Source organism: Gossypium arboreum, chromosome 2, assembly GCF_025698485.1.
Source record: "Gossypium arboreum isolate Shixiya-1 chromosome 2, ASM2569848v2, whole genome shotgun sequence".
In the NCBI taxonomy this organism is placed as follows: domain Eukaryota; kingdom Viridiplantae; phylum Streptophyta; class Magnoliopsida; order Malvales; family Malvaceae; genus Gossypium; species Gossypium arboreum.
This window is the reverse complement of record NC_069071.1, coordinates 57,769,270-57,841,358: the sequence shown is the minus strand read 5'-3', so window position 1 is coordinate 57,841,358 and position 72,089 is coordinate 57,769,270. Positions and strand designations below refer to the sequence as shown.

Here is a 72,089-nt window from a genome sequence, read left to right as displayed (position 1 = left end):
CTTTCTGGGAAACAATTTGAGCTTTGAATTGTATAAAAAGACACAATCTCCAACTGTGAATTGTTTGGGCTACTTCAAACGAGCATCGTGGCATCGCTTTGTCTCTTCTTTATATAGTCTCGAGTTCTCGTAAGCATTAGCTTGCCACTCGTCTAACTCATTTAGCTGCATCAATCTCCTATCACCTGCAAGTTTAATATTGTAGTTTAGAAATTTTATTGCCCAGAATGTTTTGTGTTTGAGTTCAAGAGGTAACTGACAACTCTTTCCATATACAAGTCTGTAAGGAGATGTTCCTATAGGTGTTTTATATGCAGTTCTATAAGCCATAAAGCGTCATCCAATTTTAACGCCCAATCCTTTCTATTTGACTTTATAGTTTTTTCTAGGATGCATTTGAGTTCTCGATTCGCAACTTCAACTTGCCTACTAGTTTGAGGGTGATAAGAGGTAGCTATTCTATGATGCACCCCATACTTCTTAAGAACTTTATCAAATTGAATGTTACAAAAATGTGTACTCCTATCACTAATAATCGCTTTAAGTGTTCCAAATCGAGAAAAAAGCTTCTTAAGAAATCGAACTACCACTCTAGCATCATTAGTAGGTAAAGCTTGAGCTTCTACCTATGTTGACATATAATCAACTGCTACCATAATGTATTTATTACCAAAAGAGCTAGGAAATGGGCTCATGAAGTCAATGCCCCAGACATCAAAAATTTCACATGAAAGCATATAAGTTTGAGGCATTTCATCATGTTTAGAACTATTACCTGTTCTCTAGCATCTATCACAAGAAGTAACATACATGTTAGCGTCCTTAAATAGTGTAGGCCAATAAAAACCTGATTCAAGTGTTTTATGTACTATCCTAATCCCACTGTAATATCCTTCTGTCAGTCTTGAGTGACAGTGTTCCAAGATCTTACTCGCTTTTGATTTTGTAACACACATTCGAATTACTTGATCTGGACATACACAAAAAAGAAAAGGATCCTCCCAAAAATAATTTTTCACATCGGCAAAGAATCACTTCTTTTGATGATGTATCAACCCTTTTGGTAAGATATTAACAGCAAAGTAATTTGAGATATCCACAAACCAAGGGGCTTTAGAATCGGTTATAACTAAGAGTTGTTCCTAAGAAACAAGTCATTTATCTTGTTCTTATTAAGCTCCTTGAGATGTGGATTCTCTAGTCTGGAAATGTGATCTGCTGCAAGATTTTTAGCTCCCTTCTTATCCTGGATTTCCAAATCAAACTCTTGCAATAATAAAATCCACCTTATAAGTCGAGGTTTTGCATCCGATTTAGTTAGAAGATAGGGAAAAATTGAATGGTCAGTGTAAACAACAACTTTAGATAATATTAAATATGGCCTAAATTTATCGAATGCAGAAACCACAACTAGCAATTCTTTTTCTGTAGTAGTGTAATTTTCTTGTGCATCTGTCAAAATCTTGTTGGCATAATAGCTTGGCTGAAAATGCTCGTATCTTTATTGTCCATGAACTGCACCAATTGCAAAATCACTTGCATCACACATTAGTTCAAAGGGTAAATTACAATCAAGTGAAACCACAACCGGGGCATTAATTATTTTTTTCCTTAAGAGTATTAAATGCTTCTAAGCATTCCTGACTAAAATCGAATGGCACATCATTTTCTAGAAAATTAGTTAAAACCTTAGCTATTTTAGAAAAATCTTTAATAAACCTTTTATAGAACCCAACATGTCCTAAAATAATTTGAATAACCTTAACTAAACTAGTGGAGGCCATTTTTTTATGGTTTCAATTTTTGCTCTATCAACCTTAATTTCTTTACTAGAAATTTTATGGCCCAACACAATCCCTTCTCGAACCATGAAGTGACATTTTTCTCAATTAAGCACAAGGTTTGTTCCCTCACATCTCATTAAAACTCGTTTTAAATTTTTAAGACAAAGATGGAAAGAATTACCGAATACCGAGAAGTCATCCATAAATACCTCCATAATGTCCTCTACAAGTTCATCAAAGATGGCTAGCATGCAACACTGAAAAGTAGTAGGAGCATTATACAATCTAAAGGGCATTCTTCGATCAGCAAACGTACCATATAGACATGTAAATGTTATTTTTTCTTGGTCCTCGGGAGCTATCGAAATTTAAAAGTAGCCAGAAAGTCCATCTAGGAAGCAATAATACATGTAATCAGATAATCTTTCCAACATTTGATTTATGAATGATAGAGGAAAATGATCTTTCCTCGTGGCGTCATTCAACTTCCTATAGTCAATACAAACTCTCTATCCTGTGATTGTTCTCGTTGGAATCAATTCGTTCTTTTCGTTGGCCACAATAGTCATGCCTCCTTTCTTAGGAACAACCTCCTTCCTTTCTAGGTGATTTGTAATTACTTCAGTTCCAATTTGAGAGGTTCTTCAATAGAGGGTCTCAATTTTAATTCCTTGCTTACCTCAATGTCCTCATAATTTATCTGTCTCAGTGAAGACTCATTAGAGTCTAAATTATTTTTCATCTCACTTATCACAGCATTATCACCATCTACCTCCTCTCCTTGAATAAGGCACAATTCCAACGTGCCCCTATGAATGATTTCCTATAATGAATATTGAATAACATGATCAATAGAGTCAATAAAATAACATGAATCATCTTGTTCTCTAAATAATCGCATAACATCATAGATTTTAAAAATAATCTCATCATCACCTACCCTAAGCACAAGTTTACCATCACCCACATCAATGATAGCCTTAGCAGTGGCTAAAAAGGGGCGACCCAAAATTAGAGGCACCTCAACATCCTTATCCATGTCAAGGAGAACAAAATCAACAGGGAATATGAATTTATCTACTTTTACAAGTATATCTTCAATAATATCCCTAGGATATTTAACAGATCTATCAGCCAATTGAATACTCATCCTAGGGTTTTGGTTCCCCAATACCAAGTTGTTTGAACATTTTACAAGGCATCAAATTAATGCTAGCAGCCAAATTAGCTAATGCTTTCTCAATGTTTAAACTACCAATAAAACAGGGAATAGTAAAACTTTCTGCATCTTTCAGCTTAGTTGGTAGTTTATTTTGGAGAATAGCTGAACATTCATCATTGAGTTTCACAGTAGATAGCTCTTTAAACTTCCTTTTATTTTTTAATAGCTCTTTTAAAAATTTTGCATATGTGGGCATCTGCGAAATAGCTTCAACAAAAGGTAAGTTAATATGAAATTGTTTGAAAAGTTCAAGAAACTTACCAAATTGTTCATCCATATGGTATTTCTTCAACTTTCCCAGATATGAGATTGGTGGTTTATATTCTTTAAGCACTGGTGTTTGAATTTCTTCGGGTTTTACCCGATCATAATTTGCCTTATTAGGTTCCTGTTGTAGCTTTTTTTCTATTTTAGATATAGAGGTAACCCATGGTGAGAGCACCTTCTCAATAAATCCTTATACCTCTCCCATGTATCATATAACATCTCTAAATTGATTTGTACAAAGGAAGACATATCGTTCCTCAACTTGGTTGTCTTAGCCGGTGGGAAGTACTTCAGAAGGAACTTCTCGGTCATTTGAACCCATGTGGTAATGAAACCTTGTAGTAAAGAGTTCAGCCACTGTTTAGCTTTATTTTTGAACAAGAAAGGGAATAACCATAAGCGAATGGCATCGTTAGTGATGCCATTAATCTTGAAAATATTGCAGATTTCCAAGAAATTGGCCAAATAAGTATTTAGATCTACGTCTTGCAAACCGTCGAACTAAACAAACTATTGAATCATCTGAATAGTGTTAGCTTCAGTTTGAAATTATTTGCAGCAATGGTGGGTTTCACAATACTCGACTCAACCCCAATTAGAGTGAGTTTAGCATAATCGTACATAATACGAGGAACAGGATCCGGATTTGCTACAACTGCATGAGGTAGTTGATTATTCAGGTTATCATTTATCTCCTCAGTAATAATAATTTCCTCTTATTCGTCTACTATATTCTCTCGATTCTGCCTTGCTTCTCTACAGTTTTTGCAAAAAGTACTTTCAATTTTACTGTCAAACAACAATGGTCCCTGTAGTAGCCCAAATTTGACCGGGCTCAAATAAAACAAAAGAAAATAAATAAATAAATATTTATTAAATAGTCCATTAAAAATCCAGGTTACAAAGCCCAAACATTGGGGTCCAATGTCTAAACATAACAGACCGACCCAAACCCCACATCGGGCCCAAATTTTAAAACCCGTTACACAGCAGACCCTTAAAAACACTTGATCCACCTATTAGGCTAACCCAAATTTAAAAGCAGCCCAAAAGGCCCAAATGACTTAAGAGAAACAGGAAACCGTAAGGTTTCACGAGATCGCAATAGCCAGATATCTTCGGAAGCCTCGGGGAGCATCTGTTCAACTCCCCAAATCGAGGCCATCAATGCACTGTTGACACGCCATTGATGCGCTATCCAGAAGCTTGTCTCTCTCACGACCGTCCAGTTACTAGATCAAGGCTCGATCGAATCTATTCCAGTGACCTTTTCGCTACCGAGATCATTGCCCTCGTAGCAGTCCTAGCCTTGGATTGTTCCACCATCAGCGCTTCAGCACTCATCAAGCCAGCGGCCCTTGAATCACCGAGATCCTCGCGGTCACCTACAGGAAAGGGAAAGAAATCAAAGCAAAATTGCGGCAAATAGATTAGAACAAGGTTTGGAAAGAAATATTTCGATTTCTTTCCAAAATAGGCAGTAGATTAAGGCTATAAAGCCTTTTCTCAAATCTGTAAAAAAGAACACACGCGCAAAGAAAAAAACACCAGAGATATACCAAAATATTGTACACAGAATATTTTTGCAATAATACACCAGAGATTTTTACAGGAAACGAAGGTGATATACTTTTTATTTCATTCTCTTTATCGCAAGTTCATGCATATAATACATGGAAAAACAGAGGAAAAAAGGTACCTTTAGATTCGTCGCGAAAAGCGAAGCTTTTCAAATCTCGACTGCCATGTATGGCGTAGTCGGTGACGGTGCGTGGGCGCATGTGTGCCCGATGGTCGGAGCCTGGCCTGACGGAGGCTAGAGCCCAGAGGGCCTCTCCTCTCCCCTCTCTTAGAGAATTCTTTTAGGTTTTTTTTTTAAACTCGGGTTTCAAATGAATTTTGAGCTAAAATTTGATTTATATAGTTTAAATGAAACGGTGGCGTTTTCGTTTAATTCAATAAGCACAAAACGATGTCGTTTCTAGGCCTAGGATCTGCGTGTTGACCCGATTACCCGGGGAGGATCCACGTGTTTTCGTAGAGTGGGTTAATTGTCCAATTGGTCCTCTCACATTTTTAATTTTTATAATTTCATCTTATCTATTTTTCAATTTAGCTCTAATTTTCTGATTTTATTTCAATTTAATCCTAGCGCGCTTTTAAAATCAGTTCCAGAAAACGACGTCGTTTTGGGATTAGGACAAATTGCCCAGTGAGTCCCTCGGCTTTAGTCCGTGTTCCAATTTGCCCCAGTTTTTTTTATTTGTAATTAACCCTAAATTCCTTAATTAAATTTAATTTTAATCCCTATATACCTTTAATTTAATTTATTTAAAATACTTTATATATATATATATATATATTTAATAAACATTAATTATGTATATAATAATATATTATTTTATTTATATCACTTGTAACATTATATATATAGATTTTATTATATGTTATATATTTTATTATTTATTTCATTATATTCATATATGTAAAATATTTGTTACATTATTATTATACATATTTCATATTATATTTTATTATATTTATTTATGTATTTTATTACATATTATATTTTACCATATGTCATAATATTTTTTATATATTATATTATATATACATTTTTATATTATATAATTTATATTATTATATATTTTTATTTGTAAATTATGTTGTACACTACATATATTATACTATATTTCCTTACATTACCTTTATTTTATTATAAAGTATACATTATTTTATTATTTATTAATATACATTTTAAAATTTAATAAATAAATGTAATATTAATACTTGGTATATTTTATATATAGTTATTATACCCTATAATATGATTTATGTGTATGTATCATTTTTAAAAGGGATGGGGTTCTCTTTTATCATTCTTATATTATTCAACATATTTTTAAATATCTTATTTCTATTTAATTTTTTATACATTTTAATTTACTTATTTATTTTTGGTTTCTCTTATTTTGATATTGTTTAGTTGGTTAAATGTTACATATTATTTATTTTGTATATTAGCATGAAATTAATTATTTATGGTGATTTGCATAAGACATTATCATATGTATAGTGCAATTTATATTTGTTGTATTTGTTATGCATTATATGGTGTTTAGCATGGAATAATAATGCATGAACATTTATGTTGCTTATGATGTATAAAGTGAGAATGTATATTGTGTAATTTATGCCATTATTACTATTTTCTATACTATATTTGCATGAAATGATGAAACATGTATATTGTAATTAGATTTATTTAATTCTTTGTGATATACAAAACACATCATTATTTTTAAAACCGAAAGATATATTCCACCTAATTCAAAAAAGAATTTTAAAAGTGAGGCAATGTTTTGATGTTTGGAAGCTTCGAGAAAAGTAATGCCCTAACTTACTGAGTTGCAACTTTTCTCGTTGAGTTCGAATAGTCAAGCACCCTTTTAAGTTTTAAGGTTTTTCAAAATACGAGCAACTATCTTGGGATTTCAAAACATTGTGTCCTAACTTACTGGATATGGCGTTTTGTCGTTTTGCGATAGGGATTTTCAAAAAGAGCTAGCTTAGCTTTGAATGTCTTAAAAACATTGCTTCCTAACTTATTGGATGTAATATTTTGATTCATTTGATACAAGCGAACCCAAATTTTCAAAATTAAAATATTCTAAAGAGGATTGCATTTTAAGAATTTTAAACTTCCGACATTAAAGACATTTGATAGTCAATTGGGTACCAATTTTTTGGGCGTTACGAGGGTGCTAACCCTTCCTCGTTCGTAACCGACTCCCGAACCCATTTCCTTGATTTCGTAGACCAAAACTGATGATTTTAAACAAAATGATTTATTGGTGATCCAATCACACCTAAAAAGATTGGTGGCGACTCTCGTTTTCGTTTTTCTTAAAGTCGATTCCCATTTTCCAAAACTCGATTTGAAAAAAGGGTTTCGACAGTCCCGACGAATTTCTTCTTGTCATAAACTAAAAAAACCTGTCAGAAGCAAATAAAAGAAAATAAATTAGAATGTAAACATTAAACTAAAAAATTATAATAAAAACAAAAAAGACTAAATTAATAAAAATCAAGTGTTCCTAATATTTAAGTCCCAAACAACGGCACAAAAAACTTGATGATCACTAAACTAACTATAAATACGACAAAGGCAAGCGCACCTATCAAACAATAGTATAGCTATGGTGAGTAGAGAATATCGTATTCACGAGGACTAAAAGTACTAGTAATTACTGTCTTCTTATTATTTAGCTAACAAATTGGATTAATTGTGTTTTAATGAAAATTACTAAACTATTTTAATAAGAATGCAATAGAGAATGAATCAAGAAAATAATCGAAGATTACCAATAAGATAGATAATACCCAGTAAAGAATCCACCTAGACTTCACTTTTTATTATGAATATGAATTAAACGATTTATTCACTTGTGTCTTGATTCGTAGAAATCCCTAAATTATGTTAATATCTTTTTCGAGAGTAAGAACAACTGACTATAGATTGATTAATTGAATTCTCTTTCTAATTAAAACCCCTATTGTCACATTAACTTGATCTATGGATTCCCTTATTAGATTTGACTATAATCTGGTAGATTTATGTCGTCGTATTTCTAGGATTGCATGCAACTCTGCTCAATTATACTAGATCTACTCTTAAACAGGGACTTTTCCTCCACTGAAATAAACACATTAAACATGAATTAATATCCTGAAAATATTAAAACAAGAAATAAGCATACATAATTGAGAACAATAATAAAGTATTTATCGTGTAAAAACAAAAATTAAATAAAAAGATTCATCATAGATTTCATCTGCTCTAGGTATCTAGGGAATTTAGTTCATAATCTTGAAGGAAAACATCTCAAAGTTAGAATAACCACAAGTCATAAAGAAACTCAATAAAACTTTGAATGAAATTAAAAGGAGATCTCCGATCTTGATGAGGATCCGCTTCCGAGTTAATTTCGATGGTGTTCTTCGAGTGTTTTATTTGATCTTCTCCAATTGCCCCTAGGGGTGTGCAAAATTTGGGTAAAATTGAAAAAATTCGGTTAATCGATCGAATTCGGTTAATCGGTCGGTTAATTGAATTAATTCAGTCGGGGGTCAGTTAATAATTTTTTGAGTTTTCGGTTAACGGTTAATTTGGTTCGAAACCAGTCGGTTAACCGAATTTTTTTTATTTAACCGAAAAATTAATAAATAAAATTATAATATATAAATAGCTTACTATTCACTCAAACCCAATCCAACATAAACCCAAATACCCAATCTAATATATATTAACCTAAGTACCCAACCCAACCCAATTACCCAACCCAATCATAAAAATTACAAATAATTTACTAAATAAAAATAAAAATCTAAAACTAAAAATGAAAATAAAAAATATATATAATTTTATACAAATAATTCGGTTAATTCGGGTAATTCAGTTAATATAGGTAATTCGGGTAATTCGATTAATTCGGTTAATTTTATACTTATTTTAACCAAAAATTAAAAAACATATAATTTTCGGTTAATTCGGTTAATCGACCGAATTAACCAAAAAATTTTCGGTTCGGTTAATTTTTTTGAAAAAATTTCGGTTCGTTAACGGTTAAAAATTTTAAAAGGTCGGTTAATTCGGTTAATGTTATTTCGGGTCGATTAACCGATTGAACACCCCTAATTTCCCCCACTATGTCTTCTTCTAATGAGTATTTATAGACTTTAGCATGCTTAGAAACCCTAAAAATTGGGTTTTCCTGCATATTTAGGAAGTAGGGTGCGAAATTGACACGGGCTAACACATGGGCATCTACACGGGCATGTGTCTAGCCCGTGTGGAAATGCTCAGGCCATGTGGATCCTGAAACAACTCTTTTTGTTCGATTTTGGCTAGTTTTTTACTCTTTTCACTCCCAAATGCTCTCCTAAGTATAGAAACATGAATTTAAAGGATTAGAAGCATCAAATTCATTAATTTACATAATTAATCATCCAAAAACCCATTAAGAATGGGATTAAAATATGTTACTTTTATAGCTTATCTTGGCTTAACAATGCCAATTCGAAGAATAACAAGAGCATCAATGCTTGTTAGGTGAACAAAATGCCTGTAATAAACAACTAATTACAAAGGTATGAGTAGCCAAGAACACTATAAAGGGTGAAAATTTACTTATCGCATTAGAATTGGAAAGTATTACACAATCCGCTATCTGTATAGGAAATAAAGATCGCAATGGTAACGAGGTGCTGCAAACCCTTCATCCAGAATAAGAATCCCAAAACAATACTAATCTTATTGAAGAGAAAATTGTAGCGCTTAGATTGGAATTTTATAAGGGGCAAAAGGTTCTAAGCCTAATAAACCTTTACCCTCTTTCGTGTTGGCGCATAACCTATTAGCCTCTTTTAAGTTCCCTAAAAGATCACCTAGCTCATTACAACAACCATATGAACATTATTGGAGCGTTAGATGCCGTGAAATGCAAGGCTTTCTCCATGTCCCTTTCTAGCAGAACTCGAAAATGGTACCTTTCACTTCCTTCAAGATCTATAAAAAATTTTGATCAGTTGGCTAGGTTATTTATGAGTAGAATTTTAGCCAACAAGATTGTACAACAATCCCCGTATACCTAATGTCCATCTGAAAGAAAGAGAATGAACCCCTTAACACTTTCATGAAAAGATTTAATGTTACAACTATGATAAGCAATGGTGTTTTTTATGCTTTAGCCACCCAAGCCTTCTTGGCAATAACCACTTACAAGTTCCTCCAATTTCACCTTATCAGTAATCCTTCATAGAAGTTATCCCAACTGTATGAAATGATTTATCGCTTCATGAAAGGTGATTAGATGGACATTGATCAAGCTAAGCCAATGGCCCAAACAACCCAAGTATACCCCTTTTCTAAACAATCCTCCCCTTCACATCATCATCGACGATGCCTTACCAATATCAACCCTAATAAAGAACTCTCCATTTGGTAGGTGACTAACGGCTCCAATGGTACAACCCACCACAACAAGGGGTAGGTGGATGATTAATACTGTAGGTCCACCATGTTACCTAGGACCCATAAGAGACAATTACCCCAACCAACATCAATGTGAATAAGTTTCGTATAATCGTCATCACACATACCATCAACTTAACGGCTCATTCGCTACCATATTTGAGCAATTAGGGTATCAAAAAATTCTACCAAATCCACCAGCCATGCCTTACAACCCTCGTCGAGATTGTTCACCATTTCATATCGTTACCACAATACAGAAGGTCGTATAACAAACCATATGTTCAACTCAAGAATGCAATAGAAAATGCCATCTGAAAAGGTCAACTACAACAATATGTTGTACGATATGCCTATTTGCTAAATAGGAAAATGACCAAGAAACAAAACTCTCTAGTTGTCACACCCAAAATCCCTTAAACTCGAAAATTTAGAACATTTGGGAGTTAAATTAAAAGAGACCAAAAGATGATGGTCTCTACTAAAAAATCAAGAAAAGATGGTAATTGAAATTGGACAAGGTTGAGAACCAAATCTGGTTCGATTAGATTAGAACCAATCGATTCCTTAGTAGGAGAAAAAATGATTGTGAATGGGTGGATTCTACACGGTTGAAGACCGTGCGGGTAGAGCTATAAATAGCCGAGAAATGACTTCTCGAGAGACTTCTTCTCCAGTCTATTTTTTTTTCTTCAACTTCTTCCTTAGCAACTCCTAGAGGAGAAGGATGTGAGAAAGCTCTGCATGGAGCGGCATAAAATTTGAATTGTGACTCATATGTATATATGAAACTATGATTTTGATTCAATTGTATATATTTTAATAAATGAATACAAACATTTATTTTCATATTAGGTTAATATTATTGTTTGTAGATGCAATGTATCAACGTAAAATGATGTTAATTCGATAATATTATTAATAATTTTGAAATTTTAATCAAATTAAAATTTTATATATAAAATAGCACAAAATTAAAATTAATGTATGAGAATACACATTACATTAATAATTTTGATATTTATCTGTTTTTATATCATCATACATAAAATTAAATTCTCATATAAGAACCTTCACTCATCCCGTTAATAAGTCTACTACAAAAGATTATTCTCAAAATTGTACGTAGCTTGTAATATAATATATATAATCAAGTCATATATATATATATATAATAGACGGAAGAGAAACAAATTTGAATAGTAAAAAGTATAAAAGGTCAAGTGGGAAACAAAGAAAAATAAGGGAAGCCCAGCCCAACTGTGGACCAAGTCAGGTGTTGATTGCATTTTAACTGCACTGCAAATCTTCTAATTTGCACTTTCTCAGGAAAAAAGCTAACAAAACTAGGGCTACCCTACTTTTTGTATTTCCATTCCCTACACAAGGTAACGTTCTTCTTCAGAGATTAACCTTTATTATTAGTTTTTAAAAACTTGATAATTTGTATATATTGATATTATCACGATGTCTTGTACATTTGTATATATTGATGCATTATTCCTTGTGCAGTAAGCAAATAAAGGAAACTTCAGCATTGGTGTGCTAAAAAAATCATTAACATGTGAGTTTTGATCTTCTCTCTTTTTTTTTTATGGATTTTGGAAACATATTATCACTAAAAGAATCCCTTAGTAACTAAGCAAATAAAGAATGCTTTGTTAATAATGGTGATGTCAAATATTATACGAGTAGTTGGCTGAAATTTCTGTCGCTTTGGTTTGATTTAAATTAGATGATGATCGTATTGCTAAAATATGATTTCTTTAGTTTTATAATAAAGTAGTGTTGGGCATTGGCAATATTACTTGATAGTTGTTTAATGGTGCAGGGCTGACGAGGAACCGGTGGATCAAAAGAAACTCCTTGAGAGTATTTGCCAATCAAATTGTGCAAAACCTAGGAATGGTTATGAGGTAAACCATTTCCTAAAGAGAGTCTAAAATGTGTTTTTCAATGGAACCAATATCACAGTGGATCATGCAATGTCAACCTATAAACCAGCGAATCTTCAGCATCTCCGCTAAGACTATATGAGGACCACTTAGCATCACCATTACTGTTAGGAGCGTCAAATGAAATTTCCATGTTAGTAGTCTCAAGATAAGTAACTAAGGTTGTCCCCCAATATAAAAGGGCCATACAAACAGGTCACACAGACTATTTACTCACTTCTTCTTCCTCATCTCCCTTCCTCCTAAGCAAACCACCACTTTTTTCCCTGTTAGTCTCAGTAGTTAACAATAGTTTTTTACCGATAAGATTATTGAATGGTTGGACATAGTTATTAGACTAGACAAACCATTGAAGTTGGGTTAACAAGTCTAATATGATCCTTTATTCCATGATTAAAAGTCATTGGATTTTGGCCAGTTACGATTTACTGAAATAGATTTCAAAATTCTTAAAAAAAAAAAAAAAAGAAATGTTTCTATGGAAGTTGTCTCTCAATGCAGGAATGCGTGAAGAGGATTTCAGGTGATGATACTGGAACTATGCACTGCACTGGACAATACTTTGACTACTTAGCTTGTATTGATAAATGTGTAAGGTTTTTTTATACTAAAATATACTATGATTTATTTAACTTCATTTTGAATTATTGAGTTGACGGTGAAATGCAGGTTGCCCCAAAGCTATTTGGAAAGCTGAAATAACTAGGAGCTTGCTTATTGATTGATCACCAAGGATGCATTCGCTCCATTTGTTCATCCCTAATTTTAATTGGTTTCAATTCTTCCACTTAGAGAAACTTGTGTTTTCTTTTTCTACAAGAATAAACGATGTTTCGTTAGGTATTTTTAATTGTTTGGAGGCATTGGTAAAATGAAATCTAGAAAAAGAATATCATTGAAATATGTACTTAGAATTAGTGAGTGCAAAAAGGTGTCAAAGATAAAAATGCAAGGGAACACAATAATAATGACACGAATGCCATCTCAACTTTACCACCTGTATTTTATATATATTTCAGACTTAATTACATTTGGTATTTTGTTTTTTTTACATACTTTCAAAATATTTACTCCACTAAGTTTTTGATGCGCTGTCACTTATATTTATATTTAGAGGTCACAAACTGGTGGGTTCCAATTGGATTTTTTTTAATTCGGATTTTTGCTCATATTTTTTTGATTTTAGATTTTTTTTTAAATTTTCGGTTTTGTCGATCATTTGAATTTAAATATTTTTAGGCTTGGATTTCTTGAATTCAAATTAGTTTACGCTGGGAGGGTTTTGACCACCAAGCGAAATCCACGTTTATTGGTCACAAACGGCTAAAGTTAAAGTTATATTAAAAAGTATTTCTACGAGGTAGAACTTGACAGGATTTATCATCACTTCAATGATTTTGGCGGCTTGACCAGTTATTCGAGGTATGTGATTATTTCATTTTTTGATGTTAGCAATGTACAATGGTCAAATAGGATTATTTTCTTTTCGATACCTTTGACTTTTTTTCACCATGTGGGAGTGCAAATTAATTCTTGCTTATCTACTTCTATCCAAGGGGGAGAAATGTTTGTACTTGACTACAAAATTTATTTTGTACATTGTAGGGGGGTTTGTTTTTCTATTAATAGGAGTTTTGGGTCTCGGTTTATATGATTCTAATGAACCAATATTAAATTTTAAAACATTAGCTAATCAATCATATTTTGTCGCACTCGAAATAATATTCTATATTGGATTTCTTATTGCTTTTGTTGTCAAATCGCCAATTATACCCTTGCATACGTGATTATCGGATATCCACAGGGAGGCTCATTATAGTACTTGTATGCTTCTAGCAGATTCAAGTAATTTTGAATTTTTAAGTTATAAATAATTAAATTTGAATGTAATAATTCATTTTACTTTTATATTTGATAACATGGTTCATATTTGCATTATAAAAAGTATAAATTATATATACTAGAAATCCTACCACACGTGTTGCGTGTGGAAACCACATATTTAAAATATAGGTGGGTATTTAAAACAATATAAAATAAATCCATTTAACAAGGGTTCAATTCCTAGGCATATTAAAACTTATTTTTTTTTTAAGTTTATGTAGTAATAAAGAATTTGTTTATAAATCGATTAAACATGTGTTCAATCCCTAGGCATATTAACTTTAGTTCTTTTATTCAAAATCTATATAAAAGTATAAAAAGACAAAAGATAACAAAAAAAATATTAGTAGCAATTTAATAGAAATCTTACGCATATCGTGTAGAAACTACAAATATAAAATATATATGTGTTTAAAAATAACATACAATAAATAATGAGACGTATGACTAGAAACTAATTAGTAATAATTACACATGGAATATACATGATATTAAATCTCTTTTAAAAATAAATTTAATTATTTATCATTGTGATTTTATCAATCATGAGCCGGTATCGAGCTAACTTGTTACACCAACTCAATCAAATACATTAATATATATACACACACAATTGATTAAGGTAATAAAGTATGCATAATAAAAATTGAAATATACAACAATATCAAAATAAAGCTTTAGCTAAGTGGTAAATTAAAGAATGACATTTTCATAATTTAACAGCTGAGTTGATGACCTAGTTGAGGGTGACACCGACTCAATAAAACACTTAAATAATAAGTATAGATACAATTAGTTAAGGTAATAAAGTGTGCATAAAAAAAATTGAAATGTACAAAAATATCAAAATAATGCTTTAGCTAAATGGTAAATTAAAGGTTTCACAAATGCAATTGGTTCAGGTTTAAATCTCACCACATGTATATTTTTATAGGTTTTCTTAAATGAAAAAGAGTAAAGTACCTTCGAATAATATAACTTGTTTTAATTACAAAAATTGTCACAGCCTACTCGGTGAAGTGTCTGATCTGGTTATTGTTTAGTGTGTTCTGGTAAAATAAGCATAGATATGAGTAAGTAAAGTGTTTGCTTTAACTAAGTATAAGATTCTATATATGCGCCACTTGGCAAACTCTTAGCTTTGACAAGATCTGTGGTTGGACAAACTCTTTTGTTAAGTTTACGACACCCCAGATGCTTTGGCAAACTTGTCAAGTTCACAGTTGAATAGATTTATTTAATATTTTAGTAAGGTAATTTAGTTAGTTAAGTCAAGATTTAGTTAGAATCGAACTAAGCTATTGTAGATGAAAAAACTTAAATTATAATAAGCGCACTTAATCATAGGAATCAAGAGTGTTAGTGTAATTATCTGATTTTTCCACTAAACCTTATCTTCGTGCTTAAATATAAGGATATTGGTGTCTTCACTAAAAATCTTTGTGTTTTCTTTGTATTCATCTTTCTCCTTGATTTTCTTTGAACACTCTGAAAAGTTAAGTTTAAAAAACCTTTCTGAAGTTGAGTTCATTGTATTCGGCTAACTTAAACATTTGTATTAGTTCACTGGTAATTATTGATGAACCTTAGGTTATTTTCAAAGTTATTTATGTGTTTTTAGTTCTGTATGCATAAGTGCTAGAATGCTGTATAAGGAAGGAAAACTTCCTGATTCTGGATTAAGTGTTGATTCTTGCATACATGTTTAGATTTTCTAGATCAGTGATCTGATATGTTTAATTATCCTTATTTTTAGTTTAAAAAAGCTACCAAAGGTCCGAGTCATAAAGGAAAGTCCTACTTTATAAAATTTGCTATAATTTTTAGTGAGTTGCTTCGTACTTCCATGTGTTGTGGCTTTCTTTATTTTACAATTTTTTAAGGTAAGTACGATTTCTCTGTAAAGGATGAAAAGTGTATGCCTGTGAATAATAATTGTCCAAAGTCGTTGGTCTAAGTTCAATATGTTAGTGATATGAAGTATGAGTCTTTTTCATGTTTAAGCCACTACCATCTGCTTCTAATATGAATGACATGGTATGATCTAATATGTGAAGATGGTGATAAGGAGATATGTTTGTGTAGCCTCCGATAGGGAAAATATATTGCAAACCAGATTAGTAGATCATGATAAAACATGCTTTACTGAGTGGTACTGAAATGAGGAGTTAAGGGGAAGAATGCATATGAATGAAACCGAAACTTTATGTTATGTATCTAACTTTGAAATCTGGGTACGTAGCTAGCATAAAAATGGATTGTTTGAGTTATGTTAGGTTGGAATGCAGTATTCGCTCATATAATACGCCATTGGCGTATTGACCAGTTTGAGTTCTGTATATGTCATGGGCGTACCCTGTGATATTGTGTGGAATCTTCTTTAGAGATTCACTTATGCAATTAGTAATCTTACTAAAGATCTCTTTGGAACTCACTAAGTTCTTATGAACTTACTCAGTTACCTTTTCCTTTTCAGGCCTGTTGATTAAAAGAAAGACTCACTAAAGGACTACGCCAAAGCACTACTACTATTGTGAGATAACTGTTTTGCTTGTATTATGCATGACACATGGAGGTGACATCTAGATGTATTTTGAGAAAGATATGTACAAAGATTACTTGTTTGTTAAACTATGTTTTAATGAAATTTTTTAAAGTTTTATGGAATGGAATTTAAGTATTATACTCTGTTTGATGAAAATATCTTACTAAAACTTATACACCATAACGGTTATACTTTACTTTATTTACTTTGTTAATGGTTTAATTCAAACACAAAATTTTTATAAAGCTTACGTAAAAAATAGTTTTGAAGTTAAGTGGATTTTTAAGTAGTAACATGTTATTCTTGGATCTTTCTAAAGGAGCAGGTTTGGCGTGTTACAAAAGGGTATTTTCGTAATTTAACAACTAAGTTAGTGATTCAGTAGAGGGTGACACCAACTCAGTAAAACACTTAAATAAAGTATAGATATATAATTAATGGAATGTATAAAGTGCATCAAAATGAAACTTTGGTTGAATGGTAAATTTAAGGTTTTACTAACCCAATTGGTGCGAGTTTAAATCCCACCGTATGTATATTTTAATTGGTTTTTGTTAACATGATAAGAATAAAATGCCTTCAAATAGTATAACTTATTTTAATTATGAAAAGAAATCTCTATAATTTTCTGATCGAGTGGGTGACACCAACTCAGTAAAACACTTAATAAATAGTATATTATAGATATATACAATTGATGGAGGTAATAAAGTGTGCATAATAAACTTAAAATGTATAAAAATATCAAAATAAAATGTATGATATACAACTAATGAAGATAACAAATTATGTATATTGAAATAAAATGTATAAGATATATGAAAATGAAGTTTTGGTAGTCGCCACACTCAAGATAGGTAGAAGGTGAATGATAAGACTAGGGGTGAACGCCACAAGAAATAATTCTTAATAAGTTTAGATAAAGTTCTCAAAGAACCAAAGAGATAACTTTTAAATTAATCAATATTAATTAACCTTTTACATAAGCCTAAGGCCTAATATTTATACTTGGATCAAATTCTCTAAGAATGAGAATGAGTAATTCGACCATTAATGGGATACATGAACCAAACCAATACATTAATCTAGCTAGTACATAAACCTTAACATTCAATGAATTGCTGAAGAGTCCCATTCATCCTCCTTTAACCTTCCATGCATGTACTTTAAGTTGATGGAAAGTCTTTCATGAATGTACATGCTCTCCTCCTTGTTGTCCATTAAATGTACCATGTGTATTTAATTTGAACATTAATGCAATGTACTTATAGATGACCATTCGAACATGCATGCATGTCCTTGTCTGGTCAGCCATGAGGATGTACTTCTAGGATGTTGCAGGGGCCCTAGTCCTTGATGGATCCAAAATTGGGTTTGGACTTTTCACACTCGGTCCACACTTCTTGGACTAGTCCAATAAGTGCCTCATTGAAACTTTTAGCCCTACCTCTTGTAATCGGTCCAGTGGGTACATGTAAATGGCCCTCTTGGTTTTAACCCAATTATAGATTCACTTAGAGTTAACCCAATTGAAATGGATCAACTTGTAGACAATCTCATTGTCGCTTGAATTGGATCATTGGCCCTTGAAAACGGCCCAATGATCAATGGTTTCATCGAAATCAGTTGCAAACTTAAAAGTGGCCCACGAAAACTTGGCCTTCTTGGAACTCGGAGACGGATTTTAGTTGATGATCCACATGACAGGAGCAAGCTCACATCATGTTAAAAATGTTGTTATATAAGTATATATTGTTATATATCATAGATTTTGGTAGTTATTATAAAAAATGTTCTTATATAAACAAATATGTTGTTATATATTATAAACTTTGGCATCGATTAGAAATGTTGTTATATAAATAAATTTCATATAATATAGATTCGGTATACATTAAAAATGTTGTTATGTAAGCAGTTATTGTAATGACCGTTTTCAGTGAAATCAAAATAGTAGTTTTGGGACCACAAATCCGATATATAAATATTAATTTTATTATTACCTTAATGTCTACAGCATGTTAGTATTACCGTATAAAAATTTCGTTAAGATATTTTGTCGTTTGCATGCTTAATTCGATAAAAAGGACTAAATTGCAAAAGTTTTAAATTTTGAGTTCTATAAGCTGAAGGAATTTAATAGCTATGAAATTAAATGGTTAGAGGTTTTATGTTGTAAATAAACTATTTTTTTCTTAAGTGGACTCTTCTGGACATCTTTTTAATGATTTTTAAAGTAAATGGTAAAGGTTACTTTAGTAATTTTATAAATAAATTAAAACAAAAATAAGAAAAGATGGTATCATCTTCTCTAATGCATCATCCACCAAAATTTTAAGAGGAAAAAATCCATTAGAGAAGCTTGCATATTCGACCAACCTTCCAAAGCTTGCATGGTATGATTTTTCATCCCGTTTTTAATGATTTCTATGTTTTTGGAGTCGTTATAGCTTAATCTAGCTAACTTAGGAACTAATTTGCAAAATAGTTAAAAGATTAAAGTTTTTCCATGAGTTAATTCATGTTGTTTGTGAAGTTTGATAGTAGAAAATAAATCCTTATTGTTAGATAAACAACTTATCTTAAGTGATTTTTGATGAATTTGTCAATCAGGGATTAAATTGAAAAATGTGAAATATTCATGGTGTAATTTTTGAAATAATGAAATGTGTGAGTTGCTATGAGCTTGTATGAAATTTGGCTAGCCTTTGGTAAGGGTGAAATTGCATGAATTTCATTTTACGAGCCTAAAGACTAAATCGTAAAGAAATCAAAACATTAGGGGCAAAAGTATAATTTTGTAAAAATTTGAATTTGGATTGAATTTAATAGAATAGTTATTAAATTGATTAAATTTATGAATTTAGATCAAGATAGACCATGTACGGCTCTAGATCGAGGCAAAGAAAAAGTTTCAGATTAATCGACTACATTTCTACGTTTATCGTCGTGGTAAGTTTGTACATTTAAATAACGTTTTAAATTATGTTTTAAATGCTATTATTTTATATAATGTGAAATTGTATTTCAGTGGAAAAATCCAATGGTGTATCGACAATCATCGACTAATGAAAAGGGATAGCTTCAGCTATCAAAATAATGAAAAGGGATAGCCTCAGCTATCAAATTATGAAAAAGGATAGTGATGAATCAATAATGAAAAGGGATGGTGACGACCATCGAACAATGAAAAGGGATAGCTTCGACTATCGAATTGTGAAAAAGGATAGCTTCGGCTATTAAATTATGAAAAGGGATGGTGACGACCAACAACAATGAAAAGGGATGGTGACAACCATCAAATAATGAAAAGGGATAGCTTCGGCTATCAAGCTGCGAGAAGGGATAACTTTATCTATCGAGCTATGAAAAAGGTCGTGACAACCATCGTGATTTTATTCGTGTGAGCTGTGGTAAGAATTATCGATGCAATTTACCTAATTACTATAAAAGCTAGTAAGTATGTGATATCAAATAACTTGAAAAACTCCTTGGGAACTAAAGCTATAGTAAGAGTGAAAAGCTCGACAACATGTTCATTAAATATGCTCTTCAATTCTTGCAACTGAGTATCTATTGAAGCAAAAAATATACCCACTCAATAATAATTGTAACAGCCCATTTTCAGTGAAATCGGAACAGTGGTTTTGGGACCACAAATCCAAGTCTGAAAGAAAATTTATTTTAATATTATTGATGAATTGCATTAAGATAGAAATGACGTATGAAAATTTCATTAAGAAAATTTTACTGATTTTATGTTTAATTGTGGAAAGGACCAAATTGCATAAAATGTAAAAGTTGAATTTTAGTAGCTAGAAGGATTAAATAGCTATGGAATTCAAAAATTGAGGTCCTTATATGGTAATTAGACCATTAAGAAAAAGTTAGTAGATATTTTTGGTGAAACATCCATGGAAAATTAGAAAAAGAAAAAGACTAAATTGGAAAGTTGAGAATTTAAAGATGATAATTAAATTAAATAGAAAAATATTATCATTTTATATCATCTTCCCCAAAAATTCTATGGAAACCCTAGGAAAGAGAAAATCATCAAGCAAGCTTAATTAGGTAAGTAATCAAGTCTCGTTTTTCGTAATTTTTATATTTTCGAGATTGGAATAGCTTAATCTATCTATTTTGGGGATTAATTTGTAAAGATAAGAAAGTGTAGAAATTTAGCAATGGATAAATATGCTGAAATTTTGAAATTTATGGTAGAAAAAGGAAGGTTGTTGATAGATAAACAACTTTTACAAAGAGAATTTTGATGAAATTATAATTTAGGGACTAAATTGAAAATTGGTAAAAACTCATGGAAAAATTTTGATTTTTGTGAAATTCATGAGCTGTTATTGTGACATAGAAAATTCGGTTAGGCTTGCAATAAGGATTAAATTGCATGGATTTTATTTTCTGAGCCAAGGGATGAAATTGTCATTTATGAAAAGTATAGGGACACAATGGTAATTTTGCCTAGGAAGTGAATTAAGTTCAATTCAGTATGGATAGATTAAATTGATGTGAAATTCATTTATATAGATCCAGAAAGATCAAATAAAAAGTTAGATCGAGGAAAAGAAAATGTGTTGGATTAGTAGATTTTCATATACGAACAAGTGTTGAGGTAAGTTCGTGTAACTAATTTTGTACATTTATATGCTTGAATTGAATGTGGTGTATGAGAATTATGTAGTTTTCATGTAGATGAAATTTTAATACACATCTGATAATGGCCGATAAATTATAAGTCTCGTTGGAATAAATGAAGTTCGTTGGATACAAGTTTCTCGATTGGTTGTGATCTAGCATATGTTGCAGACACACCATAGCTCTTACGAGCATCCTGTTATAAGCCCTCTCGAGCTTCTTGTTATATGGTTCCTAGAGCATCCTGATCGGTAATGATCTTGCATGTGTTGTGAACTACAGCAGCTCTTTGTGAGCGTCCTGTTATATGATCGGTTATGATCCTGCATGTATTGCGGATACAAATGCAGCTCTTTATGAGTGTCTTGATATAGGATCTTTCTGAGCTTCCTGACATGGCTTGCTTAAATATCCTGTTAAATGCTATCGAGAGCTCCCTGATAATAACTCTTGGGAGTTACATGTTAAGCTCAATGAGCTTCCTGTTATAAACTCTTATGAATTTCTTGTTTAGTTTGGATAAGCTTCCTGATACATGGCTCACATAAGCATCCTATTACAGGGCTCGAGAAAGTGCTTCTTGATTATGTGTCCTAATTGGGTACCTTTGGATATGAATTGACGGATTTCAATTTTGTACATTTTAAGTGTACTATATGAGCGTATCCATCGATATTTCAAATAAATTCAACAGGAAAAGTTCTGACACGGTTAAACTAAACTTTAAATGATTTTTCTTGGAAATATTTGTCTTGGAAATATACATGTAATATGGAATAATGATATGGAAAGCATATGTATATGAAAATCATTAAATGATGAGCTCATCCATGTTCTTGGTATTATGTGAATTACTTGACTAACATGATTGGTGAAGTTATGTGTTTTAGGCTATTAGCCAAATTGCTTGGATGCATTTTTGTATGCTTATCTTAATTGAAAATATATGGTAAGTTAAATTCCTGTTATACAAACTTACTAAGCATTAAATGCTTACTATATTTTCTTTTCTCTATTTTATAGTGCTCAAAAGCTCGTCAAGGTTGAAGATCGGTCGGAGTATCATCAGACTATCCTCTAACTCATTTTGGTATAAATAGAAAACTTGTTTTGGTATAATGACATGTATAGGCTAACTTTTCCAATGTTGGCATGTAAATGGCGGCTTGTAATCTAGCCATTGGAATGGCTAGTAATGATATGTTTTGGTATATAATTATAAAACTATATTATGTTTAACATATATGTAGAGGGTATAGTTAAATTGAAATATGGTAAATTATATGTTTTCACAAAAAGGTAAGTTTGGAAATACATGAATGTATGTGTTAATATATCATATATAACTCTTGTTTTTGGCTTGGTTAAGTTGTCTTGAATTGGTTGTTGAAAATGCTTAAGTGTTGATGTAGGTGCAAGGTCAAAAAAAAAAAAGGTGAGAAATAAGGCTTGGAAAATGGCCTTATTTTGTCCACACAAGTAGACACACGAGCGCGTGATTCAGTCATGTGTGACACACGGCCACACGAACAGGCGTATGATTCGGTCGTGTGACATACGGTCATGCGCATGAGTGTGTGATTCAGCCGTGTGTCCCCTGCATTCTAAAATTAGAGAAACAAAATGCTAAGAATTGAGCACACAAATAGAGACACGGGCATGTGTCTTAGCTGTGTGAGACACACGACCCAGCACATGGGTGTGTGTTCTGGTCGTGTAACACTTGCACCTAATTTTTGAAAATTAAATTATCCACACAGTCTAGCACACGGGCGTGTGGCTGGCTGTGTGACTTAAGTCAGAAAGTTACACGGGTAAGGAGACGGGCTGCGACACGGCCGTGTGCCTCACATCGAATACCCATACGGCCTGAGACACGGGTGTGTCATTGGCCGTTTGATCCACACGGCCTAGCCACATGGGCGTGTATCCCCTACCCTAAGAAAAATTTTGAGATTTCGTGAAAAATTTTCTGTGATCTCAGTTTTGTCCTTATTTGATTTTAATATGTATTTTAGGCCTTGAGGACCCATATGAGGGACATTATGATTGATTATGATTGATTTTCATAAATGAATAGTAAATGACATAAATTAACTAAAAATGAACTGTACACTCCGGTAATGCTCCATAACCCTATTTCGGTGACGGATACAAGTTAGGGGTGTTAGAATGATGCTCCATTATAACATCTTCCTTTTTATTATGACCACAACCCACAATATATTGAGCATTCATATCTGGAAAATCCAACTCTCAAGTTTAACAAAAAGATATCACATTTTTCAACAATTCATCCCATCCATCATCTATCAACTTTTGTGTTAAATCTTTCATTGTCGAAACTAACTCATGACATTTAATATATCTTGAGAACGATGTTACAAAGCTTGACAAAGATTATCAGTAATCCCCAAAAATTCCTTTATCATATGCAAAATAAAAATAAACTCAAAAAATATCAATCTAATATATACGTCATGATCATCTTATCACTGAGAATAGTTAGGAGTGATTTTTTGTAGATTTTCAAGAACTGTGCTAGTAACATTATACATCATTAGTAAACTAGTAACTAAATTTAAACGAGAAATCAATCAAGTCTCATTGGGACATTGTAAAGTGTTTATACTCTAGTTTCTAACTCATTGATGGATACCAAACCAGTTATTTCAATTGCTTTGGCTTTTTGTAATTCATCGTGTCCTCGTTTGGAAGAAGCAAAATCAATATTAACAATATCAGATAAGTCTTTAAAAAATTGATGCACTTCAACCACTTCTCTAGCTACTGCAACCAATGTTAACTGAAGACAATGAGCAAAAGAGTGAACATAATAAGTATATAAAAAAATCATTCAAAATCAAAGCTTGAAAGTTGTTAAATTCCCCACGCATATTGTTTTCTTCATTGTAACCTTGACCTCGGATATTTTGTATGTCAAAACTATGTTGCAAGAGAAAATTAAAAATCTCATTCTTCAAAGTCAATGTTGCAGTATCTTTAACATGGACTGTATAAAAATTTGTTCTTTTACCAATCTTTATTTATCAATAAATCTCAAAACAATTGATATTTTCTCTTTCTTTTACTTGTCTCTCACTTCATCCACAATAATGCAAAACTTTCTGTCACTAATTTCTTCATGAACTACATTACGAACTCTATTAACATAATTTTGCAATATTTCTTTTTGCATTGTTGAAGAAGTATAAGTAGCATTTTATGATGAGCTTTTTAAAACATCTTTAACTTTCTCATCATAAGATGCTAATAGTTATAAAATTTTAAGAAAGTTACCACTATTTTTTGATATTGAACTTTCATCATGACCTGCACACGCTTGAAACATCAACCATCGAACAACATCTATACTAGTTTTCAGACGTAGACGATTAGCTATAACTTGCTGTGTTGTTTGTCTATCAAGTGATACTTCAATATATTGAGCTTGATTCATCAAATCTACAAAATTTTATTGTGCATTGTTGTGCAGTGAATTCAAATCCTTTCCCATATGTGTCAAAAAAGCATAATTGCATCCATCGTATACCTTTTTCCAAAATGATTACTTGGATTGCTATTAAAAAGAACATAATGAAAAAAAATATTGCATCTTTAAAAGGTGAATATTCTAACCAAGAAAATTGTTTAAACCATGATGGTGGAAAATAACGAGGAAACTTTTTTGAATTAGAAGCAGGATATTCTAAAAGAATAGGTTCATATGGTGCATCCTTTGTAACAGCCCAGTTTAGACCCTAGTCAGAATAGTGATTTTGAGACCATAAATCTGAGGTCAAAAAATTATTTTCTTATTATTTTTGGTGTTTATAATATGTGAATTGATATGTTTGAAAGTTTCGTGTGGAAATTTTATCGTTTGTCTCAAAAAAGACTTAATCATAGAAATGCAAAAGGATGTGTTCTATTTGCTAAAGTGTCAAATTGTTATGTTTTTATATATGCGGGGTCTTTATGATGCAATTATACCATTGAATTAATGCATGGAAATTAATGGACATGAGATAATGGAGTTATAATGAAAATAAAAAGGTTAAAAATGTAAATGGCTTATTAATGTTAATTAAATTAAAACAAAACATGAAACAAAGCCATTATCATCTCATATTGCCGAAAATACAAGGAAAAGAAAGAAAAATACAAGCTTAGGGTTTTGGCACTTTGATTGGTGATTAAGGTATGAGTTTTGTTCAGTTTTTGATAATTTCTATGTTTTTAGGATCGTTGCACTGAATTCTATCAAGCCCATGCCTGAATTTTGGAAATTGTTGATGATTTTGAGTTGTGTCATTGTTGATATTATGAGTTTTATGAAGTTTGATGATAGTAAATGAAATATATGTGTTAGATAAATATGTTTTGTATTGGAATTTTTGATGAATTTGAGCATTTCAGGCTAAATTATGAAAATGAGAAATTGAAGGACTAAAATGTGAAATAAGTGATAAATATGGGATGATTGGGACTATAGGAAAATTCGGCTAAGGCATGAGTTTGATGAATTTTGTATATTTGGTGTTTTGTGTAATAAGGACTAAAATGTCAAAATGTTTAATTTTAGGGGCTAAAGTGCAAAAATGCCCAAAGATGTGTTTGTATATTAAATTGAATGTATTACTGATTAAATGAATTAATTTTGAATACATATAGATCAAGAAAAGAGGAATTCGAATTCAGATCGAGGGAAATCGAAGGTTATCGAGTAAACGATCCGAATCGTCAATTATGAGTACGAGGTAAGTTCGTATGTGATAAATGATGCTACAATTTAAGTTTTAATGCTTTGATAATGTATAAATTGTATATATTTGATTATGTTTTGAACACGATGATAAATCGACTATGTTCGGCACTAAGTGTGCGATTCAAAATAGCTTCTGCTATAAATAGCACTAAGTGTGCAAATTGGAATAGCTTTGGCTATATGAGGCACTAAGTGTGTGATATCGAGATAGCTTTGGTTAGTTGAGATGGTACTAAGTGTGCAAGATTGTTACAGCTTCTACTAATCATTAATGCACTAAATGTACGAATTCCTAAAGCATGGAAAGACTTTTCAACAAATTAATGTATTTGAACGAGAGATGAGAATGAAATGAATAAATACGAGAAAGATCAGGTATGTATGATACCTATGTGGTAAATGTTATTATGTGTATTAAGCTTGATAAACTTGTATGAACATGTTAAGTGTGATGGAATAGAATTGAAAGATAATTTGTGAACTACTAGGTGATTATTAGATGATGTTTCGTATTATATAAACTGTTGATTATATTTGGTACGAACTTGCTAAGCTTTAAAGCTTACTGTGTGAAATGTTCTCTGTTTTACAGTGTTATAAAGCTAGCTCGAATCCGGGGATCGTCAGCTACTCATTCACACTATCAGACATCTATTTGGTACCATTTTGAGAGTTGTATATATGGTATATGACATGTATAGGTGAGAGTTATTTTGGTATATTTTGTGTTATGAATATTTAGCCATGTTATATGGCTTGGTTTTGGTTGTGTATAAGAATGAAGTATGGTTATAATCTTTGTGATGTAATATTGTCAATAGGCTATATTTTGATGTGTATAAAAAGGGCCTTGTGAGAAATGGTTGATTAGATATTTTAGAAATGTGAATTTGCTATGGAACATATGTCTTGGTATGATTATAACTTATGATTTGGCATGATTTGGTATGGATGACAAGCATAAAATTTATTGATGATGGTATGGCATGAATAGTGTATGTTTTGTGTGTGAATTGGTTGAGAATTTGATTTATAATGGTTTGTTTTGGAGCTTGTAGGGAGGACTCAAAATGGGTGGCAAATTTGGTTTTGCAGATAGCCTATTTTTGTCCACAAGGGGAGAAACGGGCGTGTCTCAGTCATGTGTGACACACGGTTATGTTGCACGGCCGTGTGTCCCCTAGAGCTCCCTACAATTTGAAGTCAGTATACCCTACAGTTTTGACATGGCCTAGACACATGGGCGTGTCTATCGGTCGTGTGTGGCACACGGGCTAGCACATGGGCGTGTAGTCGACCGTGTGAACCAAGTCAGTAGCCTCCTTAATTTTCACACGACCTTGTACACGAGCATGTCATGTGGCCATGTGGACAAGCCAGTATGTATGCCTTGTTTTGCCATGGCTTAGACACACGGGTGTGTCTAATGCCGTGTGAGGCACACGGCCTGTTCACACGAGCATGTAACCTTTATAACTTTGAAAAATGTTTAAGTTATGAAAAAAAATTTATGCATTTGGTTTAGTCCTGACCCCTTTCTAAAACCCCTTTCTAAAGCATGTTTAAGGTCTCGTTGACCTACGTAAAGGACTCTGTATTGATGTATGACTATGATGCTATGATGATTGTGAAATGAATGCTAAATGTTTCAATATGTTCGGTAATGCCTCTTAATCCTTAGTCCGACTACGGATACGAGTTAGGGGTGTTACATTTGATTGGTATCAAAGCTACGGTTTAGTGGATTCTAGGACTAACGTAGTGTATGAGAGCCTAGTTGTACATTCCATATATATGGATTGTGATATGTGATGATTCCTAACATTTAAAATGTGTTTTTCATATAGCAAATGGATCTCAACGAGTGATAGCTGATAATGTTGAAAGCAATGCACCCACTCCTGCTCAAGGGGCAGCACCGATTGATTCTAGGCCTATTTCTAGTAGTTAGGAAGAAGAGGTTAAGCAAGCCCTCTTCCAAATGACGACTGAGTGGTTCACAGAGTTCGTTCTAACGAATCTGGCTGCTCAATAACCTCTACCCCTACCCGTTTCTCAACAAGTCCCGGTTGTGCCACAAGTAATAGATCCGTTTCGATTGAGTAAGCCACCTGTTGATAAGATTTGTAAACACAGGGCTGAAGAGTTTCAGGCTACAGTTGATGATGATGCCGAAAGGGTTGAGTTCTAGCTTGAGAACACTATCCGAGTATTCGATGAATTTTCTTGTACTCCAGATGAATGTATCAAATGTATAGTATCTTTGCTTAGAAATAATGCATATCACTGGTGGAAAATGTTGACATCGGTGGTTCCTAGAGAACGAATTACCTGGGAATTCTTTCAGACTAAGTTCTAGAAAAAAGTACATAAGTCAGAAATTCCTCGATCAAAAAAATAAAGAGTTTTTGGAATTGAAACAAGGCTGGATGACCGTTACTGAGTATGAAAGAGAATTCGTACGTTTAAGCAAATATGCCCGAGAATATGTGTCTACTGAAGAGATCATGTGTAAAAGATTTGTTGATAGATTGAACAAAGATATAAAACTATCAGTCGGGATACTTGAATTGAAAGAATTTGTAGTATTGGTTGAGAGGGTTTATAAAGCCAAGGATCTCAGCAAGGAAAAGAGAAAAGCTGATTTAGAGGCTAGAGATTCAAGAAAGAGATCAATAAATAAATCTTATCATTCCTCGTCAAAGAAATCTATCGATTATATTGATCTATCGATAGCTTCAACGGAATATCAGAATAGAGATCGTGGAAAGCAATATACCAACCCTAAAGCTCAAACTACATCAATATCGAGTGTTGGTAATGCAAAGGATGTAAAGCCTGAGTGTCAACAATGTGGAAGACGGCATTTTGGAGATTGCTGGGGAAAAAGTAATAACAGAGCTTGTTACAGTTGTGGTTCATGAGATCACTTTATAAAATATTGCCCAGAGTTAGCTGAAAAAGATAATGCTCAAAACACAAGGTCGAGTAACATAGCACCACTGAGAAACACGAGAAATATGAGTGGTGGTAGAGGTGTGACATGAGACACTATAGCGAGATCTGATGCTAAAGCACTTGCACGAGCTTACGCTATTCGAGCACGCGAAGAAGCGACATCTCTTGATGCTATTAACGGTACTTTTACTCTCTATGATACTAAAGTTATTGCATTGATAGATCCAGGGTCTACTCATTTGTATATATGTGTGAATTTAGTATCCAGTAAGACTTTTCCTGCAAAGTCTACTGAATTTGTAATTAGAGTATCGAACCCCTTAGGCAAGTGTGTATTGGTTGATAAAGTGTGCAAGAATTGTCCATTGATGATTCAGGGTAATTGCTTTCCGGCTGATTTGATGTTGTTACCATTTGACGAGTTTGACATAATCCTGGGTATGGATTGGCTAACATTGCATGCTGTTGTAAATTGCAAACGAAAGATGATTGATTTGATATGTCAAAGTAATGAGATTATTTGAATTGAATCAGATGTTTTGAACAGATTATCAGTTGTGATTTCAATGATGTTAGCTCAGAAATATGTGAGAAAGTTTTGCGAAGCTTATTTAGCTTATGTGCTTGACACGAAAGTGACTGAAAAGAAGATTGAATCAGTGTCAGTTATTTGTGAATATCCAGATGTGTTTCCTGATGAGTTATCAGGTTTACCTCTGATTCGAGAAGTTGAGTTTGGTATTGAATTAATATTGGGAACTACTCTAATATTGATAGCTCTGTACAGAATGGCACCAACTGAATTAAAAGAGTTGAAAGCTCAATTACAAGAATTGACAGATAGAGGTTTCGCACGTCCGAGTTATTCTCCCTGGGGTGCACCAGTTTTGTTTGTGAAAAAGAAAGACAGAACTATGAGAATGTGCATCGATTATCGATAGCTCAATAAAGTGACAATCAAGAACAAATATCCTTTATCGTTAATAGATGATCTGTTTGATCAGTTGGAAGGGGCTACAGTGTTTTCAAAGACAGATTTGAGATTGGGTTACTATCAGTTGTGAGTGAAAGACTCTAATGTGCCAAAAACTGCTTTTCGAATGAGGTACGGACACTATGAGTTTTTAGTTATGCCTTTCGGATTGACGAATGCACCTGCTATTTTTATGGATTTAATGAACATAATTTTTAGACCATATTTAGATCGATTTGTTGTCATATTTATTGATGACATTTTGATTTATTCGCGTGATGAAATTGAGCATGCCGAACAATTAAGAATAGTGCTACAGATTTTGCGAGATAAGTAGTTATATGTGAAGTTTAGCAAATGTGAAATTTGGTTTCGAAAAGTTATTTTTTTGGGACATGTTGTGTCAGCATCTGGTATCTGAGTTGATCTGAGTAAGATTTCGGCTATTTTGGATTGGAAGCCTCCGAGAAATATTTCTAAAGTCTACAGTTTTCTGGGACTTGCTGGTTATTATCACTGGTTTGTAAAAGGCTTTTCTATAATTGCGACACGGTTGACAAAATTATTTCAAAAAGATATGAAAGTTGAATCGTCTGAAAAGTGTCAGAAAAGTTTTGATCAGTTGAAAGCTCTGTTAACCAAAACTCCAGTGTTAGTTCACCCAGAATCGGGTAAAGAATTTGTAATATATAGAGATGCATCTTTGAATGGTTTGGGATGTGTTTTGATGCAGAAAGGCAAAGTCATAGCTTATGCCTCAGATAATTAAAGCCGCATGAAAAGAATTATCCAACGCACGACCTTAAATTAGCTGCAATCACTATTTATTCGGTGAGAAATGTCACGTTTATTCCGATCATAAAAGCTTAAAATATTTGATGACTCAGAAAGATCTGAATCTACGACAACGAAGATAGTTAGAGCTGCTAAAAGACTACAAACTTGTAATTGACTACCATTCGAGAAATGCCAATATTGTTGCTGATGCTCTAAGTCAAAAATCATTGTTTGTATTGCGTGCGATGAATACTTAGTTAACTTTGTCTGATGATGGTTCAATTTTAACTGAGTTGAAAGCGAGACCATTATTTATTCATTAGATTAATGATGTATAAAAGGTTGATACTGAGATAATAGCAAAACGAACTCAGTGTGAATTGAATTCTGATTTAGAATTTAGAGTTGATGATGATGATTGTTTGAGATTCCGAGATCGGATTTGTGTTTCTAGAAATTCTGATTTGATTCAGATGATTTTAAACGAAGCTCATAATAATCGTTTATATGTACATCCGGGAAGTACGAAAATGTATAATGATTTGAAACAACATTACTGGTGGTCTGAATGAAAGAAGATATCTCTAATTTTGATTCGAAATGTTTGATCTGTCAACAAGTTAAAGCTAAAAATCAAGTGTCATCTGGTTTGTTACAGTTGATTATGATTTCAGGGTGGAAATGGGATAGAGTGACGATGGATTTTGTATCGGGTTTGCCCCTATCTCCATGAAAGAAAGACACGATCTGGGTTGTGGTTGATAGATAGACGAAATCAGCTCATTTTATTCCGGTACAATCTGATTACTTACTTGATAGATTAGTTGAGTTATATATTTCTGATATCGTGAGATTGCACGGGGTGTCTTTATCTTTTGTGTCAGATAGAGACCTAAGATTCACTTCGCAATTTTGGAAGAAATTGCAAGAGTCTTTAGATACAAAATTACACTTCAATACTACTTTTCACCTGCAGACAGATGGTAAATCCGAGCATATTATTCATATTCTTGAGGATATGTTGAGATGTTGTATTCTTGAGTTTGAAGGTACGTGGGAACAATATCTGCCATTGATTGATTTTGCTTATAATAATAGTTTTCAATCAAGCATTAAAATGGCACCGTACGTAGGCTTATATGGTAGAAAATTTTGTACACCATTGTATTGGTCAAAGCTTAGTGAGAATAAGATACAAGGGGTCGATTTGATAAAAGAGACTGAACAGAAAGTAAAAGTGATCCGAATTAGTCTAAAAGCAGCTTCCGATCATCAGAAATCATATGCAGATTTGAAAACAAAAAGATATTGAATTTGAGATTGGCGATAAAGTGTTTTTGAAAATGTCTCCGTGGAAGAAAGTACATCGATTCGGCAGAAAAGGCAAATTGAGTCCGAGGTTTATCGGACCATATGAAATCATAGAGCGTGTTGGGCCAATTACATATAGATTGCTACTGCCACCTGAGTTAGACAAGATCCATAACGTATTTTACGTATCGATACTGAAGATACAGATCAGATCCTTCGCATGTTATTTCCGCGACTGAGGTTGAAATTCAGCCTGATATGTCTTATAAAGAAGAATTGATACAGATTTTAGCTCGTGATATCAAAGAGCTGAGAAATAAAAGAATAGTGTTAGTGAAAGTATTATGGCATCGACACGGAGTTGAAGAAGTTACGTGGGAACCCGAGGATGCTATGAGACCTTAGTCAGAATAGTGGTTTTGGGACCACAAATTCGAGGTCAAAAAATTATTTTATTATTATTTTTGGTCTTTATAATATGTTAATTGATATGTGTGAAAGTTTCGTGTGGAAATTTTATCGTTTGTGTGCTTAATTCGCAAAAAAAGACTTAATCGTAGAAATGCAAAAGGATGTGTTCTATTTGCTAAAGTGTCAAATTGTTATGTTTTTATATATGTGGGGTCCTTATGATGCAATTATACCATTGAATTAATGCATGGACATTAATGGACATGAGATAATGGAATTATAATGAAAATAAAAAGGTTAAAAATGTAAATGGCTTATTAATGTTAATAAAATTAAAACAAAACATGAAACAAAGCCATTATCATCTCATATTGCCGAAAGTACAAGGAAAAAGAAAGAAAAATACAAGCTTAGGGTTTCGGCACTTTGATTGGTGATTGAGGTATGAGTTTTGTTCGATTTTTGATAATTTCTATGTTTTTGTGATTGTTGCACTGTATTCTATCAAACCCATGCCTGAATTTTGGAAATTTTTGATGATTTTGAGTTGTGCCATTGTTGATAATGTGAGTTTTATGAAGTTTGATGATAGTAAATGAAAGATATGTGTTAGATAAATATATTTTGTATTAGAATTTTTGATAAATCTGAGTATTTCAGACTAAATTGTGAAAATGAGAAATTAAAGGACTAAAATGTGAAATAAGTGATAAATATGGGCTGATTGGGACTATAGGAAAATTTGGCTAAGGCATGAGTTTGATGAATTTTGTATATTTGGTGTTTTGTGTAATAAGGACTAAAATGTCAAAATGTGTAATTTTATGGGCTAAAGTGCAAAAATGCCCAAAAATGTGTTTGTGTATTAAATTGAATGTATTAGTGATTAAATGAATTAATTTTGAATACATATAGATCAAGAAAAGAGGAATTCGAATTTAGATCGAGGGAAATCAAAGGTTATCGAGTAAACGATCTGAACCGTCAATTACGAGTACGAGGTAAGTTCATACTTGATAAATGATGTTACAATTTAAGTTTCAATGCTTTGATAATGCATAAATTGTGTATATTTTATTATGGTTTGAACACGATGATAAATCGACTATGTTCGGCACTAATTGTGCGATTCAAAATAGCTTCGGCTATAAATAGCATCAAGTGTGCGAATTGGAATAACTTTGGCTATATGAGGCACTAAGTGTGCGATACTGAGATAGCTTCGGTTAGTTGAGATGGAACTAAGTGTGTAAGATTTTTATAGCTTTTACTGATCATTAATGCACTAAGTGTGTGAATTCTTAAACCATGGAAAGACTTCTGAACAAATTAATGTATTTGAACGAGGGGTGAGAATGAAATGAATAAATACGGGAAAGATCAAGTATATACAATACCTATGTGGTAAATGATATTATGTGTATGAAGCTTGATAAACTTCTATGAACATGTTAAATGTGATGGAATAGAATTGAAAGATGATTTGTGAACTACTAAGTGATTATTAGATGATGTTTCGTATTATATAAACTATTGATTATATTTGGTACAAACTTGCTAAGCTTTAAAGCTTACTGTGTGAAATGTTCTCTGTTTTACAGTGTTATAAAGCTAGCTTGAATTCGGGGATCGTCAGCGACTCATTCACACTATCAGACATCTATTTGGTACCATTTTGAGAGTTGTATATATGGTATATGACATGTATAGGTGAGAGTTATTTTGGTATGTTTTGTGTTATGAATATTTAGCCATGTGATATGGCTTGGTTTTGGTTGTGTATAAGAATGAAGTATGGTTATAATCTATGTGATGTTATATTGTCTATAGGCTATATTTTGATATGTATAAAAAGGGCCTTGTGAGAAATGGTTGATCAGATAAGGTAGAAATGTGAATTTACCATGGAACATATGTCTTGGTATGATTATAGCTTATGATTTGGCATGATTTGGTATGGATGACAAGGATGAAATTTATTGATGATGGTATGGCATGAATGGTGTATGTTTTAGGTGTGAATTGGTTGAGAATTTGATTTAAAATGGTTTGTTTTGGAGCTTGTAGGGAAGACGTAAAATGGGTGGCAAATTTGGCTTTGCAAATAGCCTATTTTTTTCCACATGAGCAGAGACACGGGCATGTATCTCAGCCGTGTGTGACACACGATTATGTTGCACGGTCGTGTGTCCCCTGGGGTACCCTACGATTTTAAGTCAGTATATCCTACAATTTTGACACGGCTTAGACACACGGGCATGTCTATCAGTCGTGTGTGGCACACGGGCTGGCACATGGGCGTGTGGTCTGCCGTGTGACCCAAGTCAGTAGCCTCCTTAATTTTCACACGGCCTTGCACACGAGCGCGACATGTGGTCGTGTGGACAAGTTAGTATGTATGCCCCGTTTTGCTACGGCTTAGACACACGGGTGTGGCTAATGCCGTGTGAGATACACGGGCGTGTGACCTTTATAACTTTGAAAAATGTTTAAGTTTTGAAAAATTTTATATGCGTTTGGTTTAGTCCCGACCCCTTTCTAAAGCATGTTTAAGGTCTCGTTGACCTCTGTAAGGGACTCTGTATTGATGTATGACTATGATTCTATGATGATTGTGAAATGAATGCTAAATGTTTTGATATGTCTGGTAATGCCTCTTAATCGTTAGTCCAATGACGGATACAGATTAGGGGTGTTACATCATTAATACAAGCTCTTCTAATTATATCATGCGAATTTTACCGGATTATTATATATTTGCTTATGTAACCTAGGATCACGTTCTAAGTTAGACAAATCAAGTTTCTCATCTTCAACTCTAGGAATTTTTGAAGGATTAACATTAGAGTTTAAAGGAGTAAACAACGAAGGTGGTACCTCAATTTGTGATACTCTGAGGGTGATTGTATTGTCTTTGTATTTTTCTTTTCAAAAAACGAATCAACTGTTTTCGACTTCATAACTATAAAATCTTAAAAGATAAAAGAAATTAATAACTATAAAATAAAAATAAACTATAAACTTAAAATATAATAAAACGATAGTAAAAAGATGAAAAACAAAATTCTTAAAAGATGAAGTCAATACCGTAATTGAAGGACAAACACGACATTGATAACATTATTTGTTAGTAACAGTAGTAAAAGAGACTTCTTTTTCACTAGGTAACAAATTAAATTTTAATTGTAATTCATATTTAATGTTAAATTAAAAAATGACCAACTATCATCCAAAAGAGGCATACTAGAGTTTAAATCATGGAGACTTATGGGACCTTTTATATAATATATTATATAAATATTTAAAGTTAACATAAGAAAAAAAAAAAACATTGTTCACCCTTCAAACTTGGAAGTGGCCAAATAGCAACTAAAATAGAGGCCAACTTTTAAAAGTCAAAGAGACTAAATAATAAATATACGTTTTATAATTTTAGGAGGCAGCCGCCCGTCATCCCCTACTTTACCCATTGCATTAAAGAAACCATTGAAGAGCATTCAAAATCACCTGTAAAGTAGTAACTTTTTATTATTGATAATAAAAATTGGACGTGAGAGGACTTCGGATTAGTTATTGATAAAAAAAACTTATAAATATTTTTACTTATTTGTTTATTTATGTCATTTTCACGTTGCCTTTTAATTAGGGGTGAAGTCAGAATAAATTTTTAGGGGCTGAATAAAATTTTAATTTTTTATAGTCTATATTTTTATAATTTTTAAAGGACTAAATCAAATTTTTATAATTTTAGGAGGGCCAAAGTACAATTTACTAATTTAAATTTTTTTTAAAAAAATTAAAGGCTTAAATAATAATTTTACATATTAAGGAGGCCAAAGTCCGGGCCTACGAGCCCCTAAATCCGCCTCTGCTTTTAATTAATTTTGTGTTAATTTTAATATCTTTCTAATTTTTCATTGTGAATTCAATCAAAAAAATTTTAATTGCATAAAGCTTTATAGTGATTCAATTCATCAATTATTTTTCATTGTTTATCATATTGTACTGATAAAAATAAATGATTTTATTTTATATATCTTATGCAATTAATATTATGTTCCTTTACTTTACTTTAATTTACCGAAATGAAATGAGGGCTTATATTCTAGTAAAATAGTTAATATTTTAAAATTGTATTACGATGACATATTCACATAATTAAGTTATAGGTTAAAAACTTAAGGTTGGTTTGGACCCAAATTTAAGATAGTTTATATAAAATATATTAAACTTAAAATCAGATATAACTGATTCTATTTAAAATATAAATTAGTCCGAATTCATAATTTAATGATTAAAGGTGTTTATCGTATTCATGAGTTAGATCCAACTCAATAGCCTTAAATATTTTTATTATGCTAATTAAAAATGCAACCATTTTTCATAATATTATTTTCCAATTTTATGCAAAAAGAAATAGGTCTACCATGGCTGTTTTCCCCAATTAAGCTCATAACAAACCGCCCTTTCATATATGCTTCTCTATAAGTTCACCACTAAATCAGAATATAAACATGGTTGAAAATATTTGATGATCATAACGTATTTCTCAAAAAAGTACGTGTTACAACATGTCAAAGGGAAATTTATATTACGAATGACATAGAGACATGTAAAAAGCGGAATAACGCTGCCGCTAGATGATTCTTCGACTTCGCCACCACAGCCCATCCCTGCCCATAACAATTATACATAATTTTAAATTCTAACCATTAAAAAATGGATTTTTCATTCTTAAACAAATTAAAAATGCAACTAGCAATTATTATATATTTTGTAAATCAAACTTAAAAATTTTTATACATGACTTATTTTACTATTTAAAAGTTATGCCTAATTCGTTTTAATTAAAATGAGTTGTTGTACTGTAAAACATTAAATATATATTATTTTCATAAATAAATTTAAATAAAATTATTATTTGTCTTGACTTAAATAGAATGACAGTTAAAATTGTTGCCCGACATTAATTTAATATAAATTCAAACTGTGTTATCCTATTTCACTCTTAAAATTATTATTTAATGTGACCTAAAGTAAAAAAATTCTGCAGGGGCTACTCATTTCTTATATTTTAATTTATCCTTTTAATTGATTCTTTATATATTTAATTTGTCTTGTACATAATTACACAAATACAATTACAAGTACTCAACATTCAAATCAAGGTTAGATTAGCACGTTGTTGAACTTGAAAGAGTTGTATTATGACCCAATCTCATTGGCATTCTGAGAAAGAAGTCGAAAAAATCTCTTTCGATAGCTTTGGTGGTGGAGTGTTTTTAACATTTTTTAACAGAGGTGGATGGTTTGGTTTGAGAATGAGATGAAAGAAGACAAGCGGTGCATCCTACGTGCCTTGGAGTTGGAGAATTCATTGATGAGCTTTGCTTTGGCTCACCCTTTTAATGCCAAACAATTTGCTTCATTCAGCTTCGTCTCCCTACATAACCCAAAGGGAAATTTACCTCCCTAAAGTCTAAACTAGGGGATATATCTCCAAACATCATATTTTAGACTCCAAAACAATTATTGTTAAACGTATAAACATAATACACATCAAATTATGAACAAAATGCAAGTAGATGTCTGCTACTCTTTCTTGAAAATAATACAAAATTTCCACCTCTTTCCTAATTATTATAGGAAAACTTTTTGAAAATGACAAAAATACTCACCTACAATCCCGAGTAATAAAACAGAGTTTTACCTGCCCAAGAGTAGTAGTACAGATTACTGAACGAAAGGGATTTATTCCTGCTATCAAGTAAATGATAGTGTCTCCACATAAAGCTTTCCCAGAAAGAACAAATGAATTGCTGCGTCTCCGTATATCTTCAACATTGTGGCTTTAAGATGAATTTGCCAGTTTCACTGTAAGTTTGCTCCAATTGCTCCAATCTGTTGATTTTGAAACCCCTGATCCTCAGCTCCTCGGGGCTACTCGAATCTTTGTAGTGAATCCTCTCAAGAAGCCAGCCCTTGTTTTGTATTGATCCTTCTACTTTAACCTGTTTCCGAAACCATTGTTATTACACAATTGTTCTTCAACTGAACTAAGCTTGAATCCCAAAGTAAAATTGTCCAGAAATGCAAAATAGCCTTCCACAATTGCAAGTAGAGAAGACTCATATTCTTAACTAGTTTAATATATCATCTAATGCATGATAAGTGGACTGAGCGGATAATGAAGTGATAAGAAACACAATGATCAGGCATGAATTTCGAAGAAAGAAGAATGTAAGAAACTAAAAGCCATGAAAGCCAACATATTTTATGCTACAACATCTCTTGCGATATTTCAAAATACGGCACCAAATTACAAAATATATGGAACAATCAAAGCTTAAAACATCAGATTATGACAACAAATATATTAAACTTGTTGCAAAAGAGTGCAAGGAAAAAGATCCAAGGAAGAACATATTAAATAATAGAATGCACTGACCATCAGTTTATAATGGCATACCTCTGCACCATCAATAGAGTTGATGATAAGAGCTCCATCCAAGGATAGATCTTCAAGAAAGATATTGCGGCCCTTAAGGACCATGGTAGATCTTTGAGACACCGAGCAACTTTGACGAACTTTGCTTTTGATCTCAGAAAAAGTAAGCCCCCATTTAGGCTTCCATGTAATACGCGGCCACACTTCCACCTCTTGTCCATTGAAAACCTGTTGTACTGGACCCTCCACTTGGACACCAGCCTGTCAAATGTAAAAAATTTGACACCAAAAGATTTAACAATAACAAGAGAGAGCGAAAATATATTCTAAATGAGACAGATTCTATCACTTAAAGTTAGCCTAAGAGCAGCATGACCACCTTTACAAGGATGAGACTGTTTGCACGATAAATGGCCATTTCTCCAGAAGTTGCACTGTGATATGGGTTTCCTTTTGGTACCTTAATCAAGGTTGAAAGAACATTAATAGAATCAAACAGACAAAGGTAATGATTAGAAATATTCAAATAGGAGCCTCGGTACAAAGAGAGTAGAGACAATAAACAGCCTAAACGTTGCTTGCTTGAAGATTAGCCAAGAGCAGTTTAAGGGAGATGGAAATTGAATAGGCTAGCATAAATCCATCTAAATAACTTTTACCATATCCCTTGAAACTGTGTTGTTCTTTCCAGAAAATAAAGAAAGAGGTAAAATGGTTTCTATTAAACTTTGCGGCATAATTATACCAAAGAAGGTTATTAGCATATTAAGGCTGTATGATGTGAGAGAACAAAAAGAAAAACGGTTTTCAATCAGAAATTTTCACACTCTGAAATAGACTCCTGAAAGAAAATGCAGAACATAATCTGCATGTTAGAAATTTTCATATTTCGATCTTTACAGAAGACCCTAATTAGACTGTCAATCAGTTGTTTATAAACCAACCGACACTAGAAATCATGGATTTGGGACATACTAGATTGTTATAATTGAAAAAAAAAAACAAAAAGGGGTTAAATAGAGAAAGATGGCAGAAATTAATAAAACATCATTTCACCTTAGAAGCATCCTCAGGGTTGTTTTTCACAGGTGCATAAGCAAGCCATTTATCCATCACCTATACAATAGCATGACAGCAGGTTTAGTGATGAGAAAATATTAAATAGCAAATTTTACATAATCAAAATAGAAGCATCTTCCTTTCTCATGGCAGATCACAAGAGAAGCACGTTCGTATTGGATGGAAGATAAGTAAGGTCTGTCAAAGACCAAAAGCTTAAGTGAAATAACAGGGAAGGCTTGAAACCATCAATTACCGTAAATCCAACTCTTGCCGTTGGAGGCAATGTTTTAGGGTAGTCTTGCATCATACACTCTAGTCGAGTTGAGGACTTAAATGATGTTTTACTGGCATCTTTATATCTGCAGTAGCATAAGACAAAGGAGATGGCATTGTCAAGACTCACTCACTTCTATACAATGAATTGTATAGGAAAAATTCACAAAGTAGGATCCTGTGATATCAACTGTCAGATAAATGTTAAGTTGTTGAAGATTTTTCCACCATGATTTGGAATCAACAGAATCTAACTTCTTTAATGGCTAGGAAACTAACACTTATAAACTAGAAGACATTTCTTACAGCAAGAAGTTCTAGGAACTAAATACAGTTCTTGAATGTTTGTGACAACCAGCCATGCGAATTCAACAGATGATGCAGATGAGAATACCGTGTATTTCAAAAATCCAGCATTTACATTTTTTTCCAGAAATTCTGTTTTCCTCATATGCATATAAGCTTTTAGGTTTATAAAAGAATTATCTAATTAAAAAAGAACTACAAACCTTTTAATCTAAATTCTTGTTATAAGCAACAAGAAGCTGTAAAATAATCAATAAAGCAGAAGACTAACAAGTTTCAATCATAATTAGCAAAGATGAAAAGGAAGAATTACTTAGGGTTAACAAATTCCTTTATCGCCCCTCCTGTTTTTGTCAGCTCCTCAATGTATGGACCAAGCTCCAAAATAAGCTGTAAAACAGAACCAAAATAATAGAACGTGGTAGTAAATTATACAAACCAAGATCAAATTTCATGAAAGTCACCATGATTACAATGACAGTTTCAGTTGGTGAAACTTTCATTAGTCATGCTATTTTCTACCATCTTGATTATAAGTAAAGAGTTCATGCTATAATCAAAATAAACAAATCAGATAAAACATCAAAAGCCTCATTTTGTTTATACATCATGATAGACATCCCCTGGAAATGAAAATAATTATTTTGAGCTTACTTGGTTTATATTTCCTGGGAAAGGAGAATAACCAGTCTCACAATCAGCATCTCCATCAGGATGTCCAGCAGCTCTAAGCAGAGGATCAAGCTGATTGTACTCCACATTGATCACCATTGATCTTCCTGAAGCCAATTTCATGGGACGTTACTAATAGTGAAGCATAAATTACTGGGCCTTCAATGCCTAAAAGGCCTATATGGCGTAGTTGTATTATATCTATGTGTGTGAGAGAAAACAAAAAGGAGTAGGTGGAGAAAAAGAAGCAATTATGCACCATGCTATCTCCTCAGCTACTTTAGAATGAACTAATTATGGCATATCCAAGATGTAGGAGAAAAAAAAATATGTAAAAAAATGTATTTATAGAAAAATTATGTAATGAACGAATGAGGCTTTGGTTGAAATGGTAAAGTCGAGGCTTTGGAGACTATGGTGTCCTAGGTTCAAGTCCAACCATGTGTGGGTACTTTTCTAGGTTTAAATTGATTTTTATAGATTTTATATAAATATGTATAAAGACAAAATACCTTCATGTAATATTTGTTACTTTGTAAAAAAGTTGAGTTTTTAGTCATTTCTCAACTGAGTTGATGTCTGGTTGACTCGTGAAACCAACTCAATGAGAGACTTAAATATATAGTATAGATGTAAAAAGATATAATACCTTCATATAATATTTGTTACTTTGTAAAAAAAAAAAAGTTTTTAGTCAACTAAGTTGATGTTCAGTTGACTTGCGACACCAACTTAGTGAGAGACTTAAATATAGTATAGATAAAGCACAAGGCAAAAGTGACACCAAGAAATCAGAAATTACTGAAGTGTAAACCTATTAGTCAAATGTTCAAATGTCAACATCCATAGAGAAATAGGTTAATAAGAAAATACACTCACACACGCTATTGGCAGTTCTAGGTTCCAAGAATTATTAGTGTTTCATGTATATACCATCACTATGAGTAAGTCTTGTAATTCCTCCCATGGCCTCTTTTGCTTTCCGTTGAACAGCAAGAGAGTTGACCTGGTATTGTTTAGTAGCACTGACTCCTAGAGATGCCGGAATGGCCTAACATTGAAATCATAGAAAATTTTATTTATAACCAGTTTTCCACTGTTAATATAAGAAAACTATAAATGAAAAGATTGCAATTTTAGCTGTTAACCTTGAAAAGAAGTCCATTTGTGTCTTGAAAAAAGAGAACCCATCTCAAACCAGCATCAAGCCTAGAAAAAAATGAATATACAAATATGATGTAAAATATAGAAAGTTATAGTTAACCCAATTTCAAAAGGGTGGCATTTGACTTCTTTATGCAATGTCGATAATGTTGAGACAAGACAAGTGGGCTTTACAAAAATGTTACTTTTCAGTACATGATTGCTTGATTTACCACCTCATGCACAGGGTCACAGTTTGTTTGTTTCAATATTATAGCTTAAAATGGATCAGAAACCACAATTTTTTTGCCTTACTAATATAAGGAGAGACAATGGCAGGAGCAGACACAAAATATCATCTTATAAACTTTGAGGAAACTTGCAAAGGCATGAAAGAAATTCTCAATGCCAGATTCTAGAAGCATTGTAAGATTTTGTGACATACCATACTTTCAGAAGGCCACTAGAGTAAAGAAGGGAGTGCACATCACCATGGCCATGAGGTTTTGTCTAAAAAGGCCAGAAAATAGTTCAGGAAAGAACCTAATGGTTTTATCAATTAAAATATAACCACTGTTTTGCATACAGTGTTTACAATGGTTACCTGAATTTGGTATTTGTTATGAGGGTCCAAAGCAAGCCTAGCATCATTATCATCTAAACATGCAACTTTTTCCTGCAAGAAAATATGACATTGTATGTAAAGCAACTTAACAACAGCTTTAACCAAAAACACATCAATGAGTGATTGCAAACCTGCTTAAGAAGTTTGACTTGTGTAGGTTTCATCCCAAAGTAAGAATTTGATTCCAAAACCTCCAATGTGCGGGTATGTGTGTCATCCGATGTCATGATAACAAAAGGAATATCTTTTTGAAATGTGCCTAAAATTTAGACACAGAGAGAGAATGAACTTAAGTAAATAAAAGAGCAAATAAGTTATAAAATGCAACTAGCAATGCAATATTTTAGAAAAGAGGTTGTTTAATTCCTTTTAACTTATTGAGGCAAATATGAACTGCTTCTGCTAGCTGGACCAGGGAGATTGTTTGCAAAGTATTTAACAAGCTCAGGTGACATAGATGGTTGCACCATAGCTGTTTATATAAAGCAAAATTTTCAAACAGATACATATATGCATGCTTTCTTTGAAAGTGGCCTTTCTGATGATGGCTAGATTCTAAACCTAAGTTATCCAAGTGGCTTTCTTTTCCATGGTTCAGGCACTAAGCAATTGCTCATACATTTCAACAAGTGAAATAGAACTGCTCAGTTAATTCTCATTAATTGCTGCCATTCATAATACTGAAGGGAAATAACACTTGATTTTTCTTGATCACATGGAGAAGCAACATTTAAAATGCTATATAATGAGGAACGGCTACTAACAAATGAGAGATGTCATACAAACCTTGTGTGAGCCTACAGCTACCTTCCTGAAGAGCAAGAATAGCCTCAATGTAGAGTTGTAAGAAACATGTTCCGGTAGTGGCCTCTGCTAAAAGTGCCACCTACAAGGTGTAAAAAGTAGCTAGTCAAATATTTTCTTTGGGAAGCAACACTGGTTAAGGGTGTTTGAAAAGGTTTAATTGGTGCAACATCAAATATGTGATCAACCCTCTTTGAGAAAAAAGAGGAAAAAAGTGTCCATGCAATATCTAGTGCAGACAAGCATGAATCATGAAACCATCACTAAACACAAAAAATATCTCAAAATTTTATTTCAACTACATAAGTTCTGTAGTTTTTATGAAATCAAAAATTTAAAATTAACAGCAAAAGCACAATATTATCCATCCCTGTCACTCTATCTACCTTAATTCCGTTGTATCCAAGACGTTCACCAAGACCCCCTGCAACAAGAACAAATGCAGCATTTTGGGCTTCTTTAACACCTGCCTCCTCATATTTGATGAAATTATCATCACAAAAAGAGAGAACCTCTCCTGTGGGAACCTGCAAAAGACATCCGCTGTGTTTAAGACGAAGTTGAATGCAAAATTGAAGAGAAGGACATTACAAGGGCATAAAACCATATACTAATGTCAATTTACATCTGTTAAAGCATCCAATCTAAAACCAATTGAGCTTCTGTCAAAAAAAAAAAACAATTGAGCTATGCTACCCTTTCCAGCCCAGGATAAATTGCAATACTTAATAATAACACCAAACTTCTATATACGACGAACACAGAAACCCAATACTTAACAATAACACCAGTTAACAACTGGATGTTGATTACACCACAAGAATCTGAAAAAAAAAATTAAAGTTTCAGCGTGAAAGACTAATTTCGTTACCGAAGGTGTGAAGCCATCATATGGGCTCTTCCCTACTTTTGAATCCGCTAAGAGCTCCCTAGCATTTTTAATATACGATGCCAAACCGCCAGGATAGCTTGTATTTAGCTTCGCAACCTATAAAAGAAAATTTATTCAAAAATATAATCCACAATACATATTTCATCAAACATATCTAAAATAGCAGAGACTTGAGGGAATGAAATACTTAAAATCAATTTGATGATTAAAAACAATTTAATTCACTGTAGGATTCGATAGCTATAGAAAAAGAAAAGGAGACCTGATCGAAGAATGCTTTCTTTTTGTCGTCCTCGACGCCAGCATCTGTCCATTGCTGAAACAAATGGCTCTGCCCCATCTCCACCAACATCTTACCCAATTCAATCTGCCAAAAGCACATAATTCACATATTCGTATATCTTATACGTATATATCTATACAGCTTTTTTTTCTTTTGGAAAATGCAAGACCTGGTCCGGAGAAAGGAGGCAGAGATTCTTGACAAGATTAGAAGGCCAATCCCCGGCGTTGATGTTGAGGTTGGAGAGAATGTCCGCCTCTGAATCCACCGTCGCCGAAACCATTCTGGCCGGAATTGTACTTTTTTCAAATATAAATAAATGAAACATAAAGTTGAAAAGAATTTTACGTAATAAAAAAAATTCAAAAAGTAAGAAGAGAGGAGGAGAGAGGAAGAACTTAGAAGCAGATCCTAGAGAGAATGTCGCCGAAATGATAGTGACTGATTACTAGATATTACAGGTCACCAACCGTTAGTTTATTTGAAACCCACCTCTTCACTCTTCAACAGATCTACAATTCCATCAGCCTTCCTGCCAAACCTTTGTTCCTTAAATATTTTCAAATTCATCATTTTAAAATTAATTTTTATTTTATTATAATTTTATAGCCGATAATAATATTCAATTTATTGTAAGTTTCACTAATCATTTGAGTCTCTTCCTACTTTTTTCTCATTATTTGCTTTGGTTCAATGGTTTTGGTTGAGCAGATCTTTCTGAGCTTGTTAAATTTTCATTATTTATTCAGCATTCATACGGTTTAAATGGAATTTCTTCTTATAGAAAGTTAGTCTGTTACTCTTTGCAGACCCAAGATGAAAATTGAAGAATCCAGGCATTGATCAACACCAAATTTAATCTTTTCCATTGACTTTTGGAGGCTAGTGTTTCTCATGGATTCCTTCGTTTTCATCCTGCCCAAGGCCTCTTTAGATGCTACTATATTTTCTCCGGAAAAATCTAGAGCTGGGGAAAGAAGAGGGTGGATTTTGAAACTGCAGTTCTTTTGCATTGTTGATGAACCCAGTTTAATGGAATTATCATTCAGTGAAAATAAGACACTGGATTAATGAATCCTCAATTTGCTTCTATATTTCAGAAATGAAGATGAAACTTATATTATTGGGCATACTTCAATTTTATCCAATGTACTTTAAAGTTGTTTTGAATCAAGATTAAAATTTTATGTTCTTAGATAAACCAGAATCACCTAGCTATAAGCACACAATAATAATAATAATAAGTGTATAAAACACTTATTAACTTGAACATACATGTCCATAGCATTATTAATAACTCTTTTCTCGTTCAGAAATCATAAATATTTGCATAGATTTTCGTGTCATTATTAATACACACATGGTTGCTTGATGCAAATTGCATAAACAGGTGTTTATAACTATTTCCCTTTTTAGCAATGCCTCTAAATCTGTAGTTGCTATGTTACTTGGTCCTAGGTATCAGATATGTCTAAGAAGGATATGTTCAAACTTTTTCTTAGATTTTCATGTATTTGAGGAGTCTTTGCAAGATTATATCTCCATACTCATATCCAAATATGCATCAGACACGGATAATAGTTGTGTTTGTTTGTCAGATGCTGCTCAAGAAGGTGCATTTCAACCTGTACAAGTAGTATATGAATGCTTTTGGATGAGTTGAGATTTTATTTAAATTAACATCAATATCCCTGTATTATAAAGCAAATCTAGTGTAGCAATGGGCACACATGCATAAGGCCTCACTTGTGAATATTTTTTACTATTAGTGAATGTAAACATCAGGTTTCTCTGCCAAATAGGTAAGTTCCGATGACCATAGATTCTGCACTTGATACAACATTATGAAACTTAATATATGGCCCTCGTCTGTCTATGCCCTTTTTGTGAGAATCGTTATCATTTATCCATCTTGAAACTGCCCATCATTGTTGTTATTGAATAGAATGCGCGGCTTTCCCATGCTGAAGTTTAGTACCTTGGCATCCATGTTGTATTTAATTTCTCCATCATATAGTAGCTTCCTGATATAGTGCTCTATGTCTGAACCTATCAATCGAAGCGTGTACTCTGTCAATGGCGCTCCCTGTTCGCATATCATGCATTAGTTCTCTTTAAAGCAGAAAGTTGAGCATGCTAAACAAATCGAAAGGCAGTTGTTTATCATCCGTCTGACATTTAATTATGGGGTCAGATAGAAATTTTCATTTTTGAAATGATTAGGCTGATCTAGACATGAATGCAAAGCTAAACGGGTTCAAGAATTAAGTACTACGATTGAAAATTGAGCTCACTCCCCCAAGAAACTCAGCTAAACCCCAACTCAGAAATCCATGTTCCTGGTTCTGCGATCCTTTAGCTATGTATTTCCCAGTTTTGATAGTGATAGTTCCTAGACTGATTTACTAATATCAGCCAAGACTTAATAGTTTCCACTAACCAAACTCAATCATAGAATCAAGAAAGAAAAGTGGGTTACCTCATAATGATCCACAAGCTCTTGGAAGTACGAATAAACTTTATTGCAAGTTTCAGGAGTCCAAACAAACTCATCAGTAGGGTCAAGTATAAGGGTGAGTTTATCCATCTGAGTTTGATCGAACTCAGAGGTTTCAGGATCAATGTAGGCAGCATAGATCCTGACGTGCCTCGTAACACTGCTAAGCCACTGTCCTCCATAATCTTTGCCCATGTTTTTGCTCTTTACATTCAGTTGTTTTTCCACTGGCCTTGGTTGTGTAGGTTGTTGTTGCTTAACCTTTTCTTGCTCTTCCTGCACTTTAGCTTCTTGTGTTTCACCAACTTCAGCTTGCTGCTGAGCCGAAACCGAAAGAACCCTTTTCATTCTCAAGTCTCTTTTCCCTCCACTCCAACTCAACATGGAGAATTTTGTGCAGGCCACGTAAGAGGAAGTTGCAGCCATGTTTGAAATCTTAAAGGTTGAGTGGATTTTTCAGAAGCATAATGCTTCTTTATGTATTTCTTCATCCCGAAATTTCATTTATGGGCCTTTATTTTTGGTGAATTCATATTAAGCTTGTCAAATTTGATCCTTTAGTTTTGTGGATAAGTCTTTTTGTTTTTTTTCCAAGGGGGGGTTGGCTTGGGCTGAGCTTGCTTTTGATTGTGGTGGAGAAACAAAGGAGATTGCCTGCCATCAATTCGGATAATTTGGCCTTTGGGCAATAATAATCTCTTTAACTTAAATTAATAAGTTAAATTTTTTATATATGCATAAATTTTGATGAATTAATAATTTATATTATTATCTTTTGAATGTTTTAAGTTTTTTTTTTTTTTTTTTGCTCTATTTCGCATAATCAGATTTTAATCTAACTTGAACAATCTGAATTCTTCTGCAATATCTACTTCCTGTTTTAAGAGAAAACTGAAAACTTACGCTCTCTACTCTGTACACCATTATATATCTCCCTCTACTGTAATGTGATCAGATTATATCCAAAATTGATTGCTTCATCACTTGGACCAATATTACATAACTAGAAACTGAGCAAACGGTTCTAATTTGGTAAAAGACTGAACACCCCAACCAAAAAATTAACCATTCTTTTATATATTTTTATTTTATTAAATTATTGTTTGAGTTGCAGTTTAACCCATTGAATTGTTTCAATAAAAATTCGATGATTTGATCGGTTCAACCATCGGTTCAGTTCTTACATCATTGACATTCTTAGCTTTACTACACAAAAACAACTTAATCATCTTTCAATTTTGTTGAGATTTTGACCTCTCGAGAAGAAGTATGTGAAGTGTGTTGTCCATCGAAGAATAATGGACCCCCTCAACAAGTCATGTATTAGGTCTAGGTTCCTATGCTCGATTTATCCTAGGATTTTTTCCCCCGACTCTACCAAGAGTTTGAGGAGGTAGCAAGTTCATAAAGTAGGAGTTCCACCTTCATCCGTTAACGAAATGTCAACATTTTGCTCTCAATGGGATTTGAACGTGCACCTTGTATGGTATTTGTGGGTAAGCTTAGAACAAATGCCATGTTGACATTTCCTTTATGCGCGAAGGCACTCCCGCTCTATGAACCCACCACCTTCTCAAGCTCTCAATGAAGTTACTATGCAAACCCACTCAGGCTCTTAGTAAAGTCAGGAGACAAAACTAAGGCTAAAATCGAGTATAAACACCCCGAGCCTAATGTTAGACCTATTGAGGGCTTCTGTCAACTCTTGACGAATGACATTTTGCAGACTTCTCTCCAAGAAGTCAAAATCCTCTTAACAAATTTCTATTAGCATTTAGTTCCAAAGTCCAGACATGGAGTTAAAAAGCACATTAAGATAATATTTGAAAAGCCACCTAATAATGGGATTTGGGTGTAATTGGTTGTAATTATATAAAAATGACATGTTTGGATAACTATTGTAATTGATGGGTCCCACTGAATTAGGTGTAATTCGACAGTCAAATTACACTTTTCAATTCCTAAGTGGACGTGAGAATTTAAAGAATTAAGTAGGTAATTACACCCAAATATAATTTTAAAACATTATTTTTATACAAGTAATATAAATTATAGTATAAACATAAACATATATGAGTGTTTGGGATGGTTATGACAAAAATTTCTTATATTATAAATCCTAAAAATTATGTTATAAAAATAATTTATATATTTTATAAAATTATAGAAACAATTATATTATTTAAATCCTAACAAAATTCTAAAGTTATGGCAAAAATTTATTATAAAAATATTTTACATGTTATAAAAGTATTATAATATATTTAATCATAAAATTTTCTGGCCAAAAACTATGAACATATTTTTTATGGGTCCATGCTATATATTATAAAAATAATATATTTATTCATAAAAATATTATAGTTTTTTGTTTTTATCATAACTTATTTATTAAAAATAGCTTTCTAAAGTGATGATAAAAATATACATTATTTATAAGAAGTGTTAATAAAATTTATTGGACAATTTATAAAACCTTTTTATATAGGTTATATATATAAATTTTATATTATTTTTACTTAATTTATGTATTATAAAAGAAAAGATATAACCCAACATAACTTTTTTCTCCAAATTAACTATATATAAGTTTTTATAATTAAAGCTATAGACTATTTAGATTGTGAACCCAAATATTATAAGGTTGATGCTAATTATGCAAATATAAAATGTTTCTTACACCATATTGTAGGGTATGATACCATTTGAAAGAATGGTGCCATACACAAGTACCATAGCTAGCTCATGAACTTTTTAATTTGAGACATTCAAGGCTTCAAAATGTGACTGAGAATATATTTATTGTTCTAAAAAAATATTTCCCTTATTAACATCACCTTAGTATAGCATAAAAAAAAGGTTGGATCGTACTAGCATATTGCATATTTCATAACTTCAATCATAGGTGGAATTAGGATGATTCATACTTCGAGGAGTACATGAAGAAGGAGATCTTAATAATCTTAATGATACAAATTCAAATGCAGATGATGATGAACTCGGTCAAAGATGATAAGAAGCATATGTTAAATATTAAATAGGGAATAACCCAACAAATATGCACTAGGACAATTAGATAAAATTGCATATGATGTTTATTTTTCTTTTTATTTTATTAGTAATCGTATTATCAATTATTTTTTAGACTAACATAATATATATGATGATTTGATTTTAATTTTATTACTCGTTTAGAAATTATTTTTATCATACTAATAATTTTTATAGTAATTAATATTTTTTAAAATATAAATTGTTATTGTGTAATTAAAATTTGTACTACCAAATATTATTTAGGGATTACGATATAATTATACTTTGTCACCAAACACGTCTAAGGAATTACAATTCTTTATAATTACAAAAAAGTGTAATTACTAGGGTAATAAATACATTTTCATTTAATTACTCTGTGTTGTCCAAATAGACCCTAAAATGAGAATAAAAATCACATGTGGAGCACTTAATATCCTTTTAAAGAACAACTTGAAGAATCCATTTGGTAACACAATGAACCAATAAAAAATATAACTTCTCGTGCAACTTTAAGTATTTACAAAATAAATCATTGTAGCATCTTTTTAAAACCATACATAACATAGGTTAGATAGATTGCCATCATCTCAAAGTCTAAAAAATAAAAAAGAAAAGATGAGTGTTCTTCATTGTATAACAAGCCAAGATTTTGACCTAGAATTCTATCATGATGATTGATGAAAATACACAAGTACTTTGCCTAACAAAATGTGGTAAAGCTCTTATATTAAGGTTGATTTTCTAATGTTTTAATATAAGAAATTGTATCTAAATTAAATTTGGTAAAATATTTTATTAAGAAATTATTTTCAAGCTAATTTTAAAAAAACAAATACATATTTTCAAGATGCACCAGGTCAGGTGCGGTACCTTGACCAAAAAGGTGTGGTACCAAGAGTTAGTAGGCAAAGTGACTTAAGGGGTAATAGACCCTTTTGTAAATGGAGGGATATCTAAAAAACTATGAGTAAAATGGATGCAGAGATATTGCACCCCTTCTCAAAGGAATCGCACCCCATCTGGTTCTTTAAGACACAATATTGCCTAGGTACTGTGTAACACCCCGTACCCGAGTCCATTGCCGGAGTCGAACACGAGGTGCTAACAGACTTAATTCATTTACTTTCACAGTCCATTTAAAAATTTCCAGACAAGCTGGCTAACTGCGTCACTGTCGCCTTAAAAATCATATCTTGAGTTCCAAAACTCGAAAACAAGTTTCATAAATTTTTCCTGAAACTAGACTCATATATCCATCTACAGATTTTTTTCTAGAATTTTTGGTCAAGCCAATTAGTACATTTTATTAGTTAAAGTCTCTCATGTTTCAGGGTTCGACTGCTCTGACCTTCATGCATTATGACTTATATATCTCCCTGTACAGGGCTTCAATACTTATGCCGTTTGTTTCTAATGAAACTAGACTAAAAAATGAATCTTTACATATATGTCATGACTTCTAATTATCTCTGGTTAATTTATAAGGAATTTCCAAAGTCAGATCAGGGGATCCAGAAATCGTTCTGGCCCTGATCGACGAAAACTTTAACATCTCATACTATACTATTCATATGATCGTTTCGTTACTTCCATATGAAAGTAGATTCATCAAGGTTCGATTACATAATTTATTCACTATTTAAATCCATTCCTACTATTTTTAGTGATTTTTCTAATTTACAATACTGCTGCTGTTAGCATCTGCCTTTAAGGTAGACTTTACCTATTTCATAGTTTCCATGATTCAACTAGCCCTTTAGCATATATAGCACAAAATATGATCATGATTAACCATTCCCATGGCCCATCATTACCAAGAATATCCACACTTCTCAATAACCGTATACATACAAAATGATTATACCACTATGCTCAAAATACATAAGCCATTTTCGCATGGCTATCCAAATATATACAACACCAAAGTACTTGACTAATAATAAAAAGGGTAGTCCTATACATGCCATTTTCAGAGTTCAACCAAAAGTGTGCCAAAAGGGCTTTGATAGTGTGGGCGATTTCGACTTCGACAATCCCGAGTCCCGTAGCTGACGAGCCAAAATCTATAAGACAGAGAATCAAAGAAACGGAGTAAGCATTTAATGCTTAGTAAGTTTTGAGCAAAACAAAGTGTTCTCATTCACTATCATTGGTCATTCATTTCAACTATTCGATGAGGTTAACCTAGAGCTTCATCTCGAACTATAATATCAATAAACGCATCACTTGGCTGTCTCATATATACTTTCGAACAATAATGACCTAGATGGTCAAATATTCCCAAAGCACATTCTTCATCAATTTTCAACTTTCAATAATCCTTTCACTTGTTCATAATCACATCCATATTTTAAGTATTTCAACATGACAAGTACTAAATTACCGTAGGTACATAAAGAACCAGACATATTCCTTATCACATATACGTAAACTTACAAGACATAATCCTTACCTTGTACTGGCACATCTAGCTGAACCCAACCCACACTCAAATCATAAGGCTTTTGGGCAGAATATGCATTAATACATAAGAATATTTCATCACATACTTCATTATACAAGCATACCATTACCAATTAGGTCATTCTCATATTTGGAGTTATAATATTAATCACAATTACCTACCTCTTTGATATTGATAATTCACCTCGAAATCATTCAGCCGATGAGTAAGTAATACGTACCTGAACATCTTAAATACATAATACTTATTTGATGGTAACTTATTGCAGATACTCAATATCAAAGTCTTACTTGAATCCTAGCATTTAGCCATCGGGTCTTTAAAGCTCGGATATAGTACGAGCACGAAGCCTACGAACATTAATCAGGATAATATTCTCGCATAAAGCCTGCGGGGTTTTAACCCGGATAAAATCTCCACACGTGGTCATCGGGTCTTACCCGGACAGAATCTCCACACGTACTCATCGGGTCTTACCCGGAATATATTTCCAAGTTTCATGTACATTTAATCACATGTTACAACATTCACATCGACTGTCATATTTGTAATTCATTTGCCTCATCAATTATCTAATAATACACACCTTTCACATTTGATCATTCGGCCACAATATACACATCTCCTACGTATTGCACAATAGCCATTTGGCTTTACCAAATATACATCCCTCATACATATTTCATATTAGCCATTTGGCTTTACCACATATACATATCTCATACATGTCTCATATTAGCCATTCGGCTTTACCACACATATATATATTTACCTTGTACATCAATTTCAACAATGGCTTATAAGCAACTCAAACAGTTTCATTAATGTTTACAACAAAATCACATATTCACTACAATCTGTTTTTCCTGAGCAATAGTCACTAAATTATTTATAACTGGAGCTACAAAACTCCAAATCAATTGCCGTTAATTTTCCCTGAATATAGACTCATATATCTTCCATACCTAAAATTTTCAGAATTTTAGGTTTGGCCAATCAACACCAGATTTTTCTTAAAGTTTTCCCTGTTTCACTATTTGACTAATCTGACTACTCTTCACTACAAATCAAATTTCTCATTGTACAAAATTAAAAATGTGTTCTATTTGATTTCATTTGAAAGTAGACTCATTAAGGAGTCTAAGCATATAAATTTTGTCTTATAACCGTTTTTGTACAAATTATAATGATTTTCTAAAAACAGAACAGGGGATTTCGGAGTCATTCTGACACCATCTCACACAACTTTAAATATCTCTTTATAGGAAATTTCTTTGCTCACACGGCCTCTTTTATAAGAAACTAGACTAATCAAGCTTTGATTACATATTTTATTCAGCCTATAATTCCATGCCAATAATTTATGGTGATTTTCTAAAGTCACGTTACTGCTGTTGTCCTAAGCAAATTATTACAATTTGCTCTTAAATTTCCAAATCCAAACACTTATGAACTTACCATTTGAGTTTAAAACATATCATGGCCACACCATATCTTATTAAATCAACCCATTATGTTCTATTATGATTGAATTTACTCAACGTTTAATCACTTAAAACTTACCTCGAAAGTGGTCGACGACTAGATACCCACGGCTATTCCTTTACTTTCTCTTTTCCCCTATCCGACTTTGATCCTCTTTGCGCTTAAGCTTAAGTAAAACAATAGATTTGCTTAAGTACTTAACTAATATTATTCACTTAACAATCACATTTGGCTACATATCATTTAATCTATATCTAAAATAATAGATTTAAATATGTATCATATTTATGGTCAAACATAGCAAGAAAACTAAATAGGCTTTACTAGCCATACTTAGTTCTATTATAACATAACTTCACTTACTTATATGCACATTAACTAAGCACTTAACAATTTTAGTTAGCCATTAAACTCATTCGGCACAAGCCTACTTCATTTCAATTTTGTCACTCTTGAACTTATCCATAATATCCTAAGTTCATTTAGTAGCTAGGCAACAATTATACAAAATAACAAGCATTTAACAACAATGTACTTAACCAATTCCTCAGGCATACCTTCGGCAATATATATATATGTTAATGACGAAAACACTTAGGCCAATTCTAAAACATCCACGAATCATACTTCTAAAAGGAGCTACTTCCATGGCCGATTATATTTCATCATTAACATACCTCATTTTTGAATCATATAATCAACATCACAACACATCTCCAAAACACAAATCATACCTATCATATTTACTCATATGGCCGAATATACATACCCCCATATAATATCATTTTCATTTCATTTAACACTTAATTTCCACCACATAAACACTTGGCCAAATAATCCTAAACTAGCAAAACTCCACATTTGTTCATACCATCTTTTAAATTCACATATATCTATTTAGGTAGCTCATAGTTTCCCCTTTCTAATATTTCTATCCAAAACATCAAAACACTATCCTTTTTGCATTTACCCCATAATACCGTATGCACAATTTGTCACCAAAACTAAAGAAAAATCAACATATGGGTTGCAATAAGAGCTTGACTACTAGCTAGATTCTCATAAAAATCAATAGAAATAACATGAACTCCTACCTTATTTAACCTCAAAGAAAGCCGAATGCCCTAGACAAGTTCCTTCCTCTTTCCTTTTTGTTTCAGCTGTGCAAGAAGGTAAGGAAGATGAACACACTCTTACCTTTATTTCCTTAAAGGTAACCAAATGCCTTAACTTCCATTTCTTCTCTTTAGGTACGGCAATGGGGAAAAGAAGGATGAACATACCTTGTTTCTATCACTCTTCCATTCTTTTAATTATTCTTTCTTCCATACTATAAAGCCATTAACTATTATCATGCTAAAATAAAATGCATATAATATCTATCAACCATCATTATGGCCGGCCACTAAATTAAAAGTGGTCCATTTGACATGCAAGTCCCTCATGTCAATAACTCATGCATTATTTGGCCACTTTAAATTTCACCTATCACATTTTCAAGTCCTATCACATGGGCCCTTTCTTACAAATTAGCACCTAATTGATAAAATCAAGGCACGAAATATTCACACATACAAATTCCACATACAATAAGCACAGAATATAACATCTAATTATTTTTGTGACTCGATTTTGTGGTCCCGAAACCACTTTCCGACTAGGGTCACATTAGGGGTGTCACATACTGCACCCTCCATGAAGAAGTACCACACCAAAAATGAAGAGGTACCGCACACATCCAAGCTGAGGTGCAGCACTCGTGGCTCCAACAGTCACATTTTGACAAAAGAAACTAGACCCCTATGGCTTGGGTATTGATACTTGAAACCTTGCAGAAGAATTTATTATTGCAATTAAAGGCTCCAATAGCTTCAATTTATTTCTAACTTGTAACACCCCGATACCAAGCTCGATCATCGAGTCCGAGTTACAAGGTGCCACATTCATTTCTAGAGTAACTACGATCAATTTACATTCATTTTCAAAATGCTAAATATTCATATGTAACTAAACAAGTGTATAAAATGATACATATTCATTTTTGGGTCTTATATGAGCTTACGAAAGCTCATTTGCTAACCTGAAGTCAAAATAGGAATAAATTGTAAGAATTTCAAAATCTTGAGTTGTTGTCGCGACACCACATATTGTCTTAACTCATATCGATGTTGAGAGTCAGTTGTCGCAACGCGACTCTCTGTCCAGTCCTCGTCATGATGTTGAAGGACCTATGTCACGACGTGATCCCCTGTTTTATTCAAAATCCAATTGCATACATTGCTCCACAAGCATATTTCACAAACACGAATGCCTTTAAAGCTACAATTGATCGTTTACCATAATCCAACATGTTAACAACAATATGCCAAAGCATCAACATCCTTTTTATGTATATTTTTCAACTATTTCAACTATTTACAATACTAACTTTCACAATGACTATTGGAACATTTGAACTAGAAAAACCTAGGCACATGCCATTTGACCAAAGTGAGATAAGTTACAAACTTAATTGATAAAAAATGAAGGTCTGAATGTTGACTTCAAGTCTCAAGGCTACAAGAATCATCTCAACATGTGCACGGAGGAGACAAATCGTACACTGAGCAATAGGCTCAATGGTACTTTAATAATTCAAAATAGTAAAGCATTACATTTTCAATATACCATGACGCATACAACTTGAAATCTATCCATTTATGACTTGTAACATCCCACTTGGTGAAGCCACAATATTCGAGTACTGTTATTAGAAGTAAGACTTATAGAATAGGTTCTGAGTGAATATTGTACTAGATATGACTAAGTGCTCGAAGACTATAGAATACACCTTTGGGCAAAATCTTTATTAAAGTCAGCTTAGGAGTCTAGTAGACTCCCTTACAGGGTATACGCCACCCCAGCTGATAGACGTTAATGTTTATTCCTTAAGTGATAAGCTTTTAGTTTAAAAGAATAGTCGGTTTTATTTTTATTTTATTTAGAACCATTTAGATGGCCTAAAGAGTACTAGTTAAAATGGGATAAGGTTTCTGAAATTGAAAGGACATGCATTTAAGATGAAAGAGAATGTTATTAGTCACGGGTACTGTGACAGCCCAAAATTGACCCTAGTCGGAATATGGTTTCGGGACCACAAAACCGAGGCATAAAAATAATTAAAAATTTATTTTGATGCCTATAATATGTGTGTGCTCATGTATGACATTTTATGATGATTGATTTAGTGTTATAAAGGTGAATTCCACAAGAAAGGACTTAGTAGTGAACTTTGAAAGTACGATAGGGAAATGTGTGATGACTAATTAAAGCATGCATGCAAAATAATGGACTTGCATGTCAAATTCCCTTTACAAGTGATGGCCGGCCATGACAAAGAGATATGGGCTAAACATGTCATGAAACATGTTTTGTTGGGCATTAGGGAGAAATAATAAACAAATAAGCATGGGTAAGAAAAGAATGAAAAAAAATGTGTGTGAGAGAGTAGCATTCCCCATTGCCGTGCAACCAAGAAGAGAAAACAAAAAATTTGTTCATCCTTGTTCTCTCCTTTTGGCCAAAAATACTAAGAGGAAGAAGAGATTTTTGCTTCATTTCCTTTGTTTAGAAGAGATCTAGAAGGATATTTGGCTAAACTTGCATCAAGATTGAGGTATGTATGAGGTTGTGTCATGAGATTCATGCATGTTTTAGTTGCCAACTTGATGTTCATGTTAGCCATGGTTCAAATCCTTGTTATGCCATGGAAGTGGTATTTGGTCAAGGTTGGTATTGTGATAAAGCCATTGCATGTTAAGTGTGAAGCTTGATGATGATGCATGCAATGATGGATTGTCTACTCTTGAAATTTCTTTGTAGCCATCTTGAGTAAGACTTTGAGTTTTCTTTTGTTTAACCATGATTGAAGATAAAAGGGCATGATTATGATGTATTCGGCCATGATGCATTCATGAGCATGGTTCATGCTTCTTGCATGTTAGTTAAAATTTGTGTTTTAGATGGCTATGGACACCTTGAAATTCGCCATGCTCATATATGTATATATATGTTTGCACATGATGTTTTGGCTATGAAGTAAGTGATGAATATGTTTGTTTAAAGAAGAAGATGTTGAAGAATGCTTGTGAAATTGCAAGCACATTCTGCCTAACACACATATGAGTGCTTGATGCTATATTATAAGTTTTGAGCTACAACATGCAAAGCATTAACTAGTAAAATGCATGCTGTTTTGTGTGGTATTAAGTGCATAATTGGCCTCAACATGGACATGTATATTCGGCCTTTGGTAGCCTATTGAAGGCCTTAGCTTTTCCTTGATGCCCGAATGAATTGTATTGAATTGCTTGATGTAGTATAAAATGTGCATGACCATTGTGTATTCAAGCTAAAGGGTGGCCATTTGACCATTTAAACTCCTTGTCATATTCGCCATAAGCTAGCACAATGAGGTTTTAATAAATTGAATTTGTTTGAATTAGCTCAAGAGCTTAGAGGGCCACAATTGGACAAGGGGAAGGAAAAAGTGATCGAATAGCCGTAAAAGCCGTTCGACAACATCCGAGGTAAGTCCTCAAGAAGTGGCCTTAATTGAATTATGTGGAATGAAATATGGATGTATTGATTATTGATTTATGTGTGTATGAGTATTGAATGATACCGGGCTAAGTCCGAAGGCGATTATGCTAGTGATTATAATTGTGTTTGAGCCTTAGTAACGAAAATGAAATATGTATGTCCAATGATTATTGATGTATGTGTGCATGAGAAATTGAATGATACCCGGGCTAAGCCCCGAAGACAATTATGCTGGAAATTATATCCGGGTTAAGACCCGAAGGCAATTGTGCTAGTGGCTACATCCGGGCTAAGACCCGAAGGCATTCGTGCGAGTCATTCTATCCGGGCTAAGACCCGAAGGCATTCGTGCACGTGGTTATATCCGGTTGTATTCCGAAGAAGCTTGGGCTGGAGGTGAGTGTTGGTTGCTGTAATGAATTCAATTGGTACGCTCGAAAAGCCCAAAGAATAAGGTATGTTTATACGTGCATTGGAAAGTCGACATGTTTGAGCAACATTCGCTCGATCGACTAACGAATTTCAGCTATTGAATTGGTTGATACCTTGTGAAAGTATATAATGATGAAGTGCGAAGTAAGAATGATTATGTGAATGTGTATTAATGAAATGATGCATTTGGCCATGTGAATGTATTGCTTTAATTAAAGCTGATTTTATTCCTTGAGACTTACTAAGCATAAAAATGCTTACCCCGTTGCTTTGGCTCTCTGTTTTATAGATTACGCTCAATAGCAATCGGATTCGGGATCATTAAAGTCGAAGTCATCCACACTATCAACGCCTCTATTTTGGTATAAATTTTTGGTTGAACTTTGAAATGGCATGTATAGGACTACCCCTTGTTGGTTTAAATATGCTGTGATGTATATGTGTACGGCCATGCGAAAATGGCTCGTAAAAGTGAAGTACGAACTTAGACTATTTGCGGTTTGTATATATATATATGGTGTCATGATGTGATTATGGATTGGAGATGGGAATGTTGGTCACATGATCAGCCATTGGTATGGTTAAAATGATCATATATGAACCTATGTATGGCAAGACTAGTTGGTTCATGGAGACTACAAAATAGGTAAGACAAACAACTTTAAAACAGATGCTGCCAGCTGCAGTGACGTGAATGTGAAAAATCACCAAAATTTGTAGGAATGGTATTAAATAGTGAATAAGCTATGTAATTGAACCTTGATGAGTCTATTTTCATATGGAAGAAACGAAATGGTCATAGGAGTTACATGTTAAGAGATATTAAAGCTATTGTGAGACAGGGCCAGAACGGTTTCTGGGTCCTCTGTCACAACTTTAAAAATTTACTATAAATTATCCAGAAAGAATTAGGAGTCATGCCTTATATTTACAGATTCCATTTTTAGTCTAGTTTCATTAGAAACAAACGGCACCAGTATTAAAGCCCTGTACAGAGAGATATTCAAGTTATAATGCGCGAAGGTCAGAGCAGTCGATCCCTGTAACATGGGTGACTTTAACTAATAAACTGTACCAATTGGCCCGACCAAAATTCTAGAAATAAATCCATGGATGGATATATGAGTCTAAATTCAGGAAAATTTACGAAACCAGTTTCGAGTTTTGAAACTCGAGATATGATTTTTAAGGCGATGGTGACGCAGTTTTCCAGCCTGACTGGAAATGTCAAATTGGGGGCAAAATATGTGAACTTGGCTTGTTAACCCTCGTGTCCGACACGGCGATGGTCTCGGGTTCGGGTGTTACAATTTTATTGGTATCAGAGCAGCGGTTTAGTCGATTCTAGGACTACCGTGATGTGTTTGGGGTCTAGCTATACATGCCATTAAATGATGAATCGATAGTGTGGTGATTTCGACAATTTGACTTTGTGTTTGTTTATAGCAATGGATCCCGATCCCAGCCGAGCAATAGCTGATGATGTGGAGAGTGTGGCGCTGCTCCGCGCAAGGGACAGCGCGGCGGACTCTCAACCTATGGCCAGCAATCCGAATGATGAGGCTAGGCAAGCCTTTTATAGTGTGATGAACGAATGGTTTAATCAATACATTCGAACTAACACTACTGTTCCACAACCTCCATTCCCGACAAATGCAACCCCAGCACCTACAATACCTCCGTGGATGACCAAATAAGGTCAAGTAAGCCCCAGTTGATAGGATTCGAAAACATAGGGCCACTGAATTTAAGGCTACGGATGATGATGATGCCGAAGCGAGCTGAATTTTGGTTGGATAACACTATCCGGTGCTCGATGAGCTATCCTGCACACCCGATGAGTGCTTAAAGTGTACCATCTCCTTGCTACGCGAGTCCGCCTACTATTGGTGGAGTACTCGACTTCGTGGTGCCTAGAGAGCAAGTGACTTGGGAATTCTTTCAAACCGAGTTCCGAAAAAAGTATATTAGTCAGAGATTCATCGACCAAAAACGAAGGGAATTCCTTGTTCTTAAGCAAGGTTCTATGTCGCCATCGACTCACGAACGAAAATTTGTGAGGCTTAGCCGATGCGCGAGAATGCATTTCGTCCAAGCCATTATGTAAACGCTCGAGGATGGGCTAAATGATGATATAAGGATGTTCGTTGGCATTCTCGAAATACGAGAGTTCGTAGTACTTGTTGAGCGAGCTTGTAAAGTCAAGAGCTTAGAAAGGAGAAACAAAAGTTGATGTGGGAACCGGAGAATTCGAAGAGGTCCTCGGAAAGTCTCTTCAACAGCATCGAAGAGATTTCGAGATGATGTGAGCCGGTCTAGAGGCGTTTGGGCTTTTCTAGACGAGGACGCGATCGACCCCTGTGACCACACGAGTCACTTCGATCGCATGATGGTGGAAATGATCGTCGAGAGAGGCGAGTGTCTACATTGTGGCAAATGGCATTCGGGAGCTGTTGGTTTCGTGATCGCTCCTGCTATAAGTGTGGATCGGCCGACCACTTTATGAAGGATTGCCCGAGGATGCTTGAGCAGAATGTAAGTCGAGTGGAAACCGGGTGCTACCTTCGCCGAGGTAGGCCACCTAGAAATATGGGCAATGTCGTTGGCGGTCGAGAGGATCTAGAGATGCTACCATCGATCTCGAGGCTCGTGCCCTGCTAGGACTTATGCCATACGCTGCACGCGAGGATCTTGCCTCTCCGGATGTCATTACCGGTACTTTCACTCTTTTCAATACTAATGTGATTGCTTTGATTGACCACGGTTCTACTCATTCTTATGTATGTGAAACCTTAGCATCCAAGAAGACTTTGCCTAATGAGTCTCCGAGTTTGTAATTCGGTGTCAAACCCTTGGGTCATTACGTGCTTGTCAACAAAGTGTGCAAGAAAAGTCCCTAGTGTTCGAGGTTCTTGTTTTCCAATGGACTTGATGCTTTTGCCGTTCGATGAATTCAACGTTATTCTTGGTTTGGATTGGTTGACCATGCACGATGCGGTTGTAAATTGCAAAAGCAAGACTATCGATTTGAGGTGCGAATAATGAGATAATTCGGGTTGAGTCTACGGACTTAAAGGGTTGCCACCGTAATATCGCAATGTTGGCCCGAAAATATGTAAGAAAAGGGTGCGGCGTACCTTGCGACGTGCTTTCGATGACAAGGAATCGAAAAGAAACCCGAATCTGTGCCCGTGGTTTGTGAATACCGGATGTTTTCCCGAAGAATTGCGGGTTTACCACTGTTCGGAAATAGAATTTGGCATCGAATTGGTACCGGTACCACTCATTTCGATAGCTCCGTGATCGTATGGCACCAACGGAATTAAAGGAGTTGAAAGCTCGATTGCAAGAATTGGTGGATAGAGGTTTTGCTCGCCGAGTTGTTCGCCTTGGGTGCGCCGGTGTTGTTTGTGAAAAGAAGTGCGGTGTGCAGATCGACTATCGTCGACTTAATAAAGCGACGATAAAGAACAAATATTCGTTACCACGTATCGATGACTTGTTCGATCAACTGAAGGGAGCCTCGGTGTTCTCGAAAATAGATTTGAGATCGGGCTATTATCAATTGCGAATCGAGATTGGACGTACCCAAGGCGCCTTGAGCGAGATATGGTCACTATGAGTTCCTAGTGATGCCGTTTGGGCTCACTATCGCCTCGCTGGTATTTATGGATTTAATGAATCGGATCTTCGACCATATTTGGATCGATTAGTAGTCGTGTTCTTTGATGACATCTTGGTCTATTCAAGAAATGAGACCGAACATCTTGAACACGTGGTTAGTCTGCAAATTTTACGAGATAAGCAATTATATGCTAAGTTCAAAGAAGTGTGAGTTCGGTTAAGAGAGGTTATCTTCTTGGGTCATGTGGTATCTGCATCGGGTATTCGAGTCGACCGAATAAAATTTCAGCCATACTTAATTGGAAGCCTCAGAAATATTATTGAGGTTCGACTTTTTGGGGCTTGCTTAGGTTATTACCGACGATTTGTAAAGGTTTCTCAACGATAGCCACGCCGATGACGGCTACTCCAAAAGGATGTTAAGTTCGAATGGATGGAGAAATGCCAAAAAGTTTCGATCAATGAAAACTTATTTGACTGAAGCCCCAATTCTAGTGCAACCCGAGTCCCAAGAAAGAGTTTGTCATCTATAGCGACGCCTCCCTACTTGGGTTAGGTTGTGTATTGATGCAAGAAGGTCGAGTTGTGGCCTATGCGTCGAGGCAATTAAAGCCACATGAGAAAAATTATCCGACTCATGATCTCGAATTGGCGCCATCGTGTTCGCCTTTAAAGATTTGGCGACATTACTTATTTGGTGAAAGGTGCCATGTGTACTCGGATCACAAAAGTCTCAAATATTTGATGACCCAAAGAGACTTAAATCTGCGACAAAGACGTTGGCTCGAGTGTTAAAGGATTACGAGCTGGTCATTGACTATCACCCGGAAAGGCGAATGTGGTTGCGGATGCCTTGAGTCGTAAATCATTATTCGCTTCTGAGCGATGAACGTGCACTTGTCTTCGATCCGATAGTGTGTTAGTAGCTGAATTGAAAGCCAAACCACTATTGATACATCAAATTCGAGAAGCTCGAGAAAGTTGACGACGAGTTGGTCGCAAAACGGAAATTTGAGTGTGTTCGAACAAGGACTCGAATTTCAAATCGATGATGACGATTGTTTGAGGTTGAAGTCGTCTGTGTGTTCCAAAGAATTGAACTCATTTCAATAATTCGAATGAAGCCCATTGTAGCCGAATGGCAATCCACCCGAGAGTACGAAGACGTACAATGATTTGAAACGCGGTTTTGGTGGCATGGTATGAAGCGAGACATCTCCGACTTTGTTTGAGATGTTTAATATGTCAACAAGTGAAAGCGGAACATCGGTGCCTTGAGGATTACTTGACCAATCACGATACCCGAGTGGAAATGGGATCGAGTCACAATGGACTTTGTATCCGGACTGCCATTGTCAGCAAGTAAGAAGGATGCGGTTTGGGTCGTGGTAGATAGATTGACTAAGTCGGCCCACTTTGTCCCCGTACGTACGGATTTTTCAATGGACAAATTAGCCGAATTGTACGTTTCTCAGATTGTGAGATTACACGGGGTGCCTATTTCCATCGTGTCGGACAGAGATCCGAGATTTACCTCGCGATTTTGGAAAAAGTTGCAAGAAGCTTTGGGTACCAAGTTGCATTTTAGCACCGCCTTTCACCCCCAAACCGATGGCCAATCCGAGCGGATAATTCAGATACTTGAGGATATGTTGAGATGTTGCGTCCTCGAGTTTAGTGGTTCATGGGAACGGTATTTGCCGTTGATTGAATTCGCTTACAACAACAGCTTTCAATCGAGTATTAAGATGGCACCCTACGAGGCTTTGTACGGTCGTAAATGCCGTACACCATTGTTTTGGACTGAGCTTGGTGAAAGCAAGATTTTCGGGGTGGATTTGATTAGAGATCTTTGAAGAAAGTGAAAGTAATCCGTGAAAGTCTGAAGATAGCCTCCGATCGTCAGAAGTCGTACGCGGATCTGAAGCGTAAGGATATTGAGTATCAGGTGGGTGATAAAGTGTTTCTCAAGGTATCGCCTTGGAAAAAGATACTCAGATTCTACCGTAAGGGCAAGCCGAGCCCGAGGTTCATTGGGCCATATGAGATATCCGAAGCGAGTCGGTCCAGTGGCATATCGTTTGATTTTGCCCCCGAACTCAAAAGGTTCACGATGTCTTTCATGTTTCGATGCTTGACGCTATAGATCCGATCCATCGCACGTGATTAGTCCATCGAAATTGAAATTCAAGCTAATATTAGTTATGAGGAAGAACCGATTCGTATCCTATCACGAGAAGTGAAAGAGTTGCGAAACAAGCGGGTTCCGCTAGTGAAAGTGTTATGGCTCAAGCACGGGATAGAAGAAGCTACTTGGGAGACCGAGAACTCTATGAAAGAGCGATATCCAAACCTATTTACGGTAAGATTTTGGGGACGAAAATTTCTTAAGTGGGGAGAGTTGTGACACCCAAAATTGACCCTAGTCGGAATGTGGTTTCGGGACCACAAAACCGAGGCATAAAAATAATTAAAATTTATTTTGATGCCTATAATATGTGTGTGCTCATGTATGACATTTTATGATGATTGATTTAGTGTTATAAAGGTGAATTCCACAAGAAAGGACTTAGTAGTGAACTTTGAAAGTACGATAGGAAATGTGTGATGACTAATTAAAGCATGCATGCAAAATAATGGACTTGCATGTCAAATTCCCTTTTACAAGTGATGGCCGGCCATGACAAAGAGATATGGGCTAAACATGTCATGAAACATGTTTTGTTGGGCATTAGGGAGAAATAATAAACAAATAAGCATGGGTAAGAAAAGAATGAAAAAAAATGTGTGTGAGAGAGTAGCATTCCCCATTGCCGTGCAACCAAGAAGAGAAAACAAAAAATTTGTTCATCCTTGTTCTCTCCTTTTGGCCAAAAATACTAAGAGGAAGAAGAGATTTTGCTTCATTTCCTTTGTTTAGAAGAGATCTAGAAGGATATTTGGCTAAACTTGCATCAAGATTGAGGTATGTATGAGGTTGTGTCATGAGATTCATGCATGTTTTAGTTGCCAACTTGATGTTCATGTTAGCCATGGTTCAAATCCTTGTTATGCCATGGAAGTGGTATTTGGTCAAGGTTGGTATTGTGATAAAGCCATTGCATGTTAAGTGTGAAGCTTGATGATGATGCATGCAATGATGGATTGTCTACTCTTGAAATTTCTTTGTAGCCATCTTGAGTAAGACTTTGAGTTTTCTTTTTGTTTAACCATGATTGAAGATAAAAGGGGCATGATTATGATGTATTCGGCCATGATGCATTCATGAGCATGGTTCATGCTTCTTGCATGTTAGTTAAAATTTGTGTTTTAGATGGCTATGGACACCTTGAAATTCGCCATGCTCATATATGTATATATATGTTTGCACATGATGTTTTGGCTATGAAGTAAGTGATGAATATGTTTGTTTAAAGAAGAAGATGTTGAAGAATGCTTGTGAAATTGCAAGCACATTCTGCCTAGCACACATATGAGTGCTTGATGCTATATTATAAGTTTTGAGCTACAACATGCAAAGCATTAACTAGTAAAATGCATGCTGTTTTGTGTGGTATTAAGTGCATAATTGGCCTCAACATGGACATGTATATTCGGCCTTTGGTAGCCTATTGAAGGCCTTAGCTTTTCCTTGATGCCCGAATGAATTGTATTGAATTGCTTGATGTAGTATAAAATGTGCATGACCATTGTGTATTCAAGCTAAAGGGTGGCCATTTGACCATTTAAACTCCTTGTCATATTCGCCATAAGCTAGCACAATGAGGTTTTAATAAATTGAATTTGTTTGAATTAGCTCAAGAGCTTAGAGGGCCACAATTGGACAAGGGGAAGGAAAAAGTGATCGAATAGCCGTAAAAGCCGTTCGACAACATCCGAGGTAAGTCCTCAAGAAGTGGCCTTAATTGAATTATGTGGAATGAAATATGGATGTATTGATTATTGATTTATGTGTGTATGAGTATTGAATGATACCGGGCTAAGTCCGAAGGCGATTATGCTAGTGATTATAATTGTGTTTGAGCCTTAGTAACGAAAATGAAATATGTATGTCCAATGATTATTGATGTATGTGTGCATGAGAAATTGAATGATACCGGGCTAAGCCCCAAGACAATTATGCTGGAAATTATATCCAGGTTAAGACCGAAGGCAATTGTGCTAGTGGCTACATCCGGCTAAGACCAAGGCATTCGTGCGAGTCATTCTATCCGGGCTAAGACCAAGGCATTCGTGCGTGGTTATATCCGGTTGTATTCAAGAAGCTTGGGCTGGAGGTGAGTGTTGGTTGCTGTAATGAATTCAATTGGTACGCTCGAAAAGCCCAAAGAATAAGGTATGTTTATCGTGCATTGGAAAGTCGACATGTTTGAGCAACATTCGCTCGATCGACTAACAATTTCAGCTATTGAATTGGTTGATACCTTGTGAAAGTATATAATGATGAAGTCGAAGTAAGAATGATTATGTGAATGTGTATTAATGAAATGATGCATTTGGCCATGTGAATGTATTGCTTTAATTAAAGCTGATTTTATTCCTTGAGACTTACTAAGCATAAAAATGCTTACCCGTTGCTTTGGCTCTCTGTTTTATAGATTACGCCGATAGCAATCGGATTCGGGATCATTAAAGTCGAAGTCATCCACACTATCAACGCCTCTATTTTGGTATAAATTTTGGTTGAACTTTGAAATGGCATGTATAGGACTACCCTTGTTGGTTTAAATATGCTGTGATGTATATGTGTACGGCCATGCGAAAATGGCTCGTAAAAGTGAAGTACGAACTTAGACTATTTGCGGTTTGTATATATATATATGGTGTCATGATGTGATTATGGATTGGAGATGGGAATGTTGGTCACATGATCAGCCATTGGTATGGTTAAAATGATCATATATGAACCTATGTATGGCAAGACTAGTTGGTTCATGGAGACTACAAAATAGGTAAGACAAACAACTTTAAAACAGATGCTGCCAGCTGCAGTGACGTGAATGTGAAAAATCACCAAAATTTGTAGGAATGGTATTAAATAGTGAATAAGCTATGTAAATGAACCTTGATGAGTCTATTTTCATATGGAAGAAACGAAATGGTGATAGGAGTTACATGTTAAGAGATATTAAAGCTATTGTGAGACAGGGCCAGAACGGTTTCTGGGTCCCCTGTTTCAACTTTAAAAATTTACTATAAATTATCCAGAAAGAATTAGGAGTCATGCCTTATATGTGCAGATTCCATTTTGAGTCTAGTTTCATTAGAAACAAACGGCACCAGTATTAAATCCCTGTACAGAGAGATATTCAAGTTATAACGCGCGAAGGTCAGAGCAGTCGATCCCTGTAACATGGGTGACTTTAACTAATAAACTGTACCAATTGGCCGGACCAAAAATTCTAGAAATAAATCCATGGATGGATATATGAGTCTAAATTCAGGGAAAATTTACGAAACCAGTTTCCGAGTTTTGAAACTCGAGATATGATTTTTAAGGCGATGGTGACGCAGTTTTCCAGCCTGACTGGAAATGTCAAATTGGGGGGCAAAATATGTGAACTTGGCTTGTTAACCCCTCGTGTCCGACACCGGCGATGGTCTCGGGTTCGGGGTGTTACAGGTACCAAAGGAAGAGTGGTGGAAGGATAAACTTGCCCACTAAGTTTTCCTTTCATGTGTACCTGTATAAAGCCAACATTGGCTTCTTGACCAAGTTTTGTGCTTTCTTTAGGAAACTTAATTTTTTTTTCTCTCCAAAAAATTTCTCTGCATTTTCCTGAAAAACTTGAGAGCTAAGACTTTCCTGAAGGATCAAGTTCGTTATATTCAGCAAACTCGATCAATGTTGGTACCTGGTAAATACCGATGAAACTCAAGTTATTTTCATGGTTATTTACACGGCCCTATTTATGCTTTAGGGTTAGTTTAAGGGAAACAATGATTAAACTTTCAAATTCTATGTTTCCTGTTAACACTCTTGTTAGACATGTTTAGTTTCTAGTAAAATGATCTGATATGATAACTCTTTATTTTATAGCTCAAGAAACTGCTAAAAGCTCCCCAGATAAGGGCAAGGGTCTTGTTGTCTAATCTTTTCTGCAACTTTTCTGGTGAATTCCTTCATACTCTGTGAATGTGTTATGTTTTTGTTCATGTCTAGTATAAGGTAAGTTTATATATTCTACGAAGGTAATGTGTTTGCACCAAAGTAACGAATGCTTATTATGAAAAGTCTAGTCTAGCATATTTGTATAAACGTTATAAGGGTTTTGCTTCGTGTTGAGTTAATATCCGTATACTCTAAAAGGAACCATATGGTCTGAACAAAAAGGAAATGAAATCATGGTTTTGCCTTCAATAATATGAGCATTGAACTAGTAGATCGTGATACATGAGATGGTTATGTAACCTCTTGTAGGGCAAGTGTAATTGCAAACCAGATTGGCAAAGCATTACAAAGGAAAAGATATGCATGAATGATATAATAGGAGAAGAAATGTATGAATGATATGATCTCTGAACACAGACTGGGGTTTTTGCCCAACACGAAGAAGGTTGTCTGCATGAATGCATGGGCGTAATGTATGGGCCAAAGGAACTTAGTCTGCCATAAGATCTATGTAAGTTTGGTTTTTCACCAATGGGCAAATTATATAAAGTCTGCTTATGTCTAGTATTTGTAATAGCTCATTTTTCAGTGGTGACAAAAATAGTAGTTTCGGGGCCACAAATCTGACAAGCGAGTTTATAAATATTATTATTTAATATTTACAAGGCAAATATAGTATTAAAATAAATTTTGAATTAGCAAATTATGTTATTTGAATGACTAATTAAGTTCAAGTGGTATGACCCTAAAGTAAAGTGTTTTTAGAAAATGTGATATTGGGACCTCGTTTTCTATAAATCGAGCCGTAAATATTTAATAAAATATTTACGGAGTGTTATTAAGGTCGTATTAAAATTTGGTTAAGAAATTTTAATGTTTAGATAGTTAATTAATTAAAAATGACTAATTTGTAAAAAGTACGAAAGTCAATTATTATTAATATTTAAGTCCCCATTTGTATAATTTAAAATAGATGGTTTAATATGGCAACTTAGCCATAATTGGTAATAGTGGACGATAATGTAGTTTAATTTTTAAGTTATTATTTGAAATGTTTTATTAAATTAATGTTTAAGTAAAAAAATAATATAAATTTATTTAGTAATAAAAAAAAGTCTGTCTTTTGACATGAGGGATTCGTCTGTCTATTGACACGGGTTTATTGGTTTTCAACTGGTTTTTCAGTTTTGTTTAGGGTTTTTGTTGGTTTGACGCTCTCTGTTGCTGATTTTCTTCTTTGCTATGAAGGAGGATTTGGGTAAGTTACATGTGAATAATGAGGAAGAAGAGGCATTTCATGAGGATGCAGGGACTATTGATCAAAACTATTCTCTTTGTCTGGTGGGATGTTGTTTGACTTATAGCGTTTGTAATAGCCCGATTTTGGGCCTAGTCGAAACAGTGGTTTCAAAACCACTAATCTTAGGCCGAAGAAATTATTTTTAATATTATTTTACGTTGTATAGCATGATTATATGAGTGCATGAAAATTTTGGTGAACTAATTTTAGCGATTGCTTGCTTAATTGCGAAAAAGGACTAAATCGCATAAACTGATAAAGTTTTATTCTACTAGCTAAAAGTGTCAAATAGTTATGGAACATTAAAGTAAAGGTCCTTACTGAGTAAATAGACCAATAAAATATTAGTGGCTAGACATGGAGCCTTAATTCAAGGGATGGTCAAATGTTAAGTGACAAATTGATAAAAAAAATAATAAACCTAAAGACTAGCTATCATCTTTTTCATTTCTTCCCTTCACCACCGAAAGTATTAGCCATTTTAGGGGTTTTGGAGCTTCAAAATTTCAGTCACTCTTTACTCTTGCAAGTAAGTGATTTTGATGGTCTTTCTTGATGATTTTTATATTTTTGGGACCCTTATAGCATAAGCTAACTAATGGGGGGAATATTTTGCAAAATGTTTGAGATTTTAGGGTTTTTCCATGAGAGTACTCATGTTGGTTGCTGAAATTTTGTGACAGCCCTAAATTGACCCTAGTCGGAGAGTGGTTTCGGGACCACGAAACCGAGTCTTATAAATAATTAAAGATTATATTCTGTGTTTATGATGTGCGTAAATGCTTGTGTGATAGTTCCATACTTTAATTTGGTCAGTGTATGTGAAATTTATTAGTAGGGACTTATGTGAGACAATTTAGAAATATGCTAGGCAAGTGTTCAAGTGGCCTATTAATATATGTGGGAAAGTGATTGTCCTTGCATGTCAAATTAGCCAAATTATGGCATAGTGGCTGGCCATGCTATGGGTGGAAACATGTCACAAACATGTTAGGTTAGTGATGTATGTTAGGAAAAATAAAATAATGAGCATGGTAATTAAATAATGAAATGGAGGAGTGATGAAAAAAAAATGGTCTCATCCATGCCCCCCTTTTGCCGTGAATGGAAGAAAGAAAAACAAAAAAAAAGTGTTCATCCTTTGGTTCATCCTTGGCTGAAAATTTTAAGGAGGAAGGAAGAAGAAAGGTTGAAGAGGTTCGCCATGCATGTAACTAGATTGAGGTATGTTTGATGTTGTGCCATGAGATTCATGCATGTTTTAGTTGTTAGCTTGAGTTCTAGCTAGCCATGGTTCAAATCTTTGCTATGTCATGAAGATGACATTTGGTCATGGATGTTTATATTTCTTTGATGTTGGTTTTGATGTTTTGTGTATTGAGGGTTGATAATAGATGGAAGTCGAATGGTTGTTGTATGTAGATAGCATGCATGCTAATAATGTTTTTATTTTCTACTTAATATCTTATTGATTATGAGTTAACATGAATATTTAGTTGAACATATACCTTG

The 72,089-nt window shown here is 33.9% G+C and overlaps 3 protein-coding genes and 1 non-coding gene across 8 annotated transcripts; 2 read left to right on the top strand and 2 right to left on the bottom strand.

Moving 5' to 3' along the window:
* The first annotated feature begins 3,430 nt into the window (after positions 1-3,430).
* On the top strand, positions 3,431-3,537 carry LOC128290011 (small nucleolar RNA R71). The gene has a single exon (XR_008279651.1). It is a non-coding gene; the product is annotated as a small nucleolar RNA R71 (small nucleolar RNA).
* Positions 3,538-11,623: 8,086 nt separating this feature from the next.
* Positions 11,624-12,963, top strand: LOC128284174 (cytochrome b-c1 complex subunit 6-1, mitochondrial-like). Its single transcript, XM_053021924.1, has 5 exons — positions 11,624-11,694; positions 11,819-11,870; positions 12,138-12,222; positions 12,763-12,852; positions 12,931-12,963. Coding segments are annotated over exons 2-5 (210 nt in total). The 5' UTR covers positions 11,624-11,694; positions 11,819-11,868.
* Positions 12,964-38,049: 25,086 nt separating this feature from the next.
* On the bottom strand, positions 38,050-46,188 carry LOC108462975 (UDP-sugar pyrophosphorylase-like). Of its 5 annotated transcripts, none has more exons than XM_053024818.1 (18): positions 45,445-46,188; positions 45,216-45,330; positions 45,026-45,130; positions 44,743-44,859; positions 44,258-44,398; positions 43,854-43,953; positions 43,199-43,326; positions 43,047-43,118; positions 42,888-42,952; positions 42,448-42,508; positions 42,233-42,350; positions 41,282-41,406; positions 40,941-41,017; positions 40,302-40,407; positions 40,043-40,102; positions 39,366-39,446; positions 39,008-39,247; positions 38,050-38,549 (listed from the first exon to the last, which is right to left on the bottom strand). In XM_053024818.1, the coding sequence occupies exons 2-18, from the start codon at positions 45,327-45,329 to the stop codon at positions 38,376-38,378; spliced, it is 1,884 nt and encodes a 627-aa protein (XP_052880778.1). In that variant the 5' UTR covers position 45,330; positions 45,445-46,188; the 3' UTR covers positions 38,050-38,375. The 5 variants fall into 5 exon arrangements, with proteins under 5 accessions (XP_052880778.1, XP_052880777.1, XP_052880775.1 ...); XM_053024817.1 differs by having other exon boundaries at positions 45,517-46,188; XM_053024815.1 differs by having other exon boundaries at positions 45,216-45,345; positions 45,539-46,188.
* A 523-nt stretch (positions 46,189-46,711) lies between these two features.
* LOC108466640 (NAD(P)H-quinone oxidoreductase subunit M, chloroplastic) lies at positions 46,712-48,114 on the bottom strand. The gene is made up of 2 exons (XM_017767026.2): positions 47,526-48,114; positions 46,712-47,132 (listed from the first exon to the last, which is right to left on the bottom strand). The coding sequence occupies exons 1-2, from the start codon at positions 47,967-47,969 to the stop codon at positions 46,950-46,952; spliced, it is 627 nt and encodes a 208-aa protein (XP_017622515.1). The 5' UTR covers positions 47,970-48,114; the 3' UTR covers positions 46,712-46,949.
* Between the last annotated feature and the right edge of the window lie 23,975 nt (positions 48,115-72,089).

Coding starts and splice junctions, on each gene's coding strand:
- LOC128284174 (XM_053021924.1), top strand. Junction 12,223..12,762: donor AACCTAGGAATGGTTATGAG/GTAAACCATTTC, acceptor CTCTCAATGCAG/GAATGCGTGAAGAGGATTTC. Junction 12,853..12,930: donor TAGCTTGTATTGATAAATGT/GTAAGGTTTTTT, acceptor GGTGAAATGCAG/GTTGCCCCAAAGCTATTTGG.
- LOC108462975 (XM_017762899.2), bottom strand. CDS start 45,374: ATGTTTCATTTATTTATATTTGAAAAAAGTACAATTCCGGCCAGAATG. Junction 43,327..43,853: donor TAGCTGTAGGCTCACACAAG/GTTTGTATGACA, acceptor TCTAAATTTTAG/GCACATTTCAAAAAGATATT. Junction 39,248..39,365: donor ACAGTCTCATCCTTGTAAAG/GTGGTCATGCTG, acceptor TACATTTGACAG/GCTGGTGTCCAAGTGGAGGG.
- LOC108466640 (XM_017767026.2), bottom strand. CDS start 47,969: ATGGCTGCAACTTCCTCTTACGTGGCCTGCACAAAATTCTCCATGTTG. Junction 47,133..47,525: donor AGCTTGTGGATCATTATGAG/GTAACCCACTTT, acceptor ATATGCGAACAG/GGAGCGCCATTGACAGAGTA.